This window comes from Oncorhynchus clarkii, chromosome 30 (assembly GCF_045791955.1).
Source record: "Oncorhynchus clarkii lewisi isolate Uvic-CL-2024 chromosome 30, UVic_Ocla_1.0, whole genome shotgun sequence".
Taxonomy (NCBI): domain Eukaryota; kingdom Metazoa; phylum Chordata; class Actinopteri; order Salmoniformes; family Salmonidae; genus Oncorhynchus; species Oncorhynchus clarkii.
Window position 1 is genome coordinate 39857510 of NC_092176.1, and position 72089 is coordinate 39929598.

Genomic DNA, 72089 nt, shown 5'->3' on the forward strand with positions numbered 1-72089 from the left:
TATTTGTGTGAGCTGTGCAGGCTGTTTTGTTCTAACATACACAATCTTCAGTGGCAGTCTAGCCCTCTACTGGCTGTCTAGGGTAGTGTTCATTTTTAATTGTGTAACGGTTTTCCTTAAGCACCAGAGGGCGTTGATATCACGTGTCATTCTTTCAGTGTTGATCAATCTCACTATCACTATTTCACTGACTACCACCACACCACGAAGTCTATAGAAAACACAAAGTCTACGCCTATTAATTTGATTGTACATTTTTAAGTCCTACAGATAAAAATGCATTTTTCTCAGCTGAATAAATCAGCTGAATAAACTAGCTGAAATAGTGTGTGAATGAAGTCAGCTGATTAAATTAAACATAGGCTTGAGGGAACTTAGGGATGAGGGAACTTAGGGTTGAGGGAACTTAGGGTTGAGGGAATTTAGGGTTGAGGGAACATTGACATGGTCCTAAGCTAAGGCACACTAATTTCCAATGGAAACCAGACAACAAACATCTATAAGAGATAGCTAGAATAACAATTCTAACAGTTTCCACATTATACTGCCTGGGACATTGTGATTCTCATGGTTAGTGCTATGGCCTAGCCTATATGAGGGGAGGGTTACTGTAGTGATGTGCTGGTTGACTCATAACCCACAGCCCCCGCGGAAAGGGTGGGTTTAGGGTTATGAAATAGTGTGTGGATGTAGCGTGGGAATAAACCAGCTGAATAAACCAGCTGATTAAATTAAACCAGTGCTCATGATAATGACAAAAGGAACTCCAAAAGAGACTGGTCTCCACCCGTACACACCTAGACACTCTGAATTCCCCCTTATCATCATATAGGTCTAACACACCAGACAGAAGCATCCCATATGGAACCTTCTGAGCGCAGTCTTGTGTTTCCATGTGGGTTCCTTAGTGGTTCCTTGTGGGAAAACCTACATAGGCCTGAGGGAACATAGGGTTGAAGGAAAACAGGCCTGAGGGAACATAGGGTTGAGGGAAAACAGGCCTGAGGGAACATAGGGCTGAGGGAACGCAGGGCTGAGGGAACATAGGGTTGAGGGAAAAAAGGCCTGAGAGAAACCTAGGGCTGAGGGAACCTAGGGCTGAGGGAGCCTAGTGCTGAGGGAACCTAGGGCTGAGGGAACATAGGGTTGAGGGAAAACAGGCCTGAGAGAAACCTAGGGCTGAGGGAACCTAGGGCTGAGGGAGCCTAGGGCTGAGGGAACCTAGGGCTGAGGGAACATAGTGACGAGGGAACATAGGGCTGAGGGAACATAAGTTTGAGGGAAAACAGGCCTGAGAGAAACCTAGGGCTGAGGGAACATAGGGCTGAGGGAACATAGGGCTGAGGGAACATAGGGCTGAGGGAACGCAGGGCTGAGGGAACATAGGGTTGAGGGAACCTAGGTTTGAGGGAACATAGTGACGAGGGAACATAGGGCTGACGGAACATAGTGACGAGGGAACATAGGGCCGAGGGAACATAGGGCCGAGGGAACATAGGGCCGAGGGAACATAGGGCCGAGGGAACATAGGGACGAGGGAACATAGGGACGAGGGAACATAGGGCTGAGGGAACATAGGGACGAGGGAACATAGTGACGAGGGAACATAGGGCTGAGGGAACATAGGGCTGAGGGAACATAGGGCTGAGAGAACATAGGGCTGAGGGAACGCAGGGCTGAGGGAACGCAGGGCTGAGGGAACGCAGGGCTGAGGGAACATAGGGCTGAGGGAGCATAGGGCTGAGGGAACATAGGGCTGAGGGAACATAGGGCTGAGGGAACATAGGGCTGAGAGATCATAGGGCTGAGGGAACATAGGGCTGAGTGTACACAGGGCTGAGGGAACATTGGGCTGAGGGAACATAGGGCTGAGGGAACATAGGGCTGAGGGAACATAGGGTTGAGGGAACATAGGGCTGAGGGAACATAGGGCTGAGGGAACATAGGGCTGAGGGAACATAGGGCTGAGGGAACATAGGGTTGAGGGAACATAGGGCTGAGGGAACATAGGGCTGAGGGAACATAGGGACGAGGGAACATAGGGCTGAGGGAACATAGGGACGAGGGAACATAGTGACGAGGGAACATAGGGCTGAGGGAACATAGTGACGAGGGAACATAGGGCTGAGGGAACATAGTGACGAGGGAACATAGGGCTGAGGGAACATAGGGCTGAGGGAACATAGGGACGAGGGAACATAGGGCTGAGGGAACATAGGGACGAGGGAACATAGTGACGAGGGAACATAGGGCTGAGGGAACATAGTGACGAGGGAACATAGGGCTGAGGGAACATAGTGACGAGGGAACATAGGGCTGAGGGAACATAGGGCTGAGGGAACATAGGAACGAGGGAACATAGGGCTGAGGGAACATAGGGACGAGGGAACATAGGGCTGAGGGAACACAGGGCTGAGGGGACACAGGGCTGAGGGAACACAGGGCAGAGGGAACATAGGGCTGAGGGAACATAGGGACGAGGGAACATAGGGCTGAGGGAACATAGGGCTGAGGGAACATAGGGCTGAGGGAACACAGGGCTGAGGGAACACATACATGGTCCTAAGCTAGGCACACTAATTTACATTGGAAACCAGACAACAAACATCTGTAAGAGATTCTAACAATTCTAACAGCTTCCACATTTTACTGCCTGGAACATTGTGATTCTCATGGTTAGTGCTATGGCCTAGCTGATATGAGGGGAGGGTTACTGTAGGCTAGTGGTGTGCTGGTTGACTCATAACCCGCAGTCTCCGTGGAAAGGGTGGGCCTAGGGTTATGAAATAGTGTGTGGATGGACCGCGGGTTGGTGGCTGGCAGGTTGAATAAAGTTTAATTTATATTGTGCAATTTCTTTCTATTGGCTACATTGAGGTTTTTCTTTCATTATTTTATGCTATCTGGCATTAGTGCATAAACCTTAGGATCTAACAATATGTGTGGCAAAAAAAAAGATTATCAGCAAATCACAGAATTGCTTTTGAAAACAGGCAGAACAAGTTCATGTCTATCTAAACAGGCCAAAAAAAGACAATGTTGGAGTTTAATTCTTTAAGAGAAAAGCAAGGAAATGGAGAGTTGAAAATAAAAAGAAGGGCCTGAAATGTAATGTTTGGGTAAGATTTGGTGAAGTGTTAAAAAGAGGATGATAGGAGAGGCGTTATCACGTTATGTGTGATGATTGTGAGAAGCTAAATACAATTTGACAGTCACAAGATGGACATCAAATAGGCCTAAGGCACGTCAAGTGAACTGTAGCCTACTGTTGTCACGTTCTGACTCTAGTTCTCGTGTTATTTCTTTGTTTTAGTTGGTCAGGACGTGAGTTGGGTGGGTATTCTATGTTTTGTGTTTCTAGGTTGGTTTTCTTGTTTGGCCTGATATGGTTCTCAATCAGAGGCAAGGTGTTAGTCATTGTCTCTGATTGGGAACCATATTTAGGTGGCCTGTTTCGTGTTGTGTGTTGTGGGTGGTTATTTTCAGTCTTTGTGTGTCTGCACCAGATAGAACTGTTTCGGTTGTCACTTTGTTGTTTTGTGTTTTTGAAGTGTTCAGTTCTCCATTAAAAAGATGAACACTAACCACGCTGCGCTTTGGTCCTCTCTATCTCCAGACGACAACCGTTGCAACTGTTCAGATAAGTTAAATGGTAACTGATATCTGGACACTGACTGTAGAAGAAGAGACTGATGAGAGGAGCTATAGGAGGATGGACTCATTGTAATGACTGGAATGGAATTAAATGGAACTTATTAAACCAAGTGTTTGACTCCGTTCCTCCCATCAGCCTCTTCTGGACTGTAGGAACCTCTCACATAGACTTAATATGAACTCCTGCGCATTTCTTCCAGTAAAATGATACATCAAACACATGCTACATTATTAAATCAAATTGTATTCATCACATGCGCCGAATACAACAGTAATTACAAGTAATTAAAGAGCAGCAGTAAAAAATAACAATATATACAGGGAGGTGCCTATACAGAGTCAATGTGCGGGGCACCGGTTAGTTGAGGTAGTATGTACAAGTAGGTAGAGTTATTAAAGTGACTATGCATAGATGACAACAGAGAGTGGCAGTGGTGTGGAGACGAGAAGGGGGGGGGGGGGGGTTCAATGCAAATAGTCTGGGTAGCCATTTGACTAGATGTTCAGTCTTATGGCTTGGTGGTAGAAGCTGTTAAGAAGCCTCTTGGACCTAGACTTGGCGCTCTGCTGCCACTTGCAGTGTGGTAGCAAAAAGACAGTCTATGACAGTCTATGACTAGGGTAGCTGGTGTCTTTGACAATTTTTAGGGCCTTCCTCGGACACAGCCTGCTATAGAGGTCCTGGATGACAGGAAGCTTGGCCCCAGTGACGTACTGGGCTGTTCGCACTATCCTCTGTAGTGCCTTACTGGTCGGAGGCCGAGCAGTTGCCATACCAGGCAGTGATCGGTCAGGACCGGTCAGGATGCTCTCGATGGTGCAGCTGTAGAAGCTTTTGAGGATCTGAGGAACCATGCCAAATCTTTTCAGTCTCCTGAGGGGGAATAGGTTGTCTTGGTGTGGTTGGACCATGTTAGTTTGTTGGTGATGTGGACACCAAGGAACTTGAAGCTCTCAACCTGCTCCACTGCAGCCCCGTTGATAAGATTTGGGTGAACTCGGTCCTCCTTTTTCCTGTATTCCACAATCATCTCCTTTGTCTTGATCACGTTGAGGGAGAGGTTGTTGTCCTGGCACCACACAGCCAGTTCTCTGACCTCCTCCCTATAGGCAGTCTCGTTGTTGTCGGTGATCAGGCCTACCACTGTTGTGTCATCTGCACATTTAATGATGGTGTTGGAGTCGTGCCTGGCCATGCAGTCATGAGTGAACAGAGGGTACAGGAGGGGGCTGAGCACGCACACCTGGTGGCCCCTGTGTCGAGGATCAGCGTGGTGGTTGTGTTGTTACCTACCCTTACCACCTGGGGGCAGCCCGTCAGGACGTCCAGGATCCAGTTGCAGAGGGAGGTGTTTAGTCCCAGAATCCTTAGCTTATTGATGAGCTTTGAGGGCACTCTGGTGTTGAACGCTGAGCTGTAGTCAATGAATATCATTCTCACATAGGTGTTCCATTTGTCCAGGTGGGAAAGGGCAGTGTGGAGTGCAATACAGATTGCATCATCTATGGATCTGTTGGGGTGGCATGCCAATTGGAGTGGGTCTAGGGTTTCTGGTGTGATGGTGTTGATGTGAGCCATGACCAGCCTTTCAAAGCACTTCATGGCTACAGACATGAGTGCTATGGGTCTGTAGTCATTTAAGCAGGTGTTCTTGGGCACAGGCACTACGGTGGTCTGCTTAAAACATGTTGGTATGACAGAGTCGGACAGGGAGAGATTGAAAATGTCAGTGAAGACACTTGCTAGTTGGTCAGCGTATGCTCGCAGTACACGTTCCTGGTAATCCATATGGCCCTCTGGCCTTGTGAATGTTGACCTGTCTAAAGGTCTTACTCACATCGGCTGAGGAGAGCTGAGTGATCACAGAGTCTTCCGGTACAGCTGGTGCTCTCATGCATGTTTCAGTAATTATTTGCCTCGAAGCGAACATAGAAGTAGTTTAGCTCATCTGGTAGGCTCGTGTCACTGGGCAGCTCTCGGATGTGCTTCCCTTTGTAGTTTGTAATGGTTTGCAAGCCCTGCCGCATCCAACGAGCGTCATAGCCGGTGTAGTACAACTCGATCTACGATTGCCTGTATGATGGTTTGTCGGAGGGCATAGCGGGATTTCTTATAAGCTTCCGGGTTAGAGTCCCGCTCCTTGAAAGTGGCACCTCTAGCCTTTAGCTCAGTGCGCTTGCTGCCTGTAATCCATGGTTTCTGGTTGGGGTATGTACATACGGTCACTGTGGGGACGACGTCATCGATGCACTTATTGATGAAGCCAATGACCGATGTGGTGTACTCCTAAATGCCATTAGAGGAATCCTGGAACATATTCCAGTCTGTGCTAGCAAACAGTCCTGTAGCTTAGCATCTTCTTCATCTGACCACTTTTTTATTGATCTAGTCACTGGTGCTTCCTGCATTAATTTTTGCATATAAGCAGGAATCAGGAGGATGGAATTATGGTCAGATTTGCCAAATGGATGGCGAGGGAGAGCTTTGTACGTGTCTCTGTGTGTGGAGTACAGGTGGTCCAGAGTTATTTTCCCTCTGGTTGCAAATTTGACATCCTGATAGAAATTTGATAAAACTGATTTAAGTTTCCCTGTATTAAAGTCCCCTGCTACTAGGAGCACCGCCTCTGGGTGAGCGTTTTCTTGTTTGCTTATGGCGGAATACAGCTCATTCAATGCTATCTTAATGCCAACCTCTGACTGAGGTGGTATGCAAACAGCTACGAAGAATACAGATGAGAACTCTTGGTAGGTAGTGTGGTCTACAGCTTATCATGATATAAACCTTGGGCGAGCAATAGCTTGAGACTTCCTTAGATATCATGCACCAGCTGTTGTTTACAAAAATACATTAGCTCCTTGTCTTACCAGACACCGCTGTTCTCTCCTGGCGGTACATTGTATAACCAGCCAGGTGTATGTTGATAATGTTGTCGTTCGGCCACGACTCCGTGAAGCATAAGATGTTACTGTTTTTAATGTCCAATTGGTAGTTTAATCTTCCCCGTAACTCGTCAATTTTATTGTCCAAAGATTGCACGTTTGCTAGCAGAATTGAGGGAAGTGGGGGTTTATTCAATCACCTTCGAATTCTCAGAAGGCAGCCCGCTCTCCAGCCTCTCTTTCTATGCCTCCTCTTCATGCAGATCACGGGGGTCGGGGCCTGTTCTGTATATCCTCCGCCTCAGGCTCGTTAGAGGCGGGAAAGAAGAAAAAGGATTCTGCTAGTCCTTGGTGAGTGATCGCAGTCCGGATATCTAGAAGTTATTTTTAGTCATAAGAGTCGGTAGAGGCAACATTATGTACAAAATGAGTAAAAAAATAAGTTACAAACAACGCTGATAAACAAACAAAAAAACACAATCGGTTGGGGGCACGTAAAACGTCTGCCTTCTGCTCCGGCGCCATCTTTTGACTCTGTTACACGGTTTTCACATTTAATAAAAGTAGAGTCTCAGAGCTACACAATGGTATATCATACACTACAGTTGAGGAACATGGGAAAGTAATTCTGGTTCTAAAGTTGATAAACTTGTAACCCCACTTTTGAGAAAATGGCCTTCTTTGTCTACTCCTATTCAACACCGTTCACACCCTCTTAAGCCTTAGCCCCACCCATCTTTAAGCATTCATATGTGAAGCCATGTGCTAAACAGAGTCAGTAAAGTAGTGTAGTAAATAACCAAAGATTTCAAGACTAAAGGTGGTGGAAGTAGTAGCTTACAATAAGGAAAAACTACAGATAAAAATACACGTTATTTAGTCCTTGGCCTTTATCCTAATCTGACTTTGTTGCAGGTCATCTTGTCCTTTACATTACTGGCTATGGTAAACGCACACTACATAAAATATAGAAAGTGTCCAGATAAAAATATGTTATAAATATTAGATGATGCTTACCCAGACACACCTGTCTAAATTGATGTGTCGTGAAATAAATTCTATAACCCCCAGCCACATCTAGCTAAGTGGATGGGTCACTATTATCTAGGCATGATCACATGTGTTCATGAAATACAATAGATGACTGTAATCACCCCCAAACACACCTAGCAAACTTGATTGGTCATGTAATCATCTGGCGAAGTGGAGTCTTTTGTTTAGACATGTAGCTAGCTAGCTAAACAATGAACCTAATGGTGCTTTCAAGACAACTGGGAACTTAGAAAAACACAAGGTCAAATCATGACATCAGTGATCTTCAGGTCAGAAAGTCAAGGCTCTAGAAAGAGACCTTAGTTCCCAAGTTTGTATTCCAAGTTGGACGACTGTTCAAAACGATTTTTCCCAGTCAGAGTTTGTTTTTTCAGAGTTCACAGTTGTCTTGAACGCACTGAAGTCAGATGTCGGAGATGTCCAAGTTCCCAGTTCCAAGTTGTTTTGAACGTGGCAATAATCCCAACCCATACTACTAGCAATACAAACTGATTGTCATAGCTAGCTAGCCACCATGCATGCATCTGCAGGTAGCTAAAGATAACATTGAACATAGTTGGTTATCTAGCTAGCTAATAGTGGGCTATAACTAACAATACAAACGGCTTTCTGGAGGTACAAATAATATTACTACACAGATCATACACATAACGTTAGCTAGCGAGCCAGCATGCAAACATTCACTTGCCAGCCAACAGTACACTTTAACTTGAAATAAACACCTTTCTGACAAAATTAGAAAAATAGAATGTCTGAAAATGTAGCTAGACTCTTACCCAGAGTGGATGAACGCTTCACGGCAGACTGGAACCCCGTTAACTAAGAAAAATACGTCCTGTGTCATTTCTGTTTTTGTTTTTTTGTAGCAACAGCTTGTTTGGCTCATTATGTCATGTCACTCCGGTTCACATCGCAGAAAGTTGTCCATCGCAACTTTTTCTCACTGATCTTTGTCGATAGCGCCTGATAAATTCCTGCAATGTTGTTGAGAGCACTTTTGCAATTCTCCATGGCTAAGGTTGTAACTTTCAAAAAAGCTGCGGTAGCAAGGATTATCTACTCACACTGAGCTGATCATGTTATCGACAGAAGCATGCTACATGGCAGACCAATCCAAACTCATCTCTAGGCATGTCCAGCCCATCCATTATATCATGGCTAGCGGGAAAGCGGGGACCAAGTCCATATTAAAGCCCATGATTTTGGAATGATATGTTTGACGAGCAGGTGTAGCAGCATACATTTGGTCACGTAGTATATTTCTTCCCCAAAACGCATTTTGATTTAAAAAATGTGTACACATTTTTTCTTTTAAATACCTCTCCTGTGAAGTAGTGACTTGCGACGTTTCAAGAAGCCTAGCTTCTTGAAACGTGTCGCAAATATCCACACAAGCCAAACTTAATTCTTATGAGAAACATGTTGGGTCGTTTTTTACAGCTTCTATTTCCTTCCAACTAGTCAAAGTGATATAATTTGGAAATTTTGCACTGAAAATATTTCAAGTTTTTTTTGTTGTTGAGCTATTGCATTTTCTCCCCGGTCCCTAAATGTCTTTGCTCCACGAAAGAAGCAGAGATGATGGAGAAAACAGTACTGTTGCCAATTAGACTGAAGTCAGTTTATGACATTATTCTGATGACCAAGGGTTTATTTTGACTTCTAGACAATGTTTTTTTTTTTTACATTTATTTAACTAGGCAAGTCAGTTAAGAACAAATTCTTATTTACAGTGACGGCCTACCAAAAGCCAAAAGGCCTCCTGTGGGGACGGGGGCTGGGATTAAAAAAAATATTTAAAAAAAAAAAAATATATATATATATATATATATATATATATAGGACAAAACACACATCACAACAAGAGAGACAACACAACACTACATAAAGAGAGACCTAAGACAACAGCATATCAAGGCAGCAACACATGACAACACAGCATGGTAGCAACACAACATGACAACAACATGGTAGCAACACAACATGGTAGCAGCACAAAACAGGGTACAAATATTATTGGGCACAGACAACAGCACAAAGGGGAAGAAGGTAGAGACAACAATAAATCACACAAAGCAGCCACAACTGTCAGTAAGAGTGTTCATGATGAGTCTTTGAATGAAGAGATGGAGATAAAACTGTCCAGTTTGAGTTTTTGTTGCAGCTCGTTACAGTCGCTAGCTGCAGCAAACTGAAAAGACGAGCGACCCAGGGATGTGTGTGCTTTGAGGACCTTTAACAGAATGTGACTGTCAGAACGGGTGTTGTATGTGGAGGATGAGGGCTGCAGTAGATATCTCAGATAGGGGGGTGTGAGGCCTAAGAGGGTTTTAGAAATAAGCATCAACCAGTGGATCTTGCGACGGGTATACAGAGATGAACAGTTTACAGAGGAGTATAGAGTGCAGTGATGTGTCCTATAAGGAGCATTGGTGGCAAATCTGATGGCCAAATGCTAAAGAACATTTAGCCGCTCGAGAGCACCCTTACCTATAAATTACGTCTGCGTAATCTAGCATGGGTAGGATGATCATCTGAACCAGGGTTAGTTTGGCAGGTGGGGTGAAGGAGGAGCGATTACGATAGAGAAAACCATGTCTAGATGTAACTTTAGCCTGCAGCTTTGATGTGTGCTGAGAGAAGGACAGTGTACCGTCTAGCCATTCTCACAAGTACTTGCATGAGCTGACTCCATCAAGCTCTAAACCCTCAGAGGTGGTAATAACACCGGTGGTGAGAGGGGCATTCTTCTTACCAAACCACATGACCTTTGTTTTGGAGGTGTTCAGAACAAGGTTAAGGCAGAGAAAGCTTGTTGGACACTAAGAAAGCTTAGTGTGTACAAGGTTAACAAGGTTAAGGGCAGTGTACATACAGTGTACATACAGTGTAATGACTGAAGAGAAGCTGCATGTATGTAGTTATAGACAAGTTGACTAACAAATTGCTTACTACAATGTGGGAAATTATAAGCAGAAACATATCCAATTCAGGCAAAAATAACTATTTTCGCCGTATCTGACTGTTGCCTTCAGGTCAGGTGCGGGCCTCATATTTTAAATTTATTACATATAGTAATGCAGTTGTGGATTAGTTATTAGCAATTGCAGGCGGGTACATTGCAAATACATTACAATTGCAGGCGGGTACATTGCAAATACATTACTATTGCAGGCGGGTACATTGCAAATACATTACTACATTGCTCCGGAAGTAACCTGCAGCACCCCCTGATAAATCACCCATAAAAAAACACATCATTAACATAAGCAAAAAAATGGTGCACAAGGCCATTATTAATACTCATGTATAAGCGGGGAGAAAAATACTCGTCAGCAGAGTGTGGCTGCATGTTGTTCCACCCATGTTATCCCGCCCATACTGTAAGTTTCATTATATTTGCTATTCTGATTCAGAGAAGTTGGAAAGTCTTTTGGTAGATTGTGGAGTTTTGGTTCTGCAAAGCCAGCAAAATAACCTGTATTAATGCCAATGATGGTACCAATGTAGTGGGTATCCTATCTACTCAACTCAGTGTCAGTCTGAGGGGTATTACACTATGGTAATGTGGCAATTCTTTTACTTTTTGGATATGTGTTTGTATTGTTGTGTCTTGTCAGATACTACTGCATTATTAGAGCTAGGAGGAACACAAGCATTTCGCTCCACCCGCAAAAACATCTGCTAAATATGTGTTTGTGACCAATAAAATTTGATTTGATTACTAGAAAACCCAATTAATAGCTTTATTAGTTGCTATAAGATTGTATTAGCCTTTATCTTAATTATAAGGTTATAATGTGTTGTCTCTCCATTGAGCAATAATGGTATGACAATAATCAGCATTTTTAATAATAGCTGTTATTTAGTCATGATTTATATAAAATAGCAGTTATTTAGTCAGTTATTTAGTCAGGAATAATATAAATGAGCTGTTATTTAGTCAGGATTAATATAAATTAGCTGCTATTTAGTCAAGAATAATATAAATTAGCTGTTATTTAGTCAGGATTAATATAAATTAGCTGCTATTTAGTCAGGATTAATATAAATTAGCTGCTATTTAGTCAGGATTAATATAAATTAGCTGCTATTTAGTCAGGATTAATATAAATTAGCTGCTATTTAGTCAGGATTAATATAAATTAGCTGTTATTTAGTCAAGAATAATGTAAATGAGCTGTTATGCAACAGGGGGCATTCACTGCCGATATAGAACTCTTTCAGTCAGTCTGCTAACAGAAAAGATTATCTGGCTTATTTAATGCTTGTTAGCATGTTTCTGTTCCTCATTCTGGGTTCCTTGTGTCTGATCAAGTGAAATTAATCTAAATTTAACACGAGTGATATGAAGATGTGTGCGGTGCATTGCAAATACATTACAATTGCAGGCGGGTACATTGCAAATACATTACTATTGCAGGCGGGTACATTGCAAATACATTACTACATTGTGTGCCAGAATTCTGGGAAGATTTGAGATGTACTATAATGTTACTATAAGTGAATGAATAAAGGAAAAGGGGTGATACCTAGTCTGTTGTCCAACTGAAATGTGTCTTCCGCATTTAACCCTGAATCAGAGAGGCTCGGGGCTGCCATAATCGACATCCACGTCTTCGGCACCCAGTGGGTTAACTACATTTGCTCGGGGGCAGAACGACAGATTTTTACCTCGTCAGCTTGGGGATTCGATCCAGCAACCTTCCGGTTACTGGCCCAACGCTCTAACCACTAGGCTACCTGCTGGTTACTAGCCCAACACTCTAACCACTAGGCTACCTGCTGGTTACTAGCCCAACACTCTAACCACTAGGCTACCTGCTGGTTACTAGTCCAACACTCTAACCACTAGGCTACCCTGCTGGTTACTAGTCCAACACTCTAACCACTAGGCTACCCTGCAGGTTACTAGTCCAACACTCTAACCACTAGGCTACCCTGCTGGTTACTAGTCCAACACTCTAACCACTAGGCTACCTGCTGGTTACTGGCCCAACACTCTAACCACTAGGCTACCTGCTGGTTACTAGCCCAACGCTCTAACCACTAGGCAACCTGCTGGTTACTAGTCCAACACTCTAACCACTAGGCTACCTGCTGGTTACTGGCCCAATGCTCTAACCACTAGGCTACCTGCTGGTTACTGGCCCAACACTCTAACCACTAGGCTACCATAGCAGTAAAATATAATATATTTGAAACAGTAAGATAATGTTAAATCTTTACTACGGACTTTCTACTTGTTCACATAGGCTACATACAGTATGCACATATTGGTAGGGATAAAGCGACTGAAGAGGTCCTGGATGGAAGGGAGCTCGTCCCCAATGATGTACTAGGCCGTACACACTACCCTCTGTAGCGCCTTACGGTCGGTCAGCCGCCAAGCAACTGCCATACCAAGCTGTGATGCAGCTAGTCAAGATGCTCTCGATGTTGCAGCTGTATAACCTTTTTTGAGAATATGAAGGGCCTTAGTCTACAGCACAAGACAAGTTAATGTCTCTGTAATAATCTTCAGGACCCATATGTAAACACTCTCTAATGCACCGCTCTCCATTCAGATGATAACTTAAGCATAATCAGATAATGCTTCCTGAAATATTAACCTCATCCAGGCAGCATATGGTGACAGTTAGCTGTTGGATGTTTTACATGGATGCTCGGCAGTATGGTATCATCCTGGTTTACAGTAAGCTTTCAGCAGTGCATTGTGTAATTAACCCCTTTCCCTTGAATAACCTTCCCCTTATCTACCACATCCTAGTTTAACTCAGTGGAAAATGTATTGAGGTTGTGGTTGTGTAATCTAAGTGAACAAGGTTTTAATTTCAGAACGGATGTATTTAGATGGTCTAGTCTACATGATATACAACGACAAATTAACTATTGTTATTTGCAATATAGCCTACCTCAATATTCTGGATGGATTAGTGTCTATAGTCTGGAGATAATATGTCTGTTATTATGATACATACTGTCTGGATTAGTCTCTATCAGTTGAGGCTCCTCAGAGGAGGAAGGGGAGGACCGTCCTCCTCAGTGAGTTTCATGGGGAAAAAAAGTGAAACATTAAAAAAGTTGTCTTTTAGGGCCTCCCGGGTGGCGCACACACTACCCTCTGTAGCGCCTTACTGCATCGCAGTGCTAGTTGTGCCACCAGAGACTCTGAGTTTGAACCCAGGCTCTGTCGCAGCCGGCCGGGAGGACCATGGAGTGACGCACAATTATCCTAGCGTCGTCCAGGTTAGGGAGGGTTTGGCCGGTAGGGATATCCTTGTCTCATCGCAAACTAGCGACTCCTGTGGCGGGCCGGGCGCAGTGCCACTGTTCAGGTCGCTAGGTGTATGGTGTTTCCTCCGACACATTGGTGCAGCTGGCTTCCAGGTTGGATGCGCGCTGTGTTAAGAAGCAGTGCGGCTTGGTTGGGTTGTGTTTTGGAGGACGCATGGCTCTCAACTTTCGTCTCTCCCGAGTCCGTACGGGAGTTGTAGCGATGAGACAAGACAGTCTCATTTGGGCAGTAATTTTTTTTTAAAGATTTAGATATAACAAATATATCCACGTCACCAAATAACTGATTAAAACACACTGTTTTGCAATGAAGGTCTATTGCCAACGGGGCCCATCAGTGTATCTGCTAAACTGCTTGCTAACTGTACAATGTACTGCATGATTGTAGCTGGTTTACTAACACATTCATTCTATTAGCCATGTTGACTTGACGTTAGCTAATATGGTGACCACGATGTAGGCTGTGTGTAGAGTTTAGTGGTTATGATACAAAGGTTTGGCCTGGTCACAGACAGCTGATATGTTGTGCCCTGAAGTCCACAATCGAAGGGAAAAGGTGAAAGGAGGAGACAGCAAGTCTGATGCAAGAAGGAATTATCCAACGATCAAAAGGATCATTCTGTTTCCATGTGGCTGCTTTGAAAGTGAACTGTTTTTGCGTGCGATCAGGGGTGTATTCATTCCACCCATTCTGTTGAAAAACGTTTCATAAACGGAAGCAAACGGAATAAACATACCTGAATTTGTCCAATAGAAACTCTCATTTGCAACTGTTGGACTAATGATTATACCCTAGCTCAGCTAGATGCAAGATTGTGCATGGCGGTATTGAATGTGGCAATGTCTGTCACCTTGATTACTCAAATTCCACTCAAACTGTGCACCTCCACCGCCTTCGGAAAGTGTTCAGACTTCTTCCACCATTTTGTTAGGTTACAGCCTGATTCTAAAATTAATCAAATGGTTTTATTTATTCATCAATCTACACACAATACCAAAGCAAATCCATGTTTTTAGATGTTTTTGCTAATTTATAAAAAATATTCAAAAAACTGAAATTTCAAATGTACATTCAGACCCTGTACTCAGTACGTTATTGAAGCACCTTTGGCAGGGATTACAGCCGAGAGTCTTCTTGGGTACGACGCTACAAGCTTGGCACACCTGTATTTGGGTAGGTTCTCCCATTCTTCTCTACAGATCCTCTCAAGCTCTGTCAGGTTGGATGGGGAGCGTTGCTGCACAGCTATTCTCAGGTCTCTCCAGAGATGTTCTATCGGGTTCAAGTCCAGGCTCTGGCTGGGCCACTCAAGGACATTCATAGACTTGTCCCGAAGCCACTCCTGTGTTGTCCTGTTGGAAGGTGAACCTTCGCCCCAGTCTGAGGTTCTGAGCACTCTGGAGCAGGTTTTCATCAAGGATCTCTCTGTAATTTTTTCTGTTCATCTTTGCCTCGATCCTGACTAGTCTCCCAGTCCTTGCCATTGAAAAACATCCCCACAGCATGATGCTACCACCACCATGCTTCACCGTAGGGATGGTGCCAGGTTTCTTCCAGACGTGACGCTTGGCATTCAGGCCAAAGAGTTCAATCTTGGTTTCATCGGACCAGAGAATCTTGTTTCATGGTCTGAGAACCTTTAGGTGCCTTTTGGTGAACTCCATGCAGGCTGTCATGTGCCTTTTACTGAGGAGTGGCTTCCGTCTGGCCACTCTACCATAAAGGCCTGATTGGTGGAATGCTGCAGAGATGGTTGTCCTTCTGGAAGGTGCTCCCATCTCCACAGAGGGACTCTAGAGCTCTGTCAGAGTGACCATCTGGTTCTTGGTCACCTCCCTGACCAAGGCTCTTCTCGCCCGATTGCTCAGTTTGCCCGGACAACTCTAGGAAGACTCAGTGGTTCCAAACTTCTTCCAATTAAGAATGATGGAGGCCACTGAGTTCTTGGGGACCTTCAATGCTCCAGAAATGTTTGCTGCATGGATTACTCTCCATAGATAATCTCCAGACTGTCTGTTAGTATGATACAAGCTGCCTGCTATACACTACACTATAATCTTCAAATGTTAATCTTACAAATCTTTATGTTAATCTCACATATCTTTATCAATACACTATTATTCTCAATGTTGACAGCATATCAATGCATCAACAATATGTACCAAAGGTCAGCCTTATCATGATAGAATGCTGTTATCTCTTCACCCACCTAGCTACTGTTGTCTCCCCTCCTCCAGTTAAAGCAGTATTTTGCTTCATCTGAAATGTCAACGACGGCTGAAGCTCATTTTTACTTTATGTAGAGTGGCCAAGAGAGAGTCAGTACATTCCATTTGGAAACGTAGTGACATAAACATCCATCTGCCTCAACTGCTGCTTAAATGCACAGCCAGAAGAGGACTGGCCACCCCAACATAGCCTGGTTCCTCTCTAGGTTTCTTCCTAGGTCTTGGCCATGTTCTGTTATAATCTCCACCCGGCACAACAAGAAGAGGACTGGCCACCCCACATAGCCTGGTTCCTCTCTAGGTTTCTTCCTAGGTCTTGGCCATGTTCTGTTATAATCTCCACCCGGCACAACAAGAAGAGGACTGGCCACCCCACATAGCCTGGTTCCTCTCTAGGTTTCTTCCTAGGTTTTGGCCTTTCTAGGGAGTTTTTCCTAGCCACCGTGCTTCTACACCTGCATTGCTTGCTGTTTGGGGTTTTAGGCTGGGTTTCTGTACAGCACTTTGAGATATCAGCTGATGTACGAAGGGCTTTATAAATAAATTTGATTTGATTTAAATGACGGTGTAACCTTTACAGCCCTGTTAAAGAAAGACAAATAATTAATATATAAAACAGAATGAGATAAGAGAGGGAGAGAAAGAGCAAGAAGGGGGGGGGGGAGAGAGAAAGAGGATATAACTGTATCTCTCTTTGTTGCTCTATGTATGACTCATTTTATCTAGATGTTTCTGATATGAAGACAGCTTCTGTTTAGTTTCATTAGAAGGTTACAGTAGAATTGAAGGTTAACATAGGAAAGTAGAATTTAATTTACTGCAAAAAAATCTAAATGTAATTGAAATGGTACTTTAATTACACTGCCAAAAATGCAAAACGTTTTGATAACACGACTGCAGATCTTAAAGCATTTTCTGCATGTGAAATCAAGTGTAATCAACCTTAAAACAAATAAATGGGTAAACTAAATTAACTCAAAAACAAGTACATTTAATTTAAGCATCTCAATACAAGATTACATATCTAGGTAACATTTTCATGTTTTGCAGTGTAAAAAATAAAAGCTTACATCTACAATATTAGGTATACCCACCAACACCGACTCAAATAGATTGATGTCGGTAAATCTAATGAATCCGTGATTTTTCTGATGAGGGATTCCCCAACACACTTCCTTATTTGCAGCAATATAAACCCAGAATGCACATGAATTCCATCACTCACTCTCAGAGCACTTCGATCTTGATCTTTAACCTCAGCCGACCACAGCCAACCCAGACTCAAGATGCCCTTCAAGCCACACTACTTGTTGGTCGTACTGACTCTCTGCTGCGTTGCTGCTCTTCACGGTGAGATACAGATCTGTTAAAAAGCTTTTTTATTTATTGCAATAGGACCTAAAACGTAGCATTTTAATTTTTTTCATAACAAACTGTTCCCTTTAAAGTTAATCTATCGGTTGTTTTTAAGGATTTGACGTGACCTGCATTTACGTGACCTATGATGGTCTTCCTCTTCCTCCCTGCAGCGTTTCCTATGGGCGGCTTCGCTCCACGTCTGACATGTCGTTGCATCCGGACGTCCCCTGCCTTCATCTCTCCCACCAGGTTTCACAAGTTGGAGATCTTACCTGCAGGAGCCCACTGTAGTCGCATGGAGATGATGTGAGTCAACAGCATGTCACTATTTCAACATATTCTAATGAAACCATGGAGTCACTCAAAAATGCATGTGTGAAAAGTATGGGAGACAGGAAGTAGTGGAAGGAAGAAGAAGAAGAAGAAGAAGAAAAGTGACATTACTGTCTTACATCCAAACCCATTAGAAATCACTGAAGAGTTCAAGTCTCCCACTTCGCACAACCTACAGCAGGCTACAATAAATTATGCCATTTTCATGGCAAAGCTCAGATAGTTATATATTTCTATGGTAGTTTGACTTCTCCTTGGCTAGTAATGTATCGCCTCCATTCATCAGTGTTACCAAGAAGGACAAGACCATAGTCTGTGTGAATCCAGAGGCAAAATGGATCAACAAAGTCATTGCCCGGTTACAAAGGTATATACAACACACACACACCAAACACACACTTTTTGTAGATGTGCAACTGTTTAAAAAAAACACACACCATCTCTGTCAACAGTAACACCATCTCTGTCAACAGTAACAACAAGGGAAGTGCAGGTGTCCCCATCTCAACCACGAAGGACGGCATCAACATGATAGTGGAACAGCTACAGTAAACGGTCAACATCATCACATCATTCAATCTGGAACAAAATGGAATGAACACAACACAAGTTTATGCAATACCAATGCATTCAATTGTAATACCAAATTATTTAATTTCTCTGAAATTATCTCTGTATGTATTATGTGTTATTATTTCATGTCCTTATAATGTATCGTCTCCAACCCAGAGAAATAAAGATGGACAAAACATACTTTTTTTAAATGACAATTTTATTGCCTGAGGAGGAAGAGGGACAATTATACAATTGCTGATGAGCGTGTATATTTTATTTTTATGTGAACATTATTACCCCAATAAATCCATAAAACTAAAACACTGTTTTCAGAGTAATACAAAAAGTTAGCACCTCCACCTCTGATTGGTTGACAGATTACACTCCCAGGAGGAGGTGGGACTGGGGTGGTCGTAGTTAACTCAACTTAAACTCTTTCCTCTTTGGGGAGCATAGGTCATTCTCAAACTTCCTGGTCATAGTTTTAGGCCGTGTTTCTTGCCCAAACACTACAGAGTCTACTTCCTTGTCCTTGATCACATGGTTAGTATGAACGTATTGACACGACCACATTGACCACAATCCCTCTGTCCACACTCTGTGTCAAATATGGTTTTATGATTGTAGGTAAAACATTGAAATCCACCAGTTTTAGGTAAACCATGTAGGAAGGAAGGCTAGGATAGATGCATAAGGGTCAGATAAACTAAGACAAACACATATTTAAAAAGTGCTTTCTTTTTAAAATCACACTGAAACGATGACCTTGCAATGGCAAATCAGCTTTAAACCTGAATTAACATACTATAGATGCTAACATTTCTCTTCTAAAAAAGTGTCTTAGGTCTGAAAAGAACAAGTGATATTCAACCAAAGTCTAGAGTTCACTATTCAAAAGATGTCTGCTAACAAAACCTCTAGCAATTCAGTCACTCTGTGCCAAGTCTACCTAATTATGACCCGAATGAACAAATAAACAAAAACTAAATTGAAATCAAATAAAAACCTTCTACATTCAGAAACCAAACGGAACGTGTGCAGCTGGGTAGCAGTTGTTGGATCCTCCGGTCTAGCTGGTGACATGAAACCATCTGTGGGTTTAGAATGGTCTCCGAGGGGCTACCAGTGGGCATTCTCAATATGGCTGACAAGCCACAATGATCGTTTCCTACTAGTGACGCACGGGTTGACTCATAACATGCAGTCCACCCGGTTATATCAGTGGGGTGGGGGCGGTTTAGGGTCATGAAATATTGAGTGGATGAAGGGTGTGGGCTGGCTTGAGAAAGAAGAAAAATCTATATATAAATTCTTGCTCAATTTATATGTATATGCTACACTGAGTCACTATCTGGCATTAGTGCATAAAGCCTAAACTTTAAGGCCTAAAGCGGGCCAAATAGCCTACAGCCAATCACCAGATGCTTTTGGGAATGGGCAGAAAAAAGTTCATGTCGATCCAAGGAGGGAAAAAAAAAGATAAAATGTTGGAGTTTTAATTCAATGACAGAAGAGCTGCGAAATAAAAAGAGTTGTTAAACAATTAAAAAGAAGAATCAAAGTGAGGGCCAGAAATGTAATGTTTGGGAAAGATTTGGTGAAGTGTTAAAAAGAGGATGATAGCAGAAGCGGCGGCTAAGTTACGTGTGATGATTGTGAGAAGCTTATATAAAATGTGACAGTCACGTCAATGGAACTGTAGTCTACTGTTCGGATGGGTTGAATGGAAACTGAAATCTGGACACCGACTGTAGGTCTATAACCTCTCACATGGGCCTTAATATGAACTCCTGGAAAATTTAAAAAAGCATATCTAGCAGTAAAATTATCAACCAAATGTATGCAACATTTTTACTCTGGAACAGGAGTGGAGAAATATGATTTATTTCAGCATCTTGACAGAATGCGAATGCTCATTTAGATACCATCTGTAGAGCGGCCATTTTTATCAGCGTCACAAAAACGGATAGTATTTCAACCACATCAAATATGCACCCAAGCAGAACTAAAATCTTATCAGAAACATGTTGGTTTGTTTTCACAGATTTCCATTTCCTTTCAACCGGTCAAATCGATGTAATTTGGAAATTCTGCACAGAATCCGTTTCCTGTTTAATTTTTTAAATCTCCAGTTATTGCATTTTATCCCCGGTCCCTGAACGTCTTTGCTCCGCGAAAGAAGCAGAGATGACAGAGAAAAGTTTACTGATGTCAACTACACTGAAGCATTCATTCTATTGAGTCGATGACATTATTCTGGTGAGCAAGTATCTAATTATAGTTGACTAACAAATAGCCTACCAACATGTTGGAAATTATAAGCAGATGCATAGCTAAATCAGGCAACATAATCCTGCACCACCTGTCAAAAAAACATCTAAAATCAGGAAAAATAATTCTTACAATTAAAAATAAAATAAAAAAACTTTTCAAATAAATAGCTTCAGTTTATTGAGAAAAACATTGCAAATAGACGCCATTTTTTCAGTTATTGAATTGGAATTTCAGTTAACTTTGATGTGAATTGCAACATAAGGGCAACCCGAGTGGTATGAAATGAGAGGGTTCTGGTGACACTGTGTCATCCCTGTACCTCATCTACGTTTAACTTGATGATAGAAAAGAAAAAGGATGGAGGGATGGAGGGATAGATGGATGGAGGGATAGAAGGATGGAGGGATAGATGGATGGAGGGATAGATGGATGGAGAGATGGAGGGATGGAGAGATGGATGATGGGATGGAGAGATGGATGATGAAGGGATGGATGGAGAGATGGAGGGAGGGATGAATGAATGGAGGGATGGATGAATGGAGGGATGGATCAATGGAGGGATGGATCAATGGAGGGATGGAGGAATGGATGGATAGATGTTGGCACATGGTTAGTCTGAGCTACTCAGGCTGGGTTTAAAAACAGGCAGCCCATTCTGATCTTTTGACCAATTATTGGCAAAAAAAAAATCTGATATGATTGGTCAAAAGTTAGTGGCAAAAGATCAGATTTGGTCTGCCTGTGTAAACGCAAACGTATTTTCCTAGGCAGTGCTGCTGTTGGAGAGATTGTATACTGTACAAATGAGGCACGTTGTTTTTGTTGTAAGTAAGAAAATGCAGGTGTGCTCTACAAAATGTAAAGTAAGAGTGGATGTGTTCATGAGAGAGAGAGAGAGAGGGGAAAAAAAGGCTGTGATATTAAATTAGATATGTGGAGGGGTGCAGGGGAAGGGGGCTGGAAGGGGGGGGGGGGTGTACAGCTGAAGTTGGGGAAGTAATTACAGTGTTTGGGAGTGGGAGACCTTGTTCAAACATAAAAAGTCCTAGGGAAGACTAGGAGATCATCAGCTGAAAAAGGGAGAAAAAAAAGAAGAAAAAATTTATTTAGAAAGAGTCGACCATCCTTTGATCATCTAGATTGATTCCACACAAAACATTTCAGTCTTAATAAAACCCATTAACGACAAATCTCTTTTTCAAAAACTTGTAATTACTGTTTTCACACAAAGTACCAATTTATAGACTGCATTTAGATCCCAGACAAAAATGCAATAGTTTAAAAACAAGCTCCGAATTGAAGCGTTGGTACATATACTTCTGTCTGTACTGTGTTGAGCTGGGGGGGTATTTCACACACAAAATGGTGGCACACTGACTGGGCATACACATAAGATTGACAAACTTTGGACTTGTGTCAAAATCGAAATAACCCTTCTAGTAAGAAAATTGTAGCCTGGCCCCAGATCAGTTTGCTTTGTCGCAAAAAAACAAATGACCATACGAGTTGGCAAGACAGAACAAACGTCCACTACATGACCAAAAGTATGTGGACACTGCTGGTCCAATATCTCAATACAAAAATCATGGGAATTAATATGGAGTTGGTCCCCGCTTTGCTGCTATAACAGCCTCCACTTGTCTGGGAAGGCTTTCCACTAAATGTTGGAACATTGCTGCTATAACAGCCTCCACTTGTCTGGGAAGGCTTTCCACTAGATGTAGGGACATTGCTGCTATAACAGCCTCCACTTGTCTGGGAAGGCTTTCCACTAGATGTAGGGACATTGCTGCTATAACAGCCTCCACTTGTCTGGGAAGGCTTTCCACTAGATGTAGGGACATTGCTGCTATAACAGCCTCCACTTGTCTGGGAAGACTTTCCACTAGATGTAGGGACATTGCTGCTATAACAGCCTCCACTTGTCTGGGAAGGCTTTCCACTAGATGTTGGAACATTGCTGCTATAACAGCCTCCACTTGTCTGGGAAGGCTTACCACTAGATGTTGGAACATTGCTGCTATAACAGCCTCCACTTGTCTGGGAAGACTTTCCACTAGATGTAGGGACATTGCTGCTATAACAGCCTCCACTTGTCTGGGAAGACTTTCCACTAGATGTAGGGACATTGCTGCTATAACAGCCTCCACTTGTCTGGGAAGGCTTTCCACTAGATGTGTTGGAACATTGCTGCTATAACAGCCTCCACTTGTCTGGGAAGGCTTACCACTAGATGTAGGGACATTGCTGCTATAACAGCCTCCACTCTTCTGGGAAGGCTTTCCACTAGATGTTGGAACATTGCTGCTATAACAGCCTCCACTCTTCTGGGAAGGCTTTCCACTAGATGTTGGAACATTGCTGCTATAACAGCCTCCACTTGTCTGGGAAGGCTTTCCACTAGATGTAGGGACATTGCTGCTATAACAGCCTCCACTCTTCTGGGAAGGCTTTCCACTAGATGTAGGAACATTGCTGCTATAACAGCCTCCACTCTTCTGGGAAGGCTTTCCACTAGATGTTGGAACATTGCTGCTGGGACTTGCTTCTATTCAGCCACAAGATCATTAGTGAGGTTGGGCACTGATGTTGGACTGATTAGGCCTGGCTCGCAGTCGGCTTTCCAATTCATCCCAAAGCTGTTCAACGCGGTTGAGGTCTGGGCTCTGTGAAGGCAATGTCAAGTTCTCCCACACCGATCACAACAAAACATTTCTGTATGGATCTAGATTTGTGCGCGGGGGCATTGTCCTGCTGAAAACAGCAAAGGGCCCTTACCCAAACTGTTGCCACAAAGTTGGATGCACAGAATCGTCTAGAATGTCATTGTGTGCTGTAGCGTTAAAATGTAGATTTCACTGGAACTAATGGTCCTAGCCCGAACCATGAAAAACAGCCCAATACCATTACTCCTCCTCCACCAAACTTTACAGTCGGTACCACGCATCGGGGCAGGCAGCGCCCCCCCGGGCACCAGCCAAACACAGATTTGTTCGTCGAACTGCCAGATGGTATAGCATGACTCATCACTCTAGAGAACGCTTTTCCACTGCTCCAGAGTCCGTGCCTCAGCACCCGGGGGTCCCGTTCTGTGAGCTTGTGTGACCTATCATGTCACGGCTGAGCCGTTGTTGTTCCTAGACGTGTCCACTTCACATAACAGCACTTTCAGTTGACCGGGGAAAACTCCAGTAAGGCCATTCTACTGCCAATGATTGTCTATGGAGATTGCATGGCTGTGTGCTCGATTTTATATAACTGTCAGCAATACGTGTGGCTGAAATAGCCGACTCCACGGATTTGAAAGGTTCCACATACTTTTGTATATATTCATAGTGTATCTGAGACCAGGCTAGGAAAATAGTACATTACCCCCAACGGATGTAAAGCAGTACATTACCCCCAACGGATGTAAAGCAGTACATTACCCCCCAACGGATGTAAAGCAGTACATTACCCCCCAACAGATGTAAAGCAGTACATTACCCCCAACGGATGTAAAGCAGTACATTACCCCCAACGGATGTAAAGCAGTACATTACCCCCAACGGATGTAAAGCAGTACATTACCCCCCAACGGCTGTAAAGCAGTACATTACCCCCCAACGGCTGTAAAGCAGTACATTACCCCCAACGGATGTAAAGCAGTACATTACCCCCAACGGATGTAAAGCAGTACATTACCCCCCAACGGATGTAAAGCAGTACATTACCCCCCAACGGATGTAAAGCAGTACATTACCCCCAACGGATGTAAAGCAGTACATTGCCCCCAACGGATGTAAAGCAGTACATTACCCCCCAACGGATGTAAAGCAGTACATTACCCCCAACGGATGTAAAGCAGTACATTACCCCCAACGGATGTAAAGCAGTACATTACCCCCCAACGGATGTAAAGCAGTACATTACCCCCCAACGGATGTAAAGCAGTACATTACCCCCAACGGATGTAAAGCAGTACATTACCCCCAACGGATGTAAAGCAGTACATTACCCCCCAACGGATGTAAAGCAGTACATTACCCCCCAACGGATGTAAAGCAGTACATTACCCCCCAACGGATGTAAAGCAGTACATTACCCCCAACGGATGTAAAGCAGGTATGGTGATCAGACAGTCGGTCACCAAAGACGTTAATATCTGGTTGAATATACAACTGCCATAAAAATAGTTGTACCCCACTAAATGAAGATCTGGGGGGAGTGAAGTATGGGCCCAGAAATGCCCCCCCCCCCACGTCCGTTCTCACTCTCTCAGGCAGGCTGGTTTCACAGAAGTCATTGAAATTGGAGGCATAGCGTGTTAGATAATCACGTGCAAATAAAGCAGAGCCAAATGTTGTCAAGACATGTTATAACGTTACGTTATGTCCACGCAGCTTCAACCTGCACACACCGTACAGTGTTGCCATGGTGTTATTGTATCCCCGTTAGGGTTGCAAATAGTCTGCTAACTTTTTACAAAATCCACAGGTTTTGGTTGGAGGATTCATGGATTTCCTTCTTATTCCTCTCTTGATTCAGGGGAATGTTCTAACAAGGATTTCGGGGAAAAAACTGAGTTTTGAGAAAGTTAACAACATCTTTCAACCTTTTAGATCCCCATAAATATATGGCTTCTATCATTCAAATACCTCTGAGAACAAATGCTAGGTTTGATCACTTCTACAACCCCTCAACTCTGTATCACTTTAGATAGTTATAGAAATGACCAGGTACTTCTTAAGAAATGACATGGTAAAAATGGTATTACTCAATTGCTCCGTAATAACCTATTGCAGTGTGCTACCCCCAAACTCTGTCAGACAACCCTGTGTCAGTTATATAGCCTATAGCCTGTACTGAACATTAGTGTTTGTGTAACATATCTAAAGTCATTGGTACGGACCTAGGGATATGAAAGCCTTCCCAAAACAACAGCTTCTTAGAGTCTTGAGTCTAGAGTCTTGGTCATGAACAGAAGAGGTATTTTTTAATGCACAGTACACCCCTGGGTTCCACCGCAGTAAGCCGGGCATCACATTGAGTTTGGCTTATGTCCCAAATTGCTCCCCATACCCTACACCCAGGCTGTGTTTACACAGGCAGCCCAATACTGATATTATTTTTTGCACTAATTGGTATTTTGACAAAAATCAGACCAGCTCTAAAAAACATGTCATGTGAAATGTCTGATGTGATTGGTCAAAATACCAATTAGTGGAAAAAAGATCAGAGTTGAGTTGCCTGTGTAATCACAGACATGATGCTCTACTGTTGACCAGAACCATTTGACCCAGGTCAACAGCAGTGCACAATATAGGGAATAGGGCTCTGGTCTAAAGTAGTGCACTATGTATGGAATAGGGCTCTGGTCTAAAGTAGTGCACTATATAGGGCTCTGGTCTAAAGTAGTGCACTATATAAGGAATAGGGCTCTGGTCTAAAGTAGTACACTATTTTGGGCTCTGGTCTAAAGTAGTGCACTATATTGGGCTCTGGTCTAAAGTAGTGCACTATATTGGGCTCTGGTCTAAAGTAGTGCACTATATAGGGCTCTGGTCTAAAGTAGTGCACTATATAGGGCTCTGGTCTAAAGTAGTGCACTATATAGGGCTCTGGTCTAAAGTAGTGCACTATATAGGGCTCTGGTCTAAAGTAGTGCACTATATTGGGCTCTGGTCTAAAGTAGTGCACTATATTGGGAATAGGGCTCTGGTCTAAAGTAGTGCACTATATAGGGCTCTGGTCTAAAGTAGTGCACTATATAGGGCTCTGGTCTAAAGTAGTGCACTATATTGGGAATAGGGCTCTGGTCTAAAGTAGTGCACTATATAGGGCTCTGGTCTAAAGTAGTGCACTATATAGGGCTCTGGTCTAAAGTAGTGCACTATATAGGGCTCTGGTCTAAAGTAGTGCACTACATAGGGAATAGGGTGTCACTTGGGACGTAACCTATTATTTTTACCACACATTTCCAATGGTTTGGAAGCTATTGCTATGTAGAATTGAGCTAAAAACCACTGCGGTTGTTGTGAGCCTTTCGATTATAAATACATTCAGCTCAGCATTAATCAATGATAGGACATGACCACTTCCTTAATGACATCTGGCTTGGAAACACACCAATCCTTTCTCATGCCTCTTAATACATAGATAACGCAACACATGGCAAGCAAATGTGATTGGTTTTGGGAGGATTCTTCAATAAATCTATCAATCAAACATTGATGAGGACTCTTGGCTACGAGCCTCGGGGAATTTGGGCTACGAGCCTCGGGGAAGTTGGGCTACGAGCCTCGGGGAAGTTGGGCTACGAGCCTCGGGGAAGTTGGGCTACGAGCCTCGGGGAAGTTGAGCTTAAGACTTATGACTTTAAAGGTGTTACATGCACTGCAGTTTAAAAGCTAAAGACCAAATCATAATGATTAACAAGATAAATTGGTCAAAGACATATCTAAAATGACTGCAATCCATAAGTTAATTTTGGTTTGGATCAGGGGAACACACCACTCGCAAGCAACTCAAAACGGACGAGGGGAAATCAGTGCGTAGCGTCAACATAAATAGCAGCGTGAGGTGACAGGGATGCTTGAGTTAGTAGGGCTGGGATCCTGTTCAACGATCGTTCCTCTAGGTCTCCATAGAAGCCACATTTCACATTTAGATTTCCATATTGAAATCTACATTTAATCTTCGACTGATACACTGACGTGATGAAAACCACATCTGTCCTCTTACCATACATTACACCAAATAGAGCAATACTGAAAAGTCCCACACCCCATCCTTTGTGATTTAGGAGAAGAAGAAAGAAAAAAACGTGTTTGGGGTAACATTTATGTTGAAATGATAGGACTTAACATGATCATAAAATACAATTCAGTAGAACTTTGGATGTCATATTTGTAAAATATGTTGAGTAGTTGTCTTGAGGATTGGGTACCTCAAAATCGAACGGAGAGAATTCAGATGTCGGTTGTCATTGTTACTGTAGAAGGTTATGTGACAAAAAGTCACCACCATCCAAACCAGGTTTAAGGCAAAAAAAAAAACACTGACACCAGATCAGGATGACCTGAACTTAGGGCTCCCTCCCAAACGGAACCCTATTCCCCATATGGTGCACTACTTTAGACCAAGTCCCACATAGGGCCCTGGTCAAAAGTAGTGCACTATATAGGGAATAGGGTGCTATTTCGGACGCACTTTTGCGTCCAAGGAGAAGAGCAGCGGTATGTAATGTGACCAGAAAACAACACAAATCCCAACCCTAATTTGGTATCAAGCCGTTCATGTAGACAAAGAAAGACAACAAACAAAAACAAACAGAAATCCAATCAGTGTGCAAAATGGAGGTTAAAAGAGGAGCAGAAGGGGTGAATACTCCGTCGGGGGGGGGATGGCCTGTCTGGGTTTGTTTGTTCGGCAGAGATGGGGCAGGGCATTAGGGTTTCAAAGGTCAAGGATCATGGGTGAGAGGTTGGTGCCCCACTACCTGTGGACGGGCAGGTGCAGGCCGTTGAGGGAGGTGGTGACGGGCGGGTGGAGCTCCAGCTGGGCGAGCAGAGAGAAGTGGTCAGAGGGGATGTGGGGGTGGGGACAGCCGGTGATGTTGTTGTCCGTTAACCACTGAGACTCCAGGGGACCGAGCAACCCGGCTACAGACATATGAGTCTTGGAGAAGAAGATGTAGTCGATCACGCCCTGCGGAAGGAGAGAGAGAGAGAGGGGAAGAGGGGGAGAAGGTGAAACAGAGAGAATGAAAGAGATATTTTCTTTACTATTGTTACACGTAAAAAATATGAAACACACAACCTTCACTGCTGGTCAAGGAGTTGCTAGGCTTATCGAACTGGGCCGAAACATGACAAACTGTGAGCACTCAACTGAGGACCGATCCTACTCCAGAGCAGCCCAGTTTAACCTTGAAGTCATACGTATATAGTTGGTGGTATTAAGGTGTGATGGGTTCTGAATTCAAAACTTGAACTATGAAATATCCTTGCTCATGGTACTGAGGGAGAGAGGGGAATGCAGAACGTTTACATTCTGTCAGAACATGTTATTGATTGACATCAGGAATCCTATGGAAAGGAGAAGACCCACAGTCTGGCTTCAGTTGTTGGGTTGTAATTCTGAAATACTTGCTACAGCAGAAGTGAATGGTTATCTATAGCAGCAATGTATATGGTGGGGGTCCATTAAGGTTGGATATGGGTGCTTGGGAATGTTACGGAGTACGGGAAAGGTAATCACATGGTTGTGGTCACTGATGAGTGTGGAAAGCTGTGAATTGGAGATGTAACGGGGGCTGAGGTCAGGTCACAGTAAGGGGGAAGGAACAGTTTATTACTCACATCACTAAACTTCCTGCCTAGCAATAAAAGACGTCATGTTTAGAGAAAAGGACACTTCACCTAAAGTGGGGTATATACAGTTTAAGTTGGATGTTGTACATACACCTTAGCCAAATAAATGTACACTTTTTTCACAATTCCTGATATTTAATCCTAGTAAACATTCCCTGTCTTAGGTAAGTTTATTTTAAGAATGTGAAATGTCAGAATAATAGTAGAGATTTCTTTCATATTTTATTTCTTTCATCACATTCCCAGTGGGTCAGAAGTTTATATACACTCAATTAGTATTTGGTAGCATTGCCTTTAAATTATCTAACTTGGGTCAAACGTTTCAGGAAGCCTTCCACAAGCTTCCCACAATAAGTTGGATGAATTTTGGCCCATTCCTCCTGACAGAGCTGGTGTAACTGAGTCAGGTTTGTAGGACTCCTCCCAAACGCGTTTTCAGTTCTGCCCAACTGTTCTATAGGATTGAGGTCAGGGCTTTGTTATGACCACTCCAATACCTTGACTTTGTTGTCCTTAAGCCATTTTGCCACAAATTTGGAAGTATGCTTGGAGTCACTGTCCATTTGGAAGACCCATTTGCGACCAAGATGTTGCTTCATTATATCCAAATAATTTTGCTACCTCATGACACCATCTATTTTGTGAAGTGCACCAGTCCGTCCTGCAGCAAAGCACCTCCACAACATGATGCTGCCACCCCCGTGCATCACGTTTGGGATGATGTTCTTCAGCTTGCATGCCTCCCCCTTTTTCCTCCAAAAATAAAGATGGTCATTATGACCAAACAGTTCTATTTTTGTTTCATCAGACCAGAGGACATTTCTCCAAAAAGTATGATCTTTGTCCCCATGTGCAGTTGCAAACCGTAGTCTGGCTTTTTTATGGCGGTTTTGGAGCAGTGGCTTCTTCCTTGCTGAGTGGCCTTTCAGGTTATGTTGATATAGGACTCATTTTACTGTGGATATAGATACTTTTGTACCCGTTTCCTCCAGCATCTTCACAAGGTCCCTTTCTGCTGTTCTGGGATTGATTTGCACTTTTCACACCAAAGTACGTTCATCTCTAGGAGACAGAACACTTCTCCTTCCTGAGCGGTATGACGGCTTTGTGGTCCCATGGTGTTTATACTTGTGTACTATTGTTTGTACAGATGAACATGGTACCTTCAGGCATTTGGAAATTGCTCCCAAGGATGAACCAGACTTGTGGAGGTCCACAAAAAAATATTCTGAGGTCTTGTCTGATTTCTTTTTATTTTCCCATGATGTCAAGCAAAGAGGCAGTGAGTTTGAAGGTAGGCCTTGACTGCCAATTGAATCAAATGATGTCAAATAGCCTATCAGAAGCTTCTAAAGCCATGGCATCATTTTCTGGAATTTTCCAAGCTGTTTAAAGGCACAGTCAACTTCGTGTATGTAAACTTCTGACCCACTGGAATTGTGATACAGTGAATTATAAGTGAAATAATCTGTCTGTAAACAATTGTTGTAAAAATGACTTGTGTCATGTACAAAGTAGATGTCCTAACCGACTTGCCAAAACTATAGTTTGTTAACAAGAAATTTGTGGAGTGGTTGAAAAAAAGAGTTTTAATGACTCCAACCTAAGTGTATGTAAACTTCCGACTTCAACTGTACACACACACTTGTGCTGATGGGAATATGTCTTTGTCTGTAGACCTGTTTGACCCATTGGGGGAATAAACTTAATTAAAAGCTTTTCCTAGTCGTCCAATCGATTGAACTCGGTTCATTTTAGTACCTAACAGGTGTAACCAACCTTGAAGTCATAGGTGTAGTTGGTATAAGACATGAGGCTGCCCTGGTAGGCGTAGGGTTAGTATATAGAGGTGTAACCAACCTTGAAGTCATAGGTGTAGTTGGTATAAGACATGAGGCTGCCCTGGTAGGCGTAGGGTTAGTATATAGAGGTGTAGCCTACCTTGAAGTCATAGGTGTAGTTGGTATAAGACATTAGGCTGCCCTGGTAGGCGCTCTTCAGCTGGAAGCTGTGAGTGATGCTGCCGTCAGATGGGCCGTTCTTCCCCTGGCAGCTGAAGTTGCTGAGAGCCTCGTTGTAGCGCAGCTCTCTGAAGTCCTTATGGTTCTCTGCTACGCCACCGTTACTCAGGTACTCCACAACACCTGGTGGTAGGGGGGGGCATTATAACAGTTAATATGGTGTAGGGGGGAGCATTATAACAGTTAATATGGTGTAGGTGGGGGGGGGGGACATTATAACAGTTAATATGGTGTAGGTAGGGGGGGGGGACATTATAACAGTTAATATGGTGTAGGTGGGGGGGGCATTGTAACAGTTAATATGGTGTAGGTGGGGGGGGCATTGTAACAGTTAATATGGTGTAGGGGGGGACATTATAACAGTTAATATGGTGTAGGTAGGGGGGGGACATTATAACAGTTAATATGGTGTAGGTAGGGGGGGGGACATTATAACAGTTAAGATGGTGTAGGTAGGGGGGGGGGGGACATTATAACAGTTAATATGGTGTAGGTGGGGGGGGACATTATAACAGTTAATATGGTGTAGGTGGGGGGCATTATAACAGTTAATATGGTGTAGGGGGGGACATTATAACAGTTAATATGGTGTAGGTAGGGGGGGGGGGACATTATAACAGTTAATATGGTGTAGGTGGGGGGGGGACATTATAACAGTTAATATGGTGTAGGTAGGGGGGGGGACATTATAACAGTTAATATGGTGTAGGTAGGGGGGGGGGACATTATAACAGTTAATATGGTGTAGGTAGGGAGGGGGACATTATAACAGTTAATATGGTGTAGGTAGGGGGGGGGGACATTATAACAGTTAATATGGTGTAGGTAGGGGGGGACATTATAACAGTTAATATGGTGTAGGTAGGGGGGGGACATTATAACAGTTAATATGGTGTAGGTGGGGGGGGGCATTATAACAGTTAATATGGTGTAGGTAGGGGGGGGACATTATAACAGTTAATATGGTGTAGGTGGGGGGGGGACATTATAACAGTTAATATGGTGTAGGGGGGGACATTATAACAGTTAATATGGTGTAGGTAGGGGGGGGCATTATAACAGTTAATATGGTGTAGGTGGGTGGGGGGGAATTATAACAGTTAATATGGTGTAGGTAGGGGGGACGGACATTATAACAGTTAATATGGTGTAGGTAGGGGGGGGGACATTATAACAGTACAGCACCATTACTCAGGTACTCCACTACACCTGGTGGGAGGGGGGCCATGGAATCAGTTAATACTGGATTTGGAACGAAGGGGGCATTGAAACAGTTAACCTCTGTTTTCTCGTGTATTTGAGTACCTGAATAACATATCATATGGAACACAGATTTGCTTCAGTGGAAAGGGTTAGTTCCGAGCCTGGTCAAAGGTCAGATCCTTACCAGAGTCTGGCAGGGAGTTGAGGTCAGCACAGAGGACGATAGGGATGGAGGAGGGGTCGGAGGTCGGGGAGCCTGTTGCCACGGAGCTCAGCGCCCTCTCGGTGATGCTCTTCAGCTCCGACAGGAACATCATGGTCTGAATCAGCTTGACGTCACAGAACTCTGGGTCCCAGTGCATGTGGGCGTTAGCCACCAGAAGGAACTGTGTCTCCTGCAGAGGCTTCATGCCTGACAAACAGAAGACAAATCATTTATTGTCCATTCTCCTTTCAGTCCACAGAAGTTAACCACACCTCGACCAAATAGGTTATATCAAGAACTTTTCAAGTATTTAAACGGTATTTTCAGGTGACCTTGAAACTTAAAAAGTAGTGGACTTGTTTGCATTATACCAGGCCAAATTCAATCAAACTAAAGTTGTATCATGTAAACGTTTAGGACTTTGGAGAAGCAGGGACTGCCATCTACTGGTAGAGTTAGGTACTGGTAAAAACCATACATCAAAAGGGAAAGACAAATGATGGTGATCTCTAGGACAGGGAAAGAATACCATTGAAGTTCCATTTTAGATTTTCATCATTTAGCAGATGCTGTTAAGAGCACATTTCTCAAGCAACAATTTTGCTAGGACTGTCTGGAAGTGGTCTGATTGTGGAGGTGAAAACTAGCTTTATTCGCACAGAGGTTTGGAACTCTCTTTCTTATTGGTCTATGAACTAATTGACTACCTGGTGATGTCACCAGGCAGGCCAAAACTCCATCCTACCAAAACAGGAGGAAATTTCAGCCGGTATTTTCAAACAGCTCGTACACTAAAAGGGCATTATATTTTCTGATTGATTGGCTGATTGATTGGCTGATTGATTGGCTGATTGACAGGTTCCTCACCACCAGAGAATATGTCCTTGTTGACCTCCAGTAGGACAGCGACCCCGATGTTGTCCTTGGTCATGACCCTGTTCAACATGACCTCTGAACCCTCAGAGTTTGCCATGGCAACCTGGTTGAACTCCACCGTGTGTTTCTGCACCAGAGTAAATCTGAAACATAACCAGACATGGGTTCAAACACTATTTAAATTATTTTAAATACTTTGAGCATTTGATTTAAGCCCGCCTGGAGTGAATTGATTTAAGCCCGCCTGGAGTGAATTGATTTAAGCCCGCCTGGAGTGAATTGATTTAAGCCCGCCTGGAGTGAATTGATTTAAGCCCGCCTGGAGTGAATTGATTTAAGCCCGCCTGGAGTGTATTGATTTAAGCCCGCCTGGAGTGTATTGATTTAAGCCCGCCTGGAGTGAATTGATTTAAGCCCGCCTGGAGTGTATTGATTTAAGCCCGCCTGGAGTGAATTGATTTAAGCCCGCCTGGAGTGAATTGATTTAAGCCCGCCTGGAGTGAATTGATTTAAGCCCGCCTGGAGTGAATTGATTTAAGCCCGCCTGGAGTGAATTGATTTAAGCCCGCCTGGAGTGAATTGATTTAAGCCCGCCTGGAGTGAATTGATTTAAGCCCGCCTGGAGTGAATTGATTTAAGCCCGCCTGGAGTGAATTGATTTAAGCCCGCCTGGAGTGAATTGATTTAAGCCCGCCTGGAGTGAATTGATTTAAGCCCGCCTGGAGTGAATTGATTTAAGCCCGCCTGGAGTGAATTGATTTAAGCCCGCCTGGAGTGAATTGATTTAAGCCCGCCTGGAGTGAATTGATTTAAGCCCGCCTGGAGTGAATTGATTTAAGCCCGCCTGGAGTGAATTGATTTAAGCCCGCCTGGAGTGAATTGATTTAAGCTCGCCTGGAGTGAATTGATTTAAGCCCGCCTGGAGTGAATCAATTGTGGGCGGGGTCTGCACTTTTTTTAAAATAGGTTCCCATTGCAAGAGGCAAGTTCAATCAAGCACAGGTAAATTATTAGGAATTATTCACTTTTAGGCTGGGTATCTGTAAAGCACTTTGCAGTAAAGCACTGCTAACGTAAAATGAGCTTTATAAAATAAATGTAATTGATTAAATTGACTCACTTCTCAGTCTTGAAGAACACAGCACATCCGTCCACGTGCTTCCTCTCCTGTTCTGAGACCAGTTTGGCACGAGACTTTGGGCAGAAGTACCCCTCGTACCCGTGGTCCTTTAGAGTCTCCAGGAAGAGGGCGTGGTACTGCTCCGTCTCCACCTCCTGAGGACACACGACCAAGATGGCCGTCAATAGTTTTAGTGGATGTTTACTTTGCTCCGGTGTAAAAGACACAAAAGCCTGGGTCTGAATGGGTTCTACTGAACACATCCAAACACACTGGCTAAAATGACCTCTTGATGTGTGGAGGATTACTGGTTTTATTGTATACCGATTAACTGGTATAATCCCATCAGATACTCTTCCTGGGGTTCACAAACATGTCATCACACACTGATGATGTCAGACCCTACCTGTAGACAGACGACGTCAGACCCTACCTGTAGACCCTACCTGTACACAGACGACGTCAGACCCTACCTGTAGACCCTACCTGTAGACAGACGACGTCAGACCCTACCTGTAGAACGACGACGTCAGACCCTACCTGTAGACAGACGACGTCAGACCCTACCTGTAGAACGACGACGTCAGACCCTACCTGTAGACCGACGACGTCAGACCCTACCTGTAGACCCTACCTGTAGACAGACGACGTCAGACCCTACCTGTAGAACGACGACGTCAGACCCTACCTGTAGACCGACGACGTCAGAGCCTACCTGTAGACAGACGACGTCAGACCCTACCTGTAGAACGACGACGTCAGACCCTACCTGTAGACAGACGACGTCAGACCCTACCTGTAAGACCGACGACGTCAGACCCTACCTGTAGACAGACGTCAGACCCTACCTGTAGACCGACGACGTCAGACCCTACCTGTAGACCGACGACGTCAGACCCTACCTGTAGACCGACGACGTCAGACCCTACCTGTAGACCGACGACGTCAGACCCTACCTGTAGACCGACGACGTCAGACCCTACCTGTAGACCGACGACGTCAGACCCTACCTGTAGACAGACGACGTCAGACCCTACCTGTATACAGACGACGTCAGACCCTACCTGTATACAGACGACGTCAGACCCTAGCTGTATACAGACGACGTCAGACCCTACCTGTAGACAGACGACGTCAGACCCTACCTGTAGACAGACGACGTCAGACCCTACCTGTAGACAGACGACGTCAGACCCTACCTGTAGACAGACGACGTCAGACCCTACCTGTAGACAGACGACGTCAGACCCTACCTGTAGACAGACGACGTCAGACCCTAGCTGTATACAGACGACGTCAGACCCTAGCTGTATACAGACGACGTCAGACCCTACCTGTAGACAGACGACGTCAGACCCTACCTGTAGAACGACGACGTCAGACCCTACCTGTAGAACGACGACGTCAGACCCTACCTGTAGAACGACGACGTCAGACCCTACCTGTAGAACGACGACGTCAGACCCTACCTGTAGACAGACGACGTCAGAACCTACCTGTAGACCGACGACGTCAGACCCTACCTGTAGACAGACGACGTCAGACCCTACCTGTAGACAGACGACGTCAGACCCTACCTGTAGACAGACGACGTCAGACCCTAGCTGTATACAGACGACGTCAGACCCTACCTGTAGACAGACGACGTCAGACCCTACCTGTAGAACGACGACGTCAGACCCTACCTGTAGAACGACGACGTCAGACCCTACCTGTAGAACGACGACGTCAGACCCTACCTGTAGAACGACGACGTCAGACCCTACCTGTAGACCGACGACGTCAGACCCTACCTGTAGACCGACGACGTCAGACCCTACCTGTAGACAGACGACGTCAGACCCTACCTGTAGACCGACGACGTCAGACCCTACCTGTAGACAGACGACGTCAGACCCTACCTGTAGACAGACGACGTCAGACCCTACCTGTAGACAGACGACGTCAGACCCTACCTGTAGACAGACGACGTCAGACCCTACCTGTAGACAGACGACGTCAGATCCTACCTGTAGACAGACGACGTCAGACCCTACCTGTAGACAGACGACGTCAGACCCTACCTGTAGACAGACGACGTCAGACCCTACCTGTAAGACAGACGACGTCAGACCCTACCTGTAGACAGACGACGTCAGACCCTACCTGTAGACCCTACCTGTAGACAGACGACGTCAGACTCTACCTGTAAGACAGACGACGTCAGACCCTACCTGTAGACAGACGACGTCAGACCCTACCTGTAGACAGACGACGTCAGACCCTACCTGTAGACAGACGACGTCAGACCCTACCTGTAGACAGACGACGTCAGACCCTACCTGTAAGACAGACGACGTCAGACCCTACCTGTAGACAGACGACGTCAGACCCTACCTGTAGACCGACGACGTCAGACCCTACCTGTAGACAGACGACGTCAGACCCTACCTGTAGACAGACGACGTCAGACCCTACCTGTAGACTGATAATGTCAGACCCTAGCTGTAGACCGATGACGTCAGACCCTACCTGTAGACTTATGATGTCAGCGTCACAGTGTGTGATTTCCTCCATGATGCCCTTCTTCCTGTACTCCCAGTTGAGGGCCCAGGAGGGACAGTAGCCGTACAGCTGACGAGTGGCGTACTTATCACACAGCACGTTGTAACACATCACTGTGAACATGGCTGGGAGAGGGAGGTAGGATATTCAATACACCATCAACAACTCAATGACCTACAGCACCAGTCTAAAGGTTGGACACACCTTCTCATTTCAAGGGTTTTTCTTTATTTTTACTATTTTCTACATTGTAGAATAATACACTTCAAAGTAGCCACCCTTTGCCCTGATGACAGCTTTGCACACTCTTGGCATTCTCTCAACCAGCTTCACCTGAAATGCTTTTCCAACCGTCTTGAAGGAGTTCACGCATATGACGAACACTTGTTGGCTGCTTTTCCTTCCCTTTGCGGTTCAACTCATCAAAAAAACATCTCATTTGGGTTGAGGTCGGGTGATTGTGGAGACCAGGTCATCTGATGCAGCACTCCATCACTCTCCTTCTTGGTCAAATAGCCCTTACACAGCCTGGAGGTGAATTGGGTCATTGTCCTGTTGAAAAACAAATGATAGTCCCACTAAGCGCAAACCAGATGGGATGGCGTATCGCTGCAGAATGTTGTGGTAGCCATACGGGTAAAGTGTTTCTTGAATTCTAAATAAATCACTGACAGTGTCACCAGCAAAGCACCCCCACACCATCACACCTCCTCCTCCATGCTTCACTGTGGGAACCACACATGCAGAGATCATCCGTTCAAATACTCTGCATCTCACAAAGACACGGTAGTTGGAACCAAATCTAAAATAAGACCAAAAGGACAGATTTCCACAGGTCTAATGTCCATTGCCTGTGTTTCTTGGCCAAAGCAAGTCTCTTCTGCTTATTTGTGTCCTTTAGTAGTGGTTTCTTTGCAGCAACTCGACCATGAAGGCCTGATTCACGCAGTCTCCTCTGAACAGTTGATGTTGAGATGTGTCTGTTACCTGAACTCTGTGAATCATTTATTTGGGCTGCAATTTCTGAGGCTGGTAACTCTAATGAACTTATCCTCTGCAGCAGAGGTAACTTTGGGTCTTTTTTTCCTGTGGCGGTCCCCATGAGAGACAGTTTCATCATAGCACTTGATGGTTTTTGTGACAGCACTTGAAGAAACTTTCAAAGTTCTTGAAATGTTCCGTATTGACTGACCTTCATGTCTTAAAGTAATGATGGACTGTCGTGTCTCTTTGCTTATTTGAGCTGGTCTTACCAAATAGGGACATCTTCTGTATACCACCCCTACCTTGTCGACACTGATTGGCTCAAACGCATTAAGGAAAGAAATTCCACAAATTAACTTAACAAGTCACACCCGTTATTTGAAATGCATTCCAGGTGACTTCCTAATGAAGCTGGTTAAGAGAATGCCAAGAGTGTGCAAAAATGTCATCAAGGCAAAGGGTGGCTACTTTGAAGAATCTCAAATATAAAATGTATTTTGATTTGTTTAACACTTTTCTGGTTACGACATGATTCCATATGTGTTACTTCATAGCTTTGATGTCTTCACTATTATTCTACAATGTAGAAAATGGTGAAAATAAAGAAAAACCCTGGAATGAGTAGGTGTTCTAAACTTTTGACTGGTGCTGTATGTAGTAGTGCTATTAAGACTACTACTGCTGCTACTACTAATAATACTTCTACTAATAATAATAATAATAATGCATATAATACTATTACTGCTCCTACTACAAATAATACTTATACTACTACTACTACTAATAATAATAATAATAATAATAATAATAATAATGCATATAATACTATTACTGCTCCTACTACAAATAATACTTCTACTACTACTACTACTACTACTAATAATAATAATAATAATAATAATGCATATAATACTATTACTGCTCCTACTACAAATAATACTTCTACTACTACTACTAATAATAATAATAATAATGCATATAATACTATTACTGCTCTTACTACAAATAATACTTATATTATTAATAATAAGAATAATTATAATACTACAAGTACTACTACTAATAATACTTCCACTACTACTAATAATAATACTTCCACTACTACTAATAATAATACTTCCACTACTACTAATAATAACTCTAATACTACTATCCCAAAGTACCTGTAGCCACCACTGAGAGTTATCCCAAAGTACCTATAGCTACCACTGGCAGTTATCCCAAAGTACCTGTAGCTACCACTGAGAGTTATCCCAAAGTACCTGTAGGGATCATTGGGTCCCGCTCCTTCAAGGTGATCCAAGGTCTCTGGGGGAGCTGTTCTGGGTGCACTAAACAAAGAAAGGACACGATAAAACAAAATGAATATAGAAATTAACTAATTGATTAATTAGAAAGGGAAACAGGACTTTAATGATATTTGGTTCAGGAGAAGAAAATATGACAAATCAGGTGCTCCGGTCAGGTTTAGACTCAATATGTATCTTGTTTTGTTGTAAAGTGAATCGGTTGACTTATTTACCTGCTAGATTGTCAAGCATGTAGTTCAAGAGCTTTCTGGTTCCGTCTGATTCCTGGTACAGGTTGAGGATGTCTTGGGACAAAGGGTTACCTGCACAGAGATACAATAAGCCTTAATATGAATAATAATCTAACACTGTGGTTGGTTACCTGCACACTTAACTGTGTCTATAAAATGTTGAATTAATAATGAATGAAGTCATTATAAACCCTTTATAGGATTATAAAAGGTAACCTTAAAGTAACGCGTTACCAAACTAAGACGTACCTTTTAGCCCCAGGGTTTGTAACTGGAACAGCCGCCCGAGTTCGTAAGGTAGAACTCGCAAAAGATTGTTGTTTAAAAGCAACTCCCTGTGGGGGGGGGGGGGGGAGGGGGGAGTGATAGGGAACACAGCGGGAAGAAAGAAAGTCTGTAGAAAGTGGAAAACCTCCACCATCCTGGTGGCGTCTTACGCCACTTTGCAAATGCTTCTATGAACAGACACTTACAGTACAGTGAGTGCATACATTTTCAGTAAGTGTATGCGATCCCAACCGGAAATTGAACCCACAACCTTAAGAGTTGCCAGCACCACTTCAAGAATACACAACTACACAGGAGCTCTTACCTGAGAGACACCATGTTTCCGAGTTCGGCGGGCAAGCTGCGGAGCTTGTTGGACGACAGGTTCAGGTAGGCCAGGTGTGGCAGCTTGGCGATGTCGGGCGGGATGCGACTCAGGTTGTTGTCGTTGATGTGTAGAGCCGTCAAGTGGGTGAGAGTCCACAGAGAACTGCTCAGACTTCTGACCCGACCTGGAGAGGAGACAGAGGAGAGATGGGTGAAAGGTTAGAGCTAAATGCTACAGATAAGGCCTCCAATATTGCATTCTTCACAGTAGGGATGGGAATTAGATCTTTGACTGTTCCGAGTCCTCGTATGATTTTTTTTCAAGTACTTGAGTACTTTTTTTAACAAGGGCTGTACTGGAAAAAATATGTGCTCATTTAACTATATGCCAACAGAGAACAACAATGCCTAATTTATCATAACGAATCCTAATTACTAAATAATATTTAATTGTACCTTTATTTTACTAGGCAAGTCAGTTAAGAACAAATTCTTATTTTCAATGACGGCCTAAGAACAGTGGGTTAACTGCCTGTCCAGGGGCAGAATGACAAATTTGTACCTTGTCAGCACGGGGATTCGAACTTGCAGCCTTTCGGTTACTAGTCCAACACTCTAACCACTAGGCTACCCTGCCGCCCCATATACATTGCCTTCGGAAAGCATTCAGACCCCCTTCCATATTACAGCTTTAACCTAAAATGGATTAAATAGTTTTCCCCCCCCTCATCAATGTACACAAAATAACAAAGCGAAAACAGATTTTTATTTATTTATTAAAAACAAAAAAACGTATTTACATAAGTATTCAAACCCTTTGCTATGAGACTCCATCGTTTCCATTGATCATCCTTGGGATGTGTCTACAACTTGATTGGTGTCCACCTGTGGTAAATTATATTGATTGGACATGATTTGGAAAGGCACACACCTGTCTATACAAGGTCCCATAGCTGGCAGTGCATGTCAGCGCAAAAACCAAGCCATGATATCAAAATAATTGTCTGAAGAGCTCGAGACAGGGTTGTGTCGAGGCACAGATCTGGGGAAGGGAACTGTTTGGCCATAATGACCATCGTTATGTTTGGAGGAGAAAGGGGGAGGCTTGCAAGCTGAAGAACACCAGCCCAACCCTGCAGCACTGGGGTGGCAGCATCATGTTGTGGGGGTGCTTTGCTGCAGGATGGACTGGTGCACTTCACAAAATAGACGGCATCATGAGGGAGGAAAATTATGTTGATATATTGAAACAACCTCTCAAGACAAAGCTTGGTCGCAAATGGGTCTTCGAACTGGACAATGACCCCATGCACACTTCCAAAGTTGTGGCAAAATGGCTTAAGGACAACACAGTCAAGGTATTGGAGTGGCCATCACAAAGCCCTGGCAGAACTGAAAGTGTTTGCGAAGAGGCCTACAAACCTGACTCAGTTACACCAGCTCTGTCAGGAGGAATGGGCCAAAATTCACCTAACTTATTGTGGGAAGCTTGTGGAAGGCTACCCGAAACGTTTGACCCAAGTTAAACAATTTAAAAGGCAATGATACCAAATATTAATTGGGTGTATGTAAACTTCTGACCAGTGGGAATGTGATGAAAGAAATAAAAGCTGAAATAAATAATTCTCTCTGCTATTATTCTGACATTTCACATTATTACAATAAAGTGGTGATCCTAACTGACGTAAAACAGGGCATTTTTACTGGGATTAAATGTCAGGAATTGTGAAAAACTGAGTTTAAACCTTAGACCTGATATCTCCAGCTAACTAACTGACCTGATATATCCAGCTAACTAACTGACCCGATATCTCCAGCTAACTAACTGACCCGATATCTCCAGCTAACTAACTGACCCGATATCTCCAGCTAACTAACTGACCCGATATCTCCAGCTAAATAACTGACCCGATATCTCCAGCTAACTAACTGACCCGATATCTCCAGCTAACTAACTGACCTGATATCTCCAGCTAACTGACTGACCTGATATCTCCAGCTAGCTAACTGACCTGATATCTCAACCCAACTGACTGACTGTCACCTCCAGCTAACTAACTGACCTGATATCTCAACCTAGCTAACTGACCTGATATCTCCAGCTACCTGACTGACCTGATATCTCCAGCTAGCTAATTGACCTGATATCTCCAGCTAACTAACTGACCTGATATCTCCAGCTAACGAACTGACCTGATATCTCCAGCTAACGAACTGACCTGATATCTCCAGCTAACGAACTGACCTGATATCTCCAGCTAGCTAACTGACCTGATATCTCCAGCTAGCTAACTGACCCGATATCTCCAGCTAACTAACTGACCCGATATCTCCAGCTAGCTAACTGACCCGATATCTCCAGCTAGCTAACTGACCCGATATCTCCAGCTAGCTAACTGACCTGATATCTCCAGCTAACGAACTGACCTGATATCTCCAGCTAACTAACTGACCTGATATCTCCAGCTAACTAACTGACCTGATATCTCCAGCTAGCTAACTGACCTGATATCTCCAGCTAGCTAACTGACCTGATCTCTCCAGCTAGCTAACTGACCTGATCTCTCCAGCTAGCTAACTGACCTGATATCTCCAGCTAATAGACGGACTAACTAACTGACCTGATATCTCAACCTAACTGACTGACGGTCACCTCCAGCTAACTAACTGACCTGATATCTCCAGCTCGGCCCAGTGCGACTTCTTCCCGTTGGCTGCCTCCTCAGCTGACATGATGGTGTATAATCGGCGAGGATCCGGGGAATCATATTTTTCCTTTGGCATACCTGTTAATCTAGACACACACCAACAAGGCAGATTATTACACAAGACATGTTGATTCACCAGGGTTTGAATTACACATGGTCTCCTGGGGTGCCTCCTGTCTGTAGGAGGTGTCCAACTTTAATATCTTTAAATTGTGAGGGGGGGGGGGGGGGTCCACATTGATATTTTAGTTATATTGTGCATATTGTCTCATTGAGAAATCATTCTGGTGTCAGTGACATTGGAAAGGTATTGAAAGCTTGCAGCTATAGAGGAAGTCACAATTAGTAACACAAATACTTGGAATGTCAAAGTTGAAGTGTAGCTAGCAGGGAAGACGTTCGGAGCTGGCTTAGTAGTTACATAATCTGTTTATCTGTCTAAACACAAGTCGGCCACACGTCCTGTACCAGTGATAGTGGCAACAACAACACCACCACCACCACCACCACAGTATGAATAGGGATTTAATATGTTTCGTTCTCTGGCTGGTGACCGGGTATAAGAAATAAACACCGGGGCTGTCATCCGAGAATATCTTTTCGAGGTCCATTGACAGCTGCTTACACAGCTGGGTCTTTGATAATGACACAGTAACTACAACACTTTAGCAACCAAACAAACTAGCTACATTTCAATAACGTTACCTAGCTAATGTGCAATTATTAAAAACTACCGATGATTGTAAAATGCAGTGACAATTGCGTGTTGACATTATTGCCAAATGTCAAAAGTAGCAACAGCTATGCAACTACACCGGGCCTGCTTTGCAAGAGAAGTTTACTTGCCAGCTGTCAAAACCATTCAATAGCATGCATGACACATTTGTATGAGCAATAACAGCACCTAGTTACAAATACATCTCAGCAGTTTTAACAACTTGAACACACAACTGAACGTTCCCATTACTTTCGACTGTAAATATACCAAAGGCTTGAAGCATGGGTGTTGAGTAAATTGACAGGCGGTCTGAGAGCACAGCCTTTCCTGCGCCAGAAAGCTACCTAGCTCTGGTACTTGGACCTTGGGAAGAGGTGAGACAAAAACCGGACGGGAGAAATGCAGAGAGACATTCGGCGATACAAATTGTACCACTGCAACTATGAACAATAAAAAACATGTATTACCTGCATTCGGAGGGTGGTAGAGAATATTTAGTGGCGATATTGTTGATAATAAAGACATGCAGACGGAGTTCTTGAACGTTCAGACCCTGAACGTACCGAACTCCGAAGTGGCAGAAGGAGGAACAACAAACATGGCTTCCAGCTCGTACCGTCTGCCCTATCCGTCTGCCCCCCACCGGCATGCAAAGTTGCCTGCGTTGTTTCTACACGTGACGAATTTAACATAAGGCAAGGTGCACTGGTGTAAAAAATATATATATATATATTTAAACATGGCAACCTGGACGAGGATTGAAAAATGTCAGTTCTACAAACTATTTTTTTTAAAATCTTAAATTCAATTGCAGTTCAATGTTTAGAATAAACTGTCCATATGATGATGCATAGGCAATGCATTTATGTTGCATACTGTACTTTGTTTCTAGCTGTCGACTCCAACAAACTCGGGCCAGTAGCTGACGTTAGCAAAAGTATCTATCTAGCAGCCTTTGTCACTCATGTAGCTAGCAAACTAATGTTCTAACTACTGATGCTCACTAGTAGGATTCAATAACTTCAATAACTCAGCGTGGTCTCTTACACTAGAAGTAACATAGGATACTTAAATTAGTGTGATATGTTACGTTTGGCATGGTTACATAAGACTGGTGGTTACTTAAGGCAAAAACAAAAGTCGTGCGTATAACAAGAACGACAATTTTTAGCTAATTAGCAACTTTTCAACTCCTTTAAAAAAATGTGTATTATTTAACTACGCAAGTCAGTTAATTAAGAACAAATTCTTATTTACAATGAAGGCCAAGCCCTAACCCGGACGACGCTGGGCCAATTGTGCGCTGCTCAATGGGACTCCCAATCACGGCGGGTTGTGATACAGCCTGAAATCGAACCAGGTCTGTAGTGACGCCTTTAGCACTGAGATGCAGTGCCTTAGACCGCGGCGCCACTCGGGAGCCCTTACTTTATACCAGGGTTAGATTACCAGCAAAAATATTGTAATCAGATTAGATACTTTAGAAAAACGACATGATTATTTCAAGGATTACTTTTCAATTCAGAAAGACACCTCTTTGTTTTCTCAATGACATTCAAATCAGCTTTGAAAAAAGCTGCAAGTTTAAGTTTGTTCCACCTGAGCGATTCTGACCACTAATGATGTCAGAGACCAGTATGATGTCAGAGACCACTATGATGTCGGAGACCACTATGATGTCGGAGACCACTATGATGTCGGAGACCACTATGATGTCGGAGACCACTATGATGTCAGAGACCACGATGATGACCGACCACCTGGATTCGGTCTTATGTATCAAAGTTTGCAATTGTGTTTTTTACATTGGATAAAAGTAGACTCAGAGCTACAAAATGATATATCATACACTACAGCTCAGGAACAATGGGAAAGTAATTATGCTTTGAAAGTTGATAAACTTGTAAACTCACTTTTGAGAAAATGGCCTTTGAATGTTTTGGTACCTACTTGAGAGCTCTCCTTTGTCTACACACATTCAGCATCGTTTACACCCTCTTAAACCTGGCCCACACATCTCTTTAAGGATTCATGTGAGGTCATGTGCTAAACAGTGAGTAGTGTAGTAAAGATTAAGACTAAAAGTAGTAGCCTACAATAAGGAAACATTCCAGGTAAATAGAAAGTGTCCAGATAAATATATTTATAAATGTTAGATGATTCTTACCCAGACGCACTTGTCTAAATTGATGGGTCATGTGTAAGAAATGCTATAACCACCAGCCACATCTTGCTAAGTAATCTATAACAAAATAATCTATATTCCCAAAACAAAATCAAATAAGTGTTAATTAAGTAAAAAATAGATAAGTAGAGCAAAAAAGAGCAGCAGTAAAGGCTATATACAGAGTCAACGTGGAGGCTATATACAGGGTATTACGGTACAGAGTCAACGTGGAGGCTATATACAGGGTATTACGGTACAGAGTCAATGTGGAGGCTATATACAGGGTGTTACGGTACAGAGTCAACGTGGAGGCTATATACAGGGTATTACGGTACAGAGTCAACGCGGAGGCAATATACAGGGTATTACGGTACAGAGTCAATGTGGAGGCTATATACAGGGTATTACGGTACAGAGTCAATGTGGAGGCTATATACAGGGTATTACGGTACAGAGTCAATGTGGAGGCAATATACAGGGTATTACGGTACAGAGTCAATGTGGAGGCTATATACAGGGTGTTACGGTACAGAGTCAATGTGGAGGCAATATACAGGGTATTACGGTACAGAGTCAATGTGGAGGCTATATACAGGGTATTACGGTACAGAGTCAACGTGGAGGCTATATACAGGGTATTACGGTACAGAGTCAATGTGGAGGCAATATACAGGGTATTACGGTACAGAGTCAATGTGGAGGCTATATACAGGGTATTACGGTACAGAGTCAATGTGGAGGCTATATACAGGGTATTACGGTACAGAGTCAATGTGGAGGCTATATACAGGGTATTACGGTACAGAGTCAATGTGGAGGCTATATACAGGGTATTACGGTACAGAGTCAATGTGGAGGCTATATACAGGGTATTACGGTACAGAGTCAATGTGGAGGCTATATACAGGGTATTACGGTACAGAGTCAATGTGGAGGCAATATACAGGGTATTACGGTACAGAGTCAATGTGGAGGCTATATACAGTGGGTACCGGTACAGAGTCAATGTGGAGGCTATATACAGGGTATTACGGTACAAAGTCAATGTGGAGGCAATATACAGGGTATTACGGTACAGAGTCAATGTGGAGGCTATATACAGTGGGTACCGGTACAGGGGTACAGGTTAGTTGAGGTAATTGAGGTAATATGTGCATGTAGGTAGAGTTAAAGTGACTATGCATAGATAATAAACAGAGAGTAGCAGCAGTGTAAAAGAGAGTGGAGGGGGGCAACGCAAATAGTCTTGAGTAGCATGAGTAATAATTTGATTAGCTGTTCAGAAGTTTTATGGCTTGGGGGTAGAAGCTGTTAGGAAGTCTTTTGGACCTAGACTTGGCGCTCTGCTACCGCTTGCAGTGTGTTAGCAAAGAGAACAGTCTATGACTTGGGTGGCTGGAGTTTTTGACAATTTTTAGGGCCTTCCTCTGACACTGCCTGGTATAGAGGTCCTGGGTGGCAGGAAGCCTGGTCCCAGTGATGTACTGGGCCGTACGCACTACCTTCTGTAGGTCGACCGATTATGATATTTTAACACCGATAGCAATTATTGGAGGACCAAAAAAAAAGCCCATACCAATTAAATCGCAAGATTTGTATATATATATATATATGTTTGTAATAATGACAATTACAACAATACTGAATGTACAATGCACACTTTTATTTTAACTTTAATATAATACATCATATAATACATCAATAAAATCAATTTAGTCTAAAATAATGAAACATATTCAATTTGGTTTAAATAATGCAAAAACAAAGTGTTGGAGAAGTAAAAGTGCAATGTGTGCCATGTAAGAAAGCTAACGTTTCAGTTCCTTGCTCAGAACATGAGAACATATGAAAGCTGGTGGTTCCTTTTAACATGAGTCTTCAATATTCCCAGGTAAGAAGTTTTAGGTTGTAGTTATTATAGGAATTATAGGACTATTTCTCTCTATACCATTTGTATTTCATATACCTTTGACTATTGGATGTTCTTATAGGCAGTTTAGTATTGCCAGTGTAACAGTATAGCTTCCGTCCCTCTCCTCGCCCCTACCTGGGCTCGAACCAGGAACACATCGACAACAGCCACCCTCAAAGCATCGTTACCCATCGCTCCACAAAAGCCGTGGCCCTTGCAGAGCAAGGGGAACAACTACTTCAAGGTCTCAGAACGAGTGACGTCACCAATTGAAGGACTATTAGCGCACACCCCGCTAACTAGCTAGCCATTTCACATCGGTTACACTAGCCTAATCTCGGGATTTGATAGGCTTGAAGTCATAAACAGCTCAATGCTTGAAGCACAGCGAAGAGCTGCTGGCAAACGCACGAAAGTGCTGTTTGAATGAATGCTTACGAGTCTGCTGCTGCCTACCACCGCTCAGTCAGACTGCTCTATCAAATCACAGACTTAATTATAACATAATTACGCACAGAAATACGAGCTGTAGGTCATTAATATGGTCAAATCCGGAAACTATCATCTCGAAAACAAGACGTTTATTCTTTCAGTGAAATACGGAACCGTTACGTATTTTATGTAACTTTTATTTGACTTAATATAATACATAAATGAAATCAATTTAATCTCAAATAACATGAATGATGAATGTTGAAAACAGAAACTGTAATTTCTTATTGCAGGAAATCCTATTTTAATAATGGACATGGTAAGAATTGACTACCAAAGTGCGAGTCATAATTCCCATGACACCTTCTAGCAAAATATGAAAAGCGGTTCATTCATTCATTTATTCCATAGGATATTTTTAGATTCACTTAAAATAAGGTCTGTGTTTCGTGTAGGCTTACACCACCTTGCCAATTTTATAACTGTGTAGCTATCCATAGGACAAGGTAACTCTGATCAATATTGGCTAAATATAAGCGAAGATCACTTTTTTTGTAGAGTGGATTTATGAAAATATTTTGACAAATGTTACCTTATCCTAGTGAGATTTACACGGGGATCAAAATGCATAGGCGTTTAAGCCTGAAAGAAACACAGACCTTATCTGAAGTAGATCAAGACTTTCTCTATGGAAGACATGAACAGAGGCGGTTTAAGCCTGAATGAAACACAGACCTTATTTGAAGTAGATCATGACATTCTCTATGGAAGACATGAACGGTAAAATAAGGAGAAGGAACCCCTTTCAAGTTCAGCCACAAGTTATTACAGGAATTATAACGCATTGACTAGTTCTTTAAACCATATACCTTTAACTATTACGAGCCTGCTGCTGCCTACCACCCCTCAGTCAGACTGCTCTATCAAATATCAAATCATAGACTTATCTATAATAAACACACAGAAATACGAGCCTTAGGTCAAATCCGGAAACTATCACCTCAAAAACAAAACGTTTATTCCGTTCCGTATTTTATCTAACGGGTGGCATCCATGAGTCTAAATATTCCTGTTACATTGCACAACCTTCAATGTTATGTCATAATTACGTAAAATTCTGGCAAATTAGTTCGCAAAGAGCCAGGCGGCCCAAACTGTTGCATATAACCTGACTCTGCGTGCAATGAACGCAAGAGGTGACACAATTTCACCTGGTTAATATTGCTTGCTAACCTGGATTTCTTTTAGCTAAATATGCAGGTTTAAAAATATATACTTGTGTATTGATTTTAAGAAAGGCATTGATGTTTATGGTTAAATACACATTGGAGCAACGACAGTCGTTGATTGTTTTTTATAAGATAAGTTTAATGCTAGCTAGCAACTTACCTTGGTTTACTGCATTCGCGTAACAGGCAGGCTCCTCGTGGAGTGCAATGTAATCAGTTGGTTAGAGCGTTGGACTAGTTAACTAAGGTTGCAAGATTGGATCCCTAGAGCTGACAAGGTAAAAATCTGTCGAGGCAGAACGTTCCTAGGCCGTCATCGAAAAGAAGAATGTGTTCTTAACTGACTTGCCTAGTTAAATAAAGGTGTAAAAAAAAAAATGGGGGCAAAATCGGCGCCCAAAAATACAGATTTCCGATTCTTAGGAAAACTTGAAATCGTCCCTAATTAATCGGCCATTCCGATTAGTCGGTCGACCTCTAATAGAGATTGCATCATGGATCCGTTGGGGTGGTATGAAAATTGGAGTGGGTCTAGGGTTTCTGGGACAATGGTGTTGTGAGCCATGACCAGCCTTTCAAAGCACTTCATGACTACAGACGTGAGTGCTATGGGTCGGTGTTGTGAGCCATGACCAGCCTTTCAAAGCACTTCATGACTACAGACGTGAGTGCTATGGGTCGGTAGTGATTGAGGCAGGTTACCTTTGTGCTCTTGGGCACAGGGACTATGGTGGTCTGCTTGAAACATGTTGATATTAAAGACTGTCAGGGACAGGTTAAAAATGTCAGTGAAGACACTTGCTGGTTGGTCAGCGCATGCTCGGAGTACACATCCTGGCCCTTGTCCTTGTGAATGTTGACCTGTCCGGCTATGGAGAGTGTGATCACACAGTCGTCTGGAACAGCTGGTGCTCTCATGCATGTTTCAGTGTTATTTGCTTCGATGCGAGCATAGAAGTAATTTAGCTCGTCTTGTAGGCTTGTGTCACTGGGCAGCTAATGGCTGTGCTTCCCTTTGTAGTCTGTAATAGTTTGCAAGCCTGCGACGCATTCGGAGAGCCTGTTTCTGTCCTGCCCTTGACTTTGCTGCAGGGCATGTGATATCCTTAGCCGCTTCGTCGCAAAACTCCCTGATCTTCTCAAAAATATACGTTTGTCTAGCTGTGTCCAGTCCAGGTGGTGCTTGTACAGGCAGACCATCCATGGGAGGAAGGATTTCAGCATTGCCGTAGCAGCTGAAACCTGGTCCCGACTGAGTCCACACGGTCCTTGGCGACGACACCAGGCTCTAGAGAATCGAAGCTGTAAAAACAGGAAATAACAGAGAAAATGTGAGATGAATAAAAGTAGTGCCAATCATGTTGGAGGTAAATTAAATAATCAAAATGTTGTGTTTGTGCTTTACATACCAAGTGTTGTCATCGATTCCTTGTAGAGACGCCACATTGCTGCTTTTGTCACATGGGACGGCAGCAGCTTTCCACCAAAGTTTTTGTGTTCTGGGTGGCGTCCTGCTAATACTATTAGATTATCCTCTGCGTAGTTGTTGTTGAAGTTCACAACTCACGCAGAACCATGTCAAAGCATGCACCTGCTCGGCTAGTGTGCATGTGTTGTTATCTTGTCCGCATGCTTCAGGTGATGGAAATCTGAACGCTCTACCAGTGCTTTTTGAAAGGTTCTTGTAATTCTACTTTCCTGTGGATATATTGTCTTACATTCCTACCGCCAAAAAGGACCAACCGCACAGACAACCAGTACAGTACTTTAAAATGTAATTGTTTTCAACATTTTGACTTGTAGAGGTTCGTTAGAGGAAACTTTACTGATTCAAATGCTAATTTCTGCCTGACATACAATTCAATGCAACATCGGGTTTCCAGACAATTCTCTAGCTAGCTATTATGTTAGTGAAGCTTACCTGTCCAGTAATGTTGGCCGGTGTGACAGTTACCACCGATCTGTGAAAGATCTGATGTGATTGGTCAAAAAACCCATTAGTGGAGAAAAAGATATCAGAATTAGGCTGCCTGTTTGAACACAGTTTCTTGCGTCTGTGACTTCTTTTGAATCAGATTCCTGTACGCATTTTCTTCACCTACTATCCTTTTGATGCGTACCGTATTTATCTAACTCTGTAAAACAGATTGTTTTACAGATTGTTTTACAGATTGTGTGGTGAAACACAACCCAACCAAGCCGCACTGCTTCTTAACACAGCGCGCATCCAACCCGGAAGCCAGCCGCACCAGTGTCGGAGGAAACACCGTGCACCTGGCAACCTTGGTTAGCGCGCACTGCGCCCGGCCCGCCACAGGAGTCGCTGGTGCGCGATGAGACAAGGACATCCCTACCGACAAAGCCCTCCCTAACCCGGACGACGCTAGGCCAATTGTGCGTTGCCCCCCACGGACCTCCCGGTCGCGGCCGGTTACGACAGAGCCTGGGTGCGAACCCAGGGTCTCTGATGGCACAGCTGGCGCTGCAGTACAGCGCCCTTAACCATTGCGCCACCCGGGAGGCCGTAACCCTGATACTGGTACTGCGTTTGACCAGGGCCCAATAGGTGAAGAGTCGTGCACAATGGGGGGATAGCGGTTCCATTTGGGATGCATGCATTATATTGTCATGGTGACCTAGGATGGTAAACGTGGTTGAGTAAAATCCAGATTCCTTCATCTGCTTGCCACATATTGGGTTTTTAATGTAGGCTTTGATGTCACAGGCAACACAGCAATATATTACCATTAATGTTTTGAATCTTCTCTTCCAGGAAAAAAAAGTGGATCCCTTTGTCAGCACAGTTTTATTTACTTGTTCAAGACAGAAGTCAACCAAGTTTCAGTTTTTACAGAGGTAGGTTATCTGACTTAACAGTAGCCTTTATTCTCTGTCTTTTTTAAAAATCTCCTGTGTGCTGTTTCCAACATCAATAGCTAATTTATTTGTTTGATTTATGTTATGTCTTCCTTGATGGACCTTACCGAGTCCCTAAGTCATTTACATGTTAATCAGTCATTCTATTGAAATCCCTTGTTGATCTGACAGTGATGTATACATGGAAATACAGTACATTTGGAAATGATTCAGACCTCTTGACTTTTTCCACATTTTTGTTACGTTACAGCCTTATTCTAAAATTGATTAAATCAACTTTTTTCCCTCATCAATCTACACACAATACCCCATAATGACAAAGCGAAAACAGGCTTTTAGAAATGTTTGCAAAATAAATATAAAACTGAATTACCTTATTTACAAAAGGGGAAAGGGGTGATACCTAGTCAGTTGCCTTCAACTGAAATGTCTTCCTGCATTTAACCCAACCCCTCTGAGTCAGAGAGGTGTGTCTTCCTGCATTTAACCCAACCCCTCTGAGTCAGAGAGGTGTGTCTTCCTGCATTTAACCCAACCCCTCTGAGTCAGAGAGGTGTGTCTTCCTGCATTTAACCCAACCCCTCTGAGTCAGAGAGGTGTGTCTTCCTGCATTTAACCCAACCCCTCTGAGTCAGAGAGGTGTGTCTTCCTGCATTTAACCCAACACCTCTGAGTCAGAGAGGTGTGTCTTCCTGCATTTAACCCAACCCCTCTGAGTCAGAGAGGTGTGTCTTCCTGCATTTCACCGAACCCCTCTGAGTCAGAGAGGTGTGTCTTCCTGCATTTAACCCAACCCCTCTGAGTCAGAGAGGTGTGTCCTCCTGCATTTAACCCAACCCCTCTGAGTCAGAGAGGTGTGTCTTCCTGCATTTAACCCAACCCCTCAGAGTCAGAGAGGTGTGTCTTCCTGCATTTAACCCAACCCCTCTGAGTCAGAGAGGTGTGTCTTCCTGCATTTAACCCAACCCCTCTGAGTCAGAGAGGTGTGTCTTCCTGCATTTAACCCAACCCCTCTGAGTCAGAGAGGTGTGTCTTCCTGCATTTAACCCAACCCCTCTGAGTCAGAGAGGTGTGTCTTCCTGCATTTAACCCAACCCCTCTGAGTCAGAGAGGTGTGTCTTCCTGCATTTAAACCAACCCCTCTGAGTCAGAGAGGTGTGTCTTCCTGCATTTAACCCAACCCCTCTGAGTCAGAGAGGTGTGTCTTCCTGCATTTAACCCAACCCCTCTGAGTCAGAGAGGTGTGTCTTCCTGCATTTAACCCAACCCCTCTGAGTCAGAGAGGTGTGTCTTCCTGCATTTAACCCAACCCCTCTGAGTCAGAGAGGTGTGTCTTCCTGCATTTAACCAAACCCCTCTGAGTCAGAGAGGTGTGTCTTCCTGCATTTAACCCAACCCCTCTGAGTCAGAGAGGTGTGTCTTCCTGCATTTAACCCAACCCCTCTGAGTCAGAGAGGTGTGTCTTCCTGCATTTAACCCAACCCCTCTGAATCAGAGAGGTGTGTCTTCCTGCATTTAACCCAACCCCTCTGAGTCAGAGAGGTGTGTCCTCCTGCATTTAACCCAACCCCTCTGAGTCAGAGAGGTGTGTCTTCCTGCATTTAACCCAACCCCTCTGAATCAGAGAGGTGTGTCTTCCTGCATTTAACCCAACCCCTCTGAGTCAGAGAGGTGTGTCTTCCTGCATTTAACCCAACCCCTCTGAGTCAGAGAGGTGTGTCTTCCTGCATTTAACCCAACCCCTCTGAGTCAGAGAGGTGTGTCCTCCTGCATTTAACCGAACCCCTCTGAGTCAGAGAGGTGTGTCTTCCTGCATTTAACCCAACCCCTCAGAGTCAGAGAGGTGTGTCTTCCTGCATTTAACCCAACCCCTCTGAGTCAGAGAGGTGTGTCTTCCTGCATTTAACCCAACCCCTCTGAGTCAGAGAGGTGTGTCTTCCTGCATTTAACCCAACCCCTCTGAGTCAGAGAGGTGTGTCTTCCTGCATTTAACCCAACCCCTCTGAGTCAGAGAGGTGTGTCTTCCTGCATTTAACCCAACCCCTCTGAGTCAGAGAGGTGTGTCTTCCTGCATTTAACCCAACCCCTCTGAGTCAGAGAGGTGTGTCTTCCTGCATTTAACCCAACCCCTCTGAGTCAGAGAGGTGTGTCTTCCTGCATTTAACCCAACCCCTCTGAGTCAGAGAGGTGTGTCTTCCTGCATTTAAACGAACCCCTCTGAGTCAGAGAGGTGTGTCTTCCTGCATTTAACCCAACCCCTCTGAGTCAGAGAGGTGTGTCTTCCTGCATTTAACCGAACCCCTCTGAGTCAGAGAGGTGTGTCTTCCTGCATTTAACCCAACCCCTCTGAGTCAGAGAGGTGTGTCTTCCTGCATTTAACCCAACCCCTCTGAGTCAGAGAGGTGTGTCTTCCTGCATTTAACCCAACCCCTCTGAGTCAGAGAGGTGTGTCTTCCTGCATTTCACCGAACCCCTCTGAGTCAGAGAGGTGTGTCTTCCTGCATTTAACCCAACACCTCAGAATCAGAGAGGTGTGTCTTCCTGCATTTAACCCAACCCCTCTGAGTCAGAGAGGTGTGTCTTCCTGCATTTAACCCAACCCCTCTGAGTCAGAGAGGTGTGTCTTCCTGCATTTAACCCAACCCCTCTGAGTCAGAGAGGTGTGTCTTCCTGCATTTAACCCAACCCCTCTGAGTCAGAGAGGTGTGTCTTCCTGCATTTAACCCAACCCCTCTGAGTCAGAGAGGTGTGTCTTCCTGCATTTAACCCAACCCCTCTGAGTCAGAGAGGTGTGTCTTCCTGCATTTAACCCAACCCCTCTGAGTCAGAGAGGTGTGTCTTCCTGCATTTAACCCAACCCCTCTGAGTCAGAGAGGTGTGTCTTCCTGCATTTAACCGAACCCCTCTGAGTCAGAGAGGTGTGTCTTCCTGCATTTAACCCAACCCCTCTGAGTCAGAGAGGTGTGTCTTCCTGCATTTAACCGAACCCCTCTGAGTCAGAGAGGTGTGTCTTCCTGCATTTAACCCAACCCCTCTGAGTCAGAGAGGTGTGTCTTCCTGCATTTAACCCAACCCCTCTGAGTCAGAGAGGTGTGTCTTCCTGCATTTAACCCAACCCCTCTGAGTCAGAGAGGTGTGTCTTCCTGCATTTCACCGAACCCCTCTGAGTCAGAGAGGTGTGTCTTCCTGCATTTAACCCAACCCCTCTGAGTCAGAGAGGTGTGTCTTCCTGCATTTAACCCAACCCCTCTGAGTCAGAGAGGTGTGTCTTCCTGCATTTAACCCAACCCCTCTGAGTCAGAGAGGTGTGTCTTCCTGCATTTAACCCAACCCCTCTGAGTCAGAGAGGTGTGTCTTCCTGCATTTAACCCAACCCCTCTGAGTCAGAGAGGTGTGTCTTCCTGCATTTAACCCAACCCCTCTGAGTCAGAGAGGTGTGTCTTCCTGCATTTAACCCAACCCCTCTGAGTCAGAGAGGTGTGTCTTCCTGCATTTAACCGAACCCCTCTGAGTCAGAGAGGTGTGTCTTCCTGCATTTAACCCAACCCCTCTGAGTCAGAGAGGTGTGTCTTCCTGCATTTAACCCAACCCCTCTGAGTCAGAGAGGTGTGTCTTCCTGCATTTAACCCAACCCCTCTGAGTCAGAGAGGTGTGTCTTCCTGCATTTAACCGAACCCCTCTGAGTCAGAGAGGTGTGTCTTCCTGCATTTAACCCAACCCCTCTGAGTCAGAGAGGTGTGTCTTCCTGCATTTAACCCAACCCCTCTGAATCAGAGAGGTGTGTCTTCCTGCATTTAACCCAACCCCTCTGAGTCAGAGAGGTGTGTCTTCCTGCATTTAACCCAACCCCTCTGAGTCAGAGAGGTGTGTCTTCCTGCATTTAACCCAACCCCTCTGAATCAGAGAGGTGTGTCTTCCTGCATTTAACCCAACCCCTCTGAATCAGAGAGGTGCTGGAGGCTGACATAATCAACATCCACGTCTTCGCCTCTGAATCAACATCCACGTCTTCGGCGCTCCGGTAATAGTGGGTTAACTGCCTTGGTCAGGGGCAGAACGAAAGATTTTTACCTTGTCAGCTCGGGGATTTGATCCAGTAACCTTTCGATTACTGGCCCAACACTAACCACTAGTATTCAGAACCTTTACTATGAGACTCGAAATTGAGCTCAGGTGCATTTCCATTGATAATTCTTGAGATGTTTCTTCAACTTGTTTGGAGTCCATCTGTGATAAATTCAATTTATTGGACAAGATTTGGAAAGACACACACCTGTCTATATAAGGTCCCAGAGTTGACAGTGCATGTCAGAGAAAAAAAACAAGCCATGAGATGGAAGGAATTGTCTGTAGAGCAATGAGACAGGATTGTGTCGAGGCACAGATCTGGGGAAGGGCAACAAAAAATGTCTGCAGCATTGAAGGTCCCCAAGAACACAATGGCCTCCATCATTCTGAAATGGAAGAAGTTTGGAACCACCAAGACTCTTCCTAGAGCTGGGTGCCCGGGCCAAACTGATCAATTGAGGGAGAAGGGCCTTGGTCAGGGAGGTGACCTTCCAGAAGGACAACCTTCTCTGCAGCACTCTACCAATCAGGCCTACATGGTAGAATGGTCAAGTCTCTGAATGTCCTTGAGTAGCCCACAGCTAGAGCCCGATCTAACATCTCTGGAGAGACCTGAAAATAGCTGTGCAGCGACGCTCCCCATCCAACCTGACAGCTTGAAAGGATCTGTAGAGGAGAATGGGAGAAACTCCCCAAATACAAGTGTGCCAAGCTTGTAGCGCCATGCCCAAGAAGACTTGAGGCTGTAATCACTGCCAAAGGTGCTTCAACAAAGTACTGAGTAAAGGGTCTGAATATTTATGTAAATGTCATATTTCAGTTTTTTGTATTTATACGTTTGCAACAATATTTTTCTTTGTCATTAAGGGGTAGATTAAGTGTTTTTTTAAATTTTAGATATTTTTAATTTAAGAATAAGGCTGTAACGTAACAAAATATTAGTCAAGGGGTCTAAATACTTTCCGAATGCACTGTGTATAATCTGTATGGCAACTAGAACTGGCAGTGATGTACAGTATCAGTCAAAAGTTTGGACAAACCTACTCATTCAAGCATTTTTATTTTACAATTATTTACATTGTAGAAAAGTAGTGACTAACTCATGAAGCTGGTTGAGAGAATGTCAAGAGAATGCCGAGAGAATGCTGAGAGTGTGCAAAGCTGTCATTAAGGCAAAGGGTAGCTATTTGTACAATCTCAAATATAAAATGTATTTAGAGAAAAAAAATGTTTTAACACTTTTTTGGTTACTACATGATTCCATATGTGTTATTTCATAGTGTTGATGTCTTTACTATTATTCTACAATGTAGAAAATTGTCTAAAAAATGGGTTGGCCAAACTTTTAACTGGTAATCTGTATGTATATATATATATATATATAATCTGTATATGAACATCGTTCTGTTTGTGCCCCAGTTAGCAAGAGAGTGGCACTAACAACATCAAGGTTGTGTGGTTCAGTTCCTGCAGGGATCAAACACATTACACTTTACATTACAGTGAGTGCATATATTGTTTTGTACGTCGCTTTGGATCAAAGGTTCAGCCAAGTGGCGCATATTATATTTGGCAATCGGGGAATTCCTAGTTCCAGTAAACACACCTACTACACTGTACCACACCATAAGACTGGAGTTGACTTTTGCCAATAGTTGGGCTAAAGATCAGAATTGGGCTGCCTGTGTAAATGCAGCCCATGTCAGGATAGGTCCCATGGTGCTCTGCCTTGTGTTGATACTGTAGTAAATAAATGAAGGATACTGTCTGTTTTTGTCAGAATCCTGATCAAGCCAAAGTAGCCCAGGAGAACGGAGCAACGTTTGTGGGAGGAGCTGACCTTGTGCAGAGAGTGAGTGTCACAAAGTTCTTTCTCTCTCTGAGGGAAATTCAATCTTTCCCCCTTCTGTTTCTGTCTCTCTCACGCCCCCCATCCACACACATCACTCACACACTTTTTGTTAATATTTCCTGTGTTCTCTGTTCTTTGTAATGTAGATCTTGGAAGATGATGTGGACTTCTACGTAGTGGTACTAGATATCATCTCCAAACTACTGCCTCTGAAGAACAACCGACGCAAAGAAGTTCCCCAAGAACAAGAGAGGTGGGCAACACTCCCGTTATCAATCAATCAAATTTACATCGTCCTTTTTTACATTTGTCAAAATGCTTTTGACACCCCCCCCAAAAAAACCCTAGGAACAAAACCTTGAGAGGAACCTGACTCTGAGAGGAGGCTCCCCATGCGCTGTTTAAAGGAACATTCTGAAGGCTTCCCCCAAAAACCTTCTCAAATAAAGGTTACCTACTTGGCAGAATGATTATCTTGATTGTTTGTATCGATCATGGGGCTTTTTTTTTCTGGTTTCTAACTCTGCCATCACATGTAGCCTACCTGGTACATTGTACAGGACAAAAACGCCGCTAGCCAAACACAGCGGTCTACTTGCTAGGTGTGCAATTGAATGGAAGGGCAACTACACCTGCCAAAGAATTGTTCCCAGACCTCCAAAGTGGTCTTGTGATTTGATTTTTAAGCTTAAAGCATCAAATTTGTGTCGTTTTTCTCATTTAAAAGTGTGGTTTTTGAGAATGAATTTGGGAAAAACCGGGAAAATGAAATTTGCCAAAAGAGAACTGAATTTTTTCAGAATGCACAGAGGTTTTATTTTCTCCCTCCAAACAATCAATGTAAATATGTAAAAATGTAATTTTTTTTTAATGTTAAGAGAATTAATCCAAGGTTAAGAGAATTAACCCAAGGTTAAGATAATTAACCCAAGGTTAAGAGAATTAACCCAAGGTTAAGAGAATTAACCCAAGGTTTAAGAGAATTAACCCAAGGTTTAAGAGAATTAACCCAAGGTTTAAGAGAATTAACCCAAGGTTTAAGAGAATTAACCCAAGGTTTAAGAGAATTAACCCAAGGTTTAAGAGAATTAACCCAAGGTTTAAGAGAATTAACCCAAGGTTAAGAGAATTAACCCAAGGTTAAGAGAATTAACCCAAGGTTAAGAGAATTAACCCAAGGTTAAGAGAATTAACCCAAGGTTAAGAGAATTAACCCAAGGTTAAGAGAATTAACCCAAGGTTAAGAGAATTAACCCAAGGATAAGAGAATGCCAAGAGTGTGCAAAGCTGCCGTCAAGGCAAAGGGTGGCTATTTGAAGAATCTCAAATACATGTATTATCCAAGTACCGCCCAGCGCATCGTTGTTTGTAACAAGGAAAGGGTTCATATTGAAACAAAAAGGGTTGAATTCTTTGAATTGATTTGAATTGAATTGAAACATGAGTTGAAAATGATGCTGTCGCTGCTTCCTGTTGACAATAACTTTTTTGCTAAATAGACAGATGTCAAAACACAATTTTTTGAAGTGTCCAAATCAATAATTCATATGCAGAGAAACCGTTTGTGATATATTGAAAACTTAAACTGTAAATATTGTTCACATCACTGGTCAGAGGACAACCCGCTGAAGACAGTCGATTACATTGTGGAGTGAAGACAGTCAGTTACATTGTGGAGTGAAGACAGTCGGTTACATTGTGGAGTGAAGACAGTCAGTTACATTGTGGAGTGAAGACAGTCAGTTACATTGTGGAGTGAAGACAGTCAGTTACATTGTGGAGTGAAGACAGTCAGTTACATTGTGGAGTGAAGACAGTCGGTTACATTGTGGAGTGAAGACAGTCAGTTACATTGTGGAGTGAAGACAGTCGGTTACATTGTGGAGTGAAGACAGTCAGTTACATTGTGGAGTGAAGACAGTCAGTTACATTGTGGAGTGATGTGTTTTGATTTGGGGTACGCCAAGACGGAAAGAGAAACGCAACACTTGTTTGTCCATCACTCGTATCCATATCCATGTTCAACACAGACACGTGTACTTTGTATTGTAGATATGCGGTAGTACAGTAGTAGCCTGAGGGCACACACTTAATGTGTTGTGAATTCTGTGGTGAATGTGTTGTGAATTCTGTGGTGAATGTGTTGTGAATTCTGTGGTGAATGTGTTGTAATGTTTTTAAAATTATAGAACTGCCTTAATTTTGCTGTACCCCAGGAAGAGTAGCTGCTGCCTTGGCAGGAACTAATGAGGATCCCATAATAAACCCCAGGAAGAGTAGCTGCTGCCTTGGCAGGAACTAATGAGGATCCCATAATAAACCCCAGGAAGAGTAGCTGCTGCCTTGGCAGGAACTAATGAGGATCCCATAATAAACCCCAGGAAGAGTAGCTGCTGCCTTGGCAGGAACTAATGAGGATCCCATAATAAACCCCAGGAAGAGTAGCTGCTGCCTTGGCAGGAACTAATGAGGATCCCATAATAAACCCCAGGAAGAGTAGCTGCTGCCTTGGCAGGAACTAATGGGTATCCATAATAAACCCCAGGAAGAGGAGCTGCTGCCTTGACAGGAAATAATGGGCATCCATAATAAACCCCAGGAAGAGTAGCTGCTGCCTTGGCAGGAACTAATGAGGATCCCATAATAAACCCCAGGAAGAGTAGCTGCTGCCTTGGCAGGAACTAATGAGGATCCCATAATAAACCCCAGGAAGAGTAGCTGCTGCCTTGGCAGGAACTAATGAGGATCCCATAATAAACCCCAGGAAGAGTAGCTGCTGCCTTGGCAGGAACTAATGAGGATCCCATAATAAACCCCAGGAAGAGTAGCTGCTGCCTTGGCAGGAACTAATGAGGATCCCATAATAAACCCCAGGAAGAGTAGCTGCTGCCTTGGCAGGAACTAATGAGGATCCCATAATAAACCCCAGGAAGAGTAGCTGCTGCCTTGGCAGGAACTAATGAGGATCCCATAATAAACCCCAGGAAGAGTAGCTGCTGCCTTGGCAGGAACTAATGAGGATCCCATAATAAACCCCAGGAAGAGTAGCTGCTGCCTTGGCAGGAACTAATGGGTATCCATAATAAACCCCAGGAAGAGTAGCTGCTGCCTTGGCAGGAACTAATGGGGATCCCATAATAAACCCCAGGAAGAGTAGCTGCTGCCTTGGCAGGAACTAATGGGTATCCATAATAAACCCCAGGAAGAGTAGCTGCTGCCTTGGCAGGAACTAATGGGGATCCATTATAAATACATATGTTGAAATCAATAGAACGAGAGGGGGCGGAGTCACACAAGTTCCAGACTGGGAATAATATGTACTATGTAATATCCCTGGTTCAGGACAACTTGGAGAAGACCGACAGCTAGATGTTGGATTGTTGCATGTTGTTTCAATGCGGAAAGGTAAGCAACGCTAGTTTTCTTTCATTTTCAGCACTCATATCGACATCACGTTGAAATCAGAACATAGCCGTTCAAATGTGGGTTGTATTTATGACTAGTCTCCCAGTCCCTGCTGCTGAAAAACATCCCCACAGCATGATGGATTCATCAGGTTTCATCAGACCAGAGAATCTTGTTTCTCATGGTCTGAGAGTCTTTAGGTGCCTTTTGGCAAACTCCAAGCAGGCTGTCATGTGCTTTTTACTGAGGTGTGGCTTCTGTCTGGCCACTCTACCATAAAGGCCTGATTGGTGGAGTGCTGCAGAGATGGTTGTCGTTCGGGAAGGTACTCCCATCTCCACAGAGGAACGTTCTAGCTATGTCAGAGTGACCATAGGGTTCTTGGTCACCACCCTGACCAAGGCCTTTCTCCCCCGATTGCTCAGTTTGGCCGGGCGGCCAGCTCTAGGAAGAGTCTTGTTGGTTCCAAACTTCTCCCATTTATGAATGATGGAGGCCACTGTGTTCTTGGGGACCTTCAATGCTGCAGAATATTTTTGGTACCCTTCCCCAGATCTCTGCCTCGACACAATCCTGTCTCGGAGCTCTACAGACAATTCCATCGACCTCATGGCTTGGTTTTTGCTCTGACATGCACTGTCAACTGTGGGACCTTATATAGACAGGTGTGTGCCTTTCCAAATCATGTCCAATAAATTTAATTTATCACAGGTGGACTCCAAGTTGTAGAAACGATCAATGGAAACAGGATATACCGTAGCTCAATTTCGAGTCTCATAGCAAAAGTTCTGAATACTTATGTAAATAAGTTTCTTTTTTGCTTTAAAAAAAAATCGGTGTTTTTTCTTTGTCCTTATGGGGTGTTGTGATGTCATTATGGGGTATTGTGATGTCATTATGGGGTGTTGTGATGTCATTATGGGGTATTGTGTGTAGATTTATGAGGGAAAAAATGTATTTGATACATTTTAGAATAAGGCTGTAACACAACAAAATGTAGAAAAAGTCAAGGGGTCTGAATACTTTCCGATTGCCCTGTATGTACTGTATTCAATGTACTATGTCTGAAATGAAAGTCAAGTCTTGACAGACTAAAGAAACTGTTCAAAGCAGTTTTCCTTCTCACAGCTGGACATGTCCAGACATCAGCTCATAGCCAACATACAGACGGTTGTTGAGGATGTCTGTTACCACCAGCCCGCTAGCTTAGCTACATACCATGATGATCAATTCATTTTATTCGACAAATACCAGGTTTCTGAAGTCAATTACATACACTGTGTATAAAACATTAGGAACACCTGCTCTTCCCATGACAGACTGACCAGGTGAATTCAGATGAAAGCTATAATCTCTTATTGATGTCACTTGTTAAATCCACTTCAATCAGTGTAGATGAAGGGGAGGAGACAGGTTAAAGAATGATTTTTAAGCCTTAACAATTGAGACATGGATTGTGTATGTGTGCCATTCAGAGAATTGGCTAGACAAAACATGTAAGTGCCTTTGAACGGGGGATGGTAGTAGGTGCCAGGCGCACCGGTTTGAGTGTGTCAAGAACCGCAACGCTGCTGGGTTTTTAACGCTCAACACTTCCAGTGTGTATCAAGAACACCACCCAAAGGACATCCAGTCAACTTGACACAACCGTGTGACACATTGGAGTCAACATGGGCCAGCGTCCTTGTGGAACGCTTTCGACACCTTGTAGAGTCCATGCCACAACGAATTTAGGCTGTTCTGGGGGCAAAAGGGAGGTGCAACTCAATAGTGGGAAGGTGTTCTTAATGTTTTGTACACTCGGTGTATATGCCATGTATGTCACATTGGGCTTTAGAGGGTTAACACACCTATAGAGGAGCCTGGGTCATGTGACTACAACAATACATACCTGGATCCCCTCCTTGACAACATGACCGTTCCAAGGCTCTCTGGGACTTATTTGGCAGTGAGACTTCAAGGCAGTGCTACATGCTATCATACGCGCCGTGATTTCTCATTCTAGTTATTGAACTACATATCCCACTCCATGATTCCTCATTATTGAACTACATATCCCACTCCATGATTCCTCATTATTGAACTACATATCCCACTCCATGATTCCTCATTATTTAACTACATATCCCACTCCATGATTCCTCATTCTAGTTATTGAACTACATATCCCACTCCATGATTCCTCATTATTGAACTACATATCCCACTCCATGATTCCTCATTATTGAACTACATATCCCACTCCATGATTCCTCATTATTGAACTACATATCCCACTCCATGATTCCTCATTATTGAACTACATATCCCACTCCATGATTCCTCATTATTGAACTACATATCCCACTCCATGATTCCTCATTCTAGTTATTGAACTACATATCCCACTCCATGATTCCTCATTCTAGTTATTGAACTACATAACCCACTCCATGATTCCTCATTCTAGTTATTGAACTACATATCCCACTCCATGATTCCTCATTCTAGTTATTGAACTACATATCCCACTCCATGATTCCTCATTCTAGTTATTGAACTACACAACCCACTCCATGATTCCTCATCATTGAACTACATAACCCACTCCATGATTCCTCATTATAGCTATTGAACTACATATCCCACTCCATGATTCCTCATTATAGCTATTGAACTACACATCCCATGGACTTTAATACCAAGCCTTCCAATGCAATATTGTGTGCTAGATAGGTGTGTAATCTTTGCCTACAAACAAAGCAAACCAATAGGGATTTGTTTGTATTATCTGAACAATGTTTCCTGACTGAGGTGCTGTATGTCAGAATGACCACACCTAGATAAGAGTTGAAGGGACTGGGCTGGGTGACGGAGGATGGCAATTACTGTCTCCTGTTCAGACTGACGTTCTTTACACACCGGTAGTCGTTTGAAGACTCTTAGTACACACACACACACAGACACACACACACACACACTCAGACACACACACACTCAGACACACACACACACACTCACACTCAGACACACTCAGACACACTCAGACACACACACACACACTCAGACACACACACACACTCAGACACACACACACACTCACACACACACACACACACACACATCCAACCCACCTGGGGGAAATGGTGTCCGAAGTGATGTTCTCTTTAAGTCTATACCAAGGGATAACTATAGTAAAGGATCTATAGTACAAGGCCAGAACTCATACTAGTGCATTCGGAAAGAATTCAGACCCCTTGAAAATTGAGCTCAGGTGCATCCTGTTTCCATTGATCATCCTTGAGATGTTTCTCCAACTTGATTGGAGTCAACCTGTGGTAAATTAACTTGATTGGACATGATTTAGAAAGGCACACGCCTGTCTATATAAGGTCCCACAGTTGCCAGTGCATTTCAGAGCAGAAACCAAGCCAGGGGTTTACCTCTCTCAGGCAGGCAGGGAGAAAGCGAGTCGGGGAGAGAGGCAGGCAGGGGGAGAGAGTGACAGGCAGGCAGGCAGGCAGGGGGAGAGAGAGAGAGAGAGATGCAGGCAGGCAGGGGGAGAGAGAGGCAGGCAGGCAGGGGTAGAGAAAGAGGGAGAGGCAGGCAGGGGGGAGAGAGAGAGGCAGACAGGGGGAGAGAGAGAGGCAGGCAGGGGGGAGAGAGAGAGAGAGGCAGGCAGGTAACACAAATACCCTCAGGGAGAGGATTCTAGAATGTAACGGAAATCTTCTTGACAAGTGGTCTGAAAAGAAAACAGTAGATTTGTCATATTGCATCAGACGTGTGTCTGAGCAACTCTGTTCAGGTGTGTACTTTCATAACATCCTGCTTCTCCTGTCCTAATGTCTATCCATGTGGAGTTCCGTACTTCACTATTTTCTGATGAATGTTGTGAGGGATGAAATGGAAAGGAAGAGAATGGTAAAGTAAGGCATAGGGGTCTGAACAGGGATTGAACCCACGCCACCAGGGTTCTGGTTCAAAGGACGGCAGCATTACTACTAGACTAGACCCTGGCACTGTTTCAATGTCTCTGACACCTCTTCCCTTGTCTCCACAGGACGTGTCATTAGAGCGAGCGATCGTCAGCTGTCGGAGTGAAGAACTCGTACAGAAAGTCACAGTGAAAAAGGACGATTAAAGACGCTTGTGATTTTATATGTTAATGTGTATAATTTATTCAATAAAGTATGAAGATATTATGGATTTACTGACTCGTCTTGTGAACATTGAGCATATTTAGAATTGACTGTTAAGTCGCCTGGCGAATCCGACTGACCACGTTCAGAGAAAAGGAGTGTGATCTCACGAGAAAAGGATGGTCGATCCGAAGCTACTGGTTAAAACTAGAATGTACGTGTAGCTGCTATTTAATACAATATTGAGTAGGCCAGAGAGAAAGATCTAACCGTCCACTGGACTATTCCACTCTACAACACCAGATGGCAGTAACAACATGTAAAACAGTTCTTATTGTTTTACCAGGAGTTCGAGGTTCAATTAAAACCTCCACTGTCTTATCTGGATGTTATCACTTAGACAACGTGTATATTCTGTACAGCTGGGCCAAAGACTTGTCAATATGTTCTGTAGTTGGAGGCCTCAACCTGTTTAATACTGTAAATTATGGAGTCACATTTCACCATTGGGAATGAACATGGAAACAAACAGGGGGATAAATAATCAGGTTGCCAACAACAGGGGATTCATTATGACCGCATTATAAACAATATATCTTTTTAGGGTGATTATATTTGGATGGTAGGTTATCCCAATATAAATTGCTACCTTATTTATTTATTTATTTATTTTGCAAATGTCCATTGCACATAGCCAACTCTACTTGGCGGGAAAGCTGAGGAATTCACTCATGCGTGGGACAGCAGTGGCAACTGTTGTTTTCTAAAGGCCAGGAGTCTTGTCTGATGGCTCTTCTCAGCCGGGGACAAAAGCATTTGCCATTGACTGAAGATTAGGTTGCTCCTGTGTGACCTAGAGGAATGTCAGCTCTTAGAACGTGCTTGCTGAATGGATTGTTTATTTAATTGTCCGTTCTTCCAAATTTGAGTATGTTTATAGGCCAGCAATAATGGATTGTTTTATAACACTATAATATGCAATTGCTACTACAAACAGAACCCATAACAACCTGGTAGCATATTGTTGGGCCCGTTCAGACGGAATTCATAACAACCTGGTAGCATATTGGGCCTGTTGAGCCTGTTCAAACAGAACCCATTACAACCTGGTAGCATATTGTTGGGCCCATTCAGACGGAACTCATAACAACCTGGTAGCATATTGTTGGGCCCGTTCAGACGTAACTCATAACAACCTGGTAGCATATTGTTGGGCCCGTTCAGACGGAACTCATAACAACCTGGTAGCATATTGAGCCTGTTCAAACAGAACCCATAACAACCTGGTAGCATATTGAGCCTGTTCAAACAGAACCCATAACAACCTGGTAGCATATTGAGCCTGTTCAAACAGAACCCATTACAACCTGGTAGCATATTGGGCATATTGAGCCTGTTCAAACAGAATCCATTACAACCTGGTAGCATATTGGGCATATTGAGCCTGTTCAAACAGAACCCATAACAACCTGGTAGCATATTGTTGGGCCCGTTCAGACGGAATTCATAACAACCTGGTAGCATATTGAGCCTGTTCAAACAGAACTCATAACAACCTGGTAGCATATTGAGCCTGTTCAAACAGAACCCATAACAACCTGGTAGCATATTGTTGGGACCGTTCAGACAGAACTCATATCAACCTGGTAGCATATTGTTGGGCCCGTTCAGACGTAACTCATAACAACCTGGTAGCATATTGTTGGGCCCGTTCAAATGGAACGCATAACAACCTGGTAGCATATTGGCCACAGAACGCATAACAATCTGGTAGCATATTGGGCCTGTTCAAGCATGATTAGAGGAATGATAAAGATGTCAAATAGCTGTTGTTGCATAGCAAAGCCCTATATTTTATTAATTTAGAGCAGACCGCACATCATACGTTTCTAACCCTAGACTGCATTCAATCGTCCGGGTGGTGTGCTGGGGGACGTCCTACGGTTTGGAGTGTGCTTGGAGAGAGAGAGGGAGAAGAAACCCTGCATAGCAGGGCACTTTATAGCGTCGCCTCAGTTCTTGCACAGCGCGACCATTGCAAGTGAGCGAGCGGATTTTAGTCTATAATTATACGGGCTGGAAACGGATTCTCATACGTCGTCATGCTGTACAGCTTTTAAATCTACGGTCGATGACACCTGCGTTTTTGTCTTGAAGTTTCGCCGATTGCGAACAGTTGGGACTGCATTCCTTCGCTCTGGAGTCCAGACCTGCAGCGTTTTTCAGAGTTAGTGAGAGAGCTAGAGAGAGAGGGGGTCCCCGTTCCTACCTGCTGTCTTTACGTGTAACTTCTGAACTATTCTCCAGCCCAGTCAAACATTCTTCTGGCTGGCTTTGCCCAGTGTTGTCGTTTATCTGAAATATCGGAAAATCAATAATGATATCTGAGAATCGATTAGTTTTGAACTAGAAAGATTCTGCATTTAAGTTCTGCTTCTGCCCCATTGGATTGAATGCCTTGTATGCGGTGACTATGGCTTTACAATGGATCCTCGTAGCCGCTTTGGCTGGAATTCTTCTCACCGCCACTTCAGAAATACATGGTGGGTATTTTAGTCTCTTATTCAATCACGTGAATTCACTTTTTATTTATCGATTATAGAAATTAACATCTGTAAAAAAACAAAACGGGTAGGCTTGGATATTATTCATATATATTAATATATTGCAAAAGGTTGCGTTGCAAACATAGGCAGTATATTTGACTGTGTTTAGGTTCTAAATATATATTTTCTGTTTATTAAAGGGAAATTTAGTTCTGACATTCTAAAACAGAAATACAACTCAAGACACTATGACTTTTAAGAATAGGCCGTATGCACATCTTTGGATCCACATGTTATAACAGGGGAACACACCACTCTATAAACCAGCTGGCTCCTTTCCTCGGCGTTCTCTGTGTGGAAAGAAATGTCCCATTTGTCTGATTTATTATTCATGTCCAGACAGAATATAATCCCAACCAGCCAGGTAAATCTGTCATCTGTAATCTGCCTCTAACTGAGATTGAATTGATCAAATGCCTCACAGTCACTCTCACACACACATGTACTTGTTTGACTGTAACCTAAATATAGTTAAAACCCTAGGCTAAGGTTTTACCTCATCACAATCAACTCCAATGGCATGTAAACATACATATTCTATTACGGTTCAATCAAATAAATATAAATGTACACATGTTTAGCAGATGTTATTGCGGGGTGTAGCGAAATGCTTGTGTTTCTAGCTCCAACAGTGCAGTGCTATCTAACAATTCACAACAACAAACACAATAGACGCAAACCTAAAAGTAAAATATAAATATTAGAATGCTGTATGTAATAACACAAAAAAATGTCCTGGGCTAATAATGTAAGAAATAACACACCATTTATTTATGTTTTTAAATACTGTGTAGTTGTTTATGAGCTAGAAGCAGAGCTACCCTATCTGTCTGTACCATCTTGCCATAAGTGTCTCTGCAGGAGTGTAAGGCAAAGTTTAGATGTGGATCTGGTGCTCTCTCCCATAGGGCAACTGCTGGACATGCATTCACTGAAGGACATGAGAAAACCCTGTGGGTAGAACACTTTACTGACAACCTGCAGGTATAATGGCGTATTACCTGTTATAAGCCTGTATAAGGCTTTATGATGTCTTATAATACAATAATAACTAAAAAGATCTACAGAGATCATGCTCAGCTTTTAAAGTACATAAACCGCACAGGCCAAGAGGAAATATAATCATAGCCAGTATTAAAATTTAGTTTAAACAAAAATATGTTCTTTCATTTACAAAATAGCCTCCAACACTCTACTCAGCAAATTTGATGTAGTCTATCAAAGTGCCATCCGTTTTGTCACCAAAGCCCCATATACTACCCACCACTGCTACCTGGATGCTCTTGTTGGCTGACCCTCGCTTCATATTAATCGCCAAACCCACTGGCTCCAGGTCAACTGGCTCTAGGTCATCTATAAGTCTTTGCTAGGTATAGCCCCGCCTTATCTCAGCTCACTGGTCACCATAGCAACACCCACCCGTAGGACTCACTCCAGCAGGTATATCTCACTGGTCACCCCCAAAGCCAATTCCTCCTTTGGCCGCCTTTCCTTCCAGTTCTCTGCTGCCAATGACTGGAACAAACCTCAAAAATCACTGAAGCTGGAGACTAACTTTAAGCACCAGCTGTCAGAGCAGCTCACAGATCACTGCACCTGTAAATAGCCCATCTAACTACCTCGTCTCCATACTGTTATTTTTTTATTTTTTATTTTTTATTTTGGATCCTTTGCACCCCAGTATCTCTACTTGCACACTTGTTTTCACTCCAGTGTTTAATATCTATATTGTAAATATATTGCCACTATGGCCTATGTACTGCCTTACCTCCCTTATCCTACCTCATTTGCACACACTGTACAGTATATAGGTTTTTCTACTGTATTATTGATTGTTTGTTTTTTTATTCCATGTGTAACTCTGTTGTTGGTTTTGTCCCACTGCTTTGCTTTATCTTGGCCAGGTCACAGTTGTAAATGAGAACTTGTTCTCAACTGGCCTACCTGGTTAAATAAATTTGAAATAAAAATAACATTACACCGTCAATCTTGAGTTTCCATTTGAATAATGTAGACAACTGTCTCAGAGGACAGTGGGCTCAGGGGGACAGTGGTCTCAGGGGACAGTGGGCTCAGAGGACAGTGGGCTCAGAAGACAGTGGGCTCAGAGGACAGTGGGCTCAGAGGACAGTTGTCTCAGGGGGACAGTGGTCTCAGGGGACAGTTGTCTCAGGGGGACAGTGGTCTCAGGGGACAGTGGGCTCAGAGGACAGTGGGCTTAGAAGACAGTGGGCTCAGAGGACAGTGGGCTCAGAGGACAGTGGTCTCGGGGGGACAGTGGTCTCAGAGGACAGTGGTCTCAGAGGACAGTGGGCTCAGGGGGACAGTGGTCTCAGGGGACAGTGGTCTCAGGGGACAGTGGTCTCAGGGGACAGTGGTCTCAGATGGCGCTGAGGTAGACAAAGTAGTCTAAAACATCTGCTGGACCTGAAGCCTTGCATTACCTATGTTTTTAGCTCAGTTGGCTAACTATCTTGTGGCACCCAGACCTGGGTTGGGCACCTGGTCGGTCACATCACATGTACAGCAGACTACACCACAGTTGTTCACATCCATTTCACTTCTGTTGTGGTGTTTTTTTTGGGGTGTGTGAAGTCTGTTCAACTCTCTGGGTGACCCCCCCCCCCCAGCCAAGATGTATTGAAACGTCCCCGCCTGTCCGCCTGGCTCTCTCTCTCTCTCTCTCTCACTGCTAGTTCATTTTTTCTATGTTTAGTCTTCCAATTGAGCAAAGGAGAATAATGGCCACTCCGTTGTTTAAATGTTCAGCGTCTTTATGTAATGGCTACAGGCTACTGTGCAAGTCAAGAGTGAGACCATGTACTGGTTCAGATGGACACACGTCTCACACACTCATAAAAATGTCTAGCTTTTTTTTTAATACCTGCTCCTACCTAGGTCGTGGTGTAATATTTATGTAGGTATAAGGCCTTAAGTGCACTCTTCAAAAAAGATTGTATTGTACATTGAAATACCTTTTGAACTTGCTCTTAACGCTGTTGTGTTCTCCCCTCTTCCTCCTCCTCCTCCTCCTCCTCCTCGTCCTCTTCACCCACAGGAGCATGTCTCTATCAGGGATCTCTGTTCGCGGTAAGTGCACCTTTCATCGTTCCTTCCTACCTTCTTCTTCCCGCTGTCACATTTATTTACACAACTACTGTTAACTGAGTGGACAAAACATTAGGAACACCTGCTCTTTCCATGACATAGACTGACCAGCTGAATCCAGATGAAAACTATGATCCCTTATTGATGTCACTTGTTAAATCCACTTCAATCAGTATAGATGAAGGGGAGGAGACAGGTTAAAGAAGGATTTTTAAGCCTTGAGACAATTGAGACATGGATTGTGTATGTGTGCCATTCAGAGAATTGGCAAGACAAAACAAACAAATGCCTTTGAACGGGGGATGGTAGTAGGTGCCAGGTGCATCTGTTTGTGTCAAGAACTGCAACGCTGCTGGGTTTTTCACCCTCAACAGTTTCCTGTGTTTATCAAGAATGTTCCACCACCCCAAAATAACATCCAGCCAACTTGACACAACCGTGGGAAGCAATTGGAGTCAACATGGTCCAGCAACCCTGTGGAATGCTTTTCGACATCTTTTAGAGTCCATGCCCCGACGAAGGGCAACAAGAGAGGGGGGGGGGGTGCAACTCAGTATTAAGGTGTTCCTAATGTTTTGTACACTCAGTGTTCCTGTATATGACACATGATGAAGGTGGTGATTCTGAAGCAGGGTTACATTGGAGGTGACCCAGATCTTCACCCTATCACTGGAGGTTGTTTTTCACTGATGTGTTTTCTGAGTGTGTGTCCCAAATGGCACCCTATTCCCTTTGTAGTGCACTTATTTTGACCAGGCTGCATAGGGAATAGGGCTCTGGTCAACAGTAGCGCACTATATAGGGAATA

The 72089-nt window shown here is 43.6% G+C and overlaps 3 protein-coding genes and 1 long non-coding RNA gene across 6 annotated transcripts in view; 3 read left to right on the forward strand and 1 right to left on the reverse strand.

Annotated features, from left to right (window-relative positions):
* Positions 1 to 17332: 17332 nt before the first annotated feature.
* LOC139389340 (C-X-C motif chemokine 13-like) lies at positions 17333 to 18561 on the forward strand. Its single transcript, XM_071136016.1, has 4 exons — positions 17333 to 17466; positions 17646 to 17781; positions 18095 to 18175; positions 18282 to 18561. The coding sequence occupies exons 1-4, from the start codon at positions 17403 to 17405 to the stop codon at positions 18358 to 18360; spliced, it is 360 nt and encodes a 119-aa protein (XP_070992117.1). The 5' UTR covers positions 17333 to 17402; the 3' UTR covers positions 18361 to 18561.
* On the reverse strand, positions 18560 to 44159 carry LOC139389338 (CCR4-NOT transcription complex subunit 6-like). 3 transcript variants are annotated; one of them, XM_071136013.1, is made up of 13 exons: positions 43972 to 44132; positions 42751 to 42872; positions 40077 to 40263; positions 39734 to 39819; positions 39467 to 39556; positions 39207 to 39275; positions 36928 to 37085; positions 34417 to 34571; positions 33288 to 33439; positions 32400 to 32627; positions 30933 to 31135; positions 28118 to 28326; positions 18560 to 21707 (listed from the first exon to the last, which is right to left on the reverse strand). In XM_071136013.1, exons 2-13 carry the CDS (start codon positions 42860 to 42862, stop codon positions 21704 to 21706), a joined length of 1653 nt encoding a protein of 550 aa, XP_070992114.1. In that variant the 5' UTR covers positions 42863 to 42872; positions 43972 to 44132; the 3' UTR covers positions 18560 to 21703. The 3 variants fall into 3 exon arrangements, with proteins under 3 accessions (XP_070992114.1, XP_070992113.1, XP_070992112.1); XM_071136012.1 differs by lacking the exon at positions 18560 to 21707 and adding an exon at positions 24922 to 25186; XM_071136011.1 differs by lacking the exon at positions 18560 to 21707 and having other exon boundaries at positions 27444 to 28326; positions 43972 to 44159.
* A 7245-nt stretch (positions 44160 to 51404) lies between these two features.
* Positions 51405 to 58373, forward strand: LOC139389839 (uncharacterized). Its single transcript, XR_011629434.1, has 3 exons — positions 51405 to 52100; positions 57970 to 58041; positions 58188 to 58373. It is a non-coding gene; the product is annotated as an uncharacterized lncRNA (long non-coding RNA).
* Positions 58374 to 67608: 9235 nt separating this feature from the next.
* Positions 67609 to 72089, forward strand: part of LOC139389341 (extracellular matrix organizing protein FRAS1-like) — a 342095-nt gene continuing 337614 nt past the window's right edge. Inside the window, exons 1-2 of the mRNA XM_071136017.1 lie at positions 67609 to 68110; positions 71232 to 71263. Of these exons, the coding sequence (XP_070992118.1) occupies positions 68041 to 68110; positions 71232 to 71263 (102 nt within the window). The 5' untranslated portion in view covers positions 67609 to 68040. The remainder of the gene's footprint in view (positions 68111 to 71231; positions 71264 to 72089) is intronic.

Coding starts and splice junctions, on each gene's coding strand:
- LOC139389340 (XM_071136016.1), top strand. CDS start 17,403: ATGCCCTTCAAGCCACACTACTTGTTGGTCGTACTGACTCTCTGCTGC. Junction 17,467..17,645: donor CTGCGTTGCTGCTCTTCACG/GTGAGATACAGA, acceptor TCCTCCCTGCAG/CGTTTCCTATGGGCGGCTTC. Junction 18,176..18,281: donor GTCATTGCCCGGTTACAAAG/GTATATACAACA, acceptor CTCTGTCAACAG/TAACAACAAGGGAAGTGCAG.
- LOC139389338 (XM_071136011.1), bottom strand. CDS start 44,153: ATGCCGGTGGGGGGCAGACGGATAGGGCAGACGGTACGAGCTGGAAGC. Junction 39,820..40,076: donor GGAAACATGGTGTCTCTCAG/GTAAGAGCTCCT, acceptor CCCCCCCCACAG/GGAGTTGCTTTTAAACAACA. Junction 28,327..30,932: donor ACTACACCTATGACTTCAAG/GTAGGCTACACC, acceptor CTCCTTCCGCAG/GGCGTGATCGACTACATCTT.